Source organism: Ovis canadensis, chromosome 17, assembly GCF_042477335.2.
Source record: "Ovis canadensis isolate MfBH-ARS-UI-01 breed Bighorn chromosome 17, ARS-UI_OviCan_v2, whole genome shotgun sequence".
Lineage (NCBI taxonomy): Eukaryota > Metazoa > Chordata > Mammalia > Artiodactyla > Bovidae > Ovis > Ovis canadensis.
This window is the reverse complement of record NC_091261.1, coordinates 6509424-6580296: the sequence shown is the minus strand read 5'-3', so window position 1 is coordinate 6580296 and position 70873 is coordinate 6509424.

Below are 70873 nucleotides of genomic sequence, written 5' to 3'. Positions count from 1 at the left end.
CAGGGTAATGCCACCATTCCAAGAATCCCCCAGATGTGTCAGTCCATTCCAGAGGAACCTGTTTTCCCTGCACTGCCTTGACGTTCAAGCCGAGGATCGACTCCCACCACGTGTGCACATGGGACAGCCCTGTGGGAAAGCCTCGTGGGAAAGCCTCGTGGGAAAGACTCGAGGGAAAACCATAGATCCTTTGATCCACGCGGCGGCCTGCGTGACACTGCTGCTACCGCTCTGGAGGAAAGCGCAAGTGCATGCCCGCATTCGAGACGAGGACTGACTCCCCTGGGGAGACTCCAGAAGTACCCCAAGATCCATGTCAGCACTGGAGAGGAATCCTCAGGTTCCGGCCCCGACTCCACACAAGGTCTTAGGCCCCGGCATCGACGGGAGAGGAATCCCGAGAGGCACCCGAGGAACTCGCATGGGGACTGGCCTTTCCTGAGGCCACCAGAGCGGGTCCCTGAGGTCCCCGTCGTAAGTCGAGAGCACCTGCCGCAACTCGAGAAAATCCAGGAGGTTTTGCCCTCCAGGCGAGATGAGGCCCATTTCCGCTGAGGCTTCTCGAGGCCAATCACATCTAACCACTGGAACTTCCAAAGGGTCCTTCACACCATTGCTGCAACTCAAGAAGTTCCCCGACATACCCGTCTCCACTCGAGAGGAAGCACGTGGGGTCCCGCACACATCCAGGGGAGCCCCGTTTCCGCCTCCTAGCTCGAGATGAGGGATCCTTTCCCTGTTTCGTAGGGAAAGAATTCCCGGCGTTCCCGTCGCATCTCAAGAGGAGGCGCTCTCCACAGGAAAGGCGAGAGGAACTCCAGGGTCGTGGCACCATTCCAAGAGTCCCCCAGATGTGTCAGTCCATTCCAGAGGAAGCTGTTTTCCCTGCACTGCCTTGACGTTCAAGCCGAGGATCGACTCCCACCACATGTGCACGTGGGACAGCCCTGTGGGAAAGCCTCGTGGGAAAGCCTCGTGGGAAAGACTCGAGGGAAAACCATAGATCCTTTGATCCACGCGGCGGACTGCGTGACACTGCTGCTACCGCTCTGGAGGAAAGCGCAAGTGCATGCCCGCATTCGAGACGAGTACTGACGCCCCTGGGGAGACTCCAGAAGTACCCCAAGATCCATGTCAGCACTGGAGAGGAATCCTCAGGTTCCGGCCCCGACTGCACACAAGGTCTTAGGCCCCGGCATCGACGGGAGAGGAATCCCGAGAGGCCCCCGAGGAACTCGCATGGGGACTGGCCTTTCCTGAGGCCACCAGAGCGGGTCCCTGAGGTCCCCGTCGTAAGTCGAGAGCACCTGCCGCAACTCGAGAAAATCCAGGAGGTTTTGCCCTCCAGGCGAGATGAGGTCCATTTCCGCTGAGGCTTCTCGAGGCCAATCACATCTAACCACTGGAACTTCCAAAGGGTCCTTCACACCCTTGCTGCAACTCAAGAAGTTCCCCGACATACCCGTCTCCACTCGAGAGGAAGCACGTGGTGTCCCGCACACATCCAGGGGAGCCCCGTTTCCACCTCCTAGGTCGAGATGAGGGATCCTTTCCCTGTTTCGTAGGGAAAGAATTCCCGGCGTTCCCGTCGCATCTCAAGAGGAGGCGCTCTCCACAGGAAAGGCGAGAGGAACTCCAGGGTAATGCCACCATTCCAAGAATCCCCCAGATGTGTCAGTCCATTCCAGAGGAACCTGTTTTCCCTGCACTGCCTTGACGTTCAAGCCGAGGATCGACTCCCACCACGTGTGCACATGGGACAGCCCTGTGGGAAAGCCTCGTGGGAAAGCCTCGTGGGAAAGACTCGAGGGAAAACCATAGATCCTTTGATCCACGCGGCGGCCTGCGTGACACTGCTGCTACCGCTCTGGAGGAAAGCGCAAGTGCATGCCCGCATTCGAGACGAGGACTGACTCCCCTGGGGAGACTCCAGAAATACCCCAAGATCCATGTCAGCACTGGAGAGGAATCCTCAGGTTCCGGCCCCGACTCCACACAAGGTCTTAGGCCCCGGCATCGACGGGAGAGGAATCCCGAGACGCCCCCGAGGAACTCGCATGGGGACTGGCCTTTCCTGAGGCCACCAGAGCGGGTCCCTGAGGTCCCCGTTGTAAGTCGAGAGCACCTGCCGCAACTCGAGAAAATCCAGGAGGTTTTGCCCTCCAGGCGAGATGAGGCCCATTTCCGCTGAGGCTTCTCGAGGCCAATCACATCTAACCACTGGAACTTCCAAAGGGTCCTTCACACCATTGCTGCAACTCAAGAAGTTCCCCGACATACCCGTCTCCACTCGAGAGGAAGCACGTGGGGTCCCGCACACATCCAGGGGAGCCCCGTTTCCGCCTCCTAGCTCGAGATGAGGGATCCTTTCCCTGTTTCGTAGGGAAAGAATTCCCGGCGTTCCCGTCGCATCTCAAGAGGAGGCGCTCTCCACAGGAAAGGCGAGAGGAACTCCAGGGTCGTGGCACCATTCCAAGAGTCCCCCAGATGTGTCAGTCCATTCCAGAGGAACCTGTTTTCCCTGCACTGCCTTGACGTTCAAGCCGAGGATCGACTCCCACCACGTGTGCACGTGGGACAGCCCTGTGGGAAAGCCTCGTGGGAAAGCCTCGTGGGAAAGACTCGAGGGAAAACCATAGATCCTTTGATCCGCGCGGCGGACTGCGTGACACTGCTGCTACCGCTCTGGAGGAAAGCGCAAGTGCATGCCCGCATTTGAGACGAGGACTGACTCCCCTGGGGAGACTCCAGAAGTACCCCAAGATCCATGTCAGCACTGGAGAGGAATCCTCAGGTTCTGGCCCCGACTCCACACAAGGTCTTAGGCCCCGGCATCGACGGGAGAGGAATCCCGAGAGGCCCCCGAGGAACTCGCATGGGGACTGGCCTTTCCTGAGGCCACCAGAGCGGGTCCCTGAGGTCCCCGTCGTAAGTCGAGAGCACCTGCCGCAACTCGAGAAAATCCAGGAGGTTTTGCCCTCCAGGCGAGATGAGGCACATTTCCGCTGAGGCTTCTCGAGGCCAATCACATCTAACCACTGGAACTTCCAAAGGGTCCTTCACACCCTTGCTGCAACTCAAGAAGTTCCCCGACATACCCGTCTCCACACGAGAGGAAGCACGTGTGGTCCCGCACAAATCCAGGGGAGCCCCGTTTCCGCCTGCTAGCTCGAGATGAGGGATCCTTTCCCTGTTTCGTAGGGAAAGAATTCCCGGTGTTCCCTTCGCATCTCAAGAGGAGGCGCTCTCCACAGGAAAGGCGAGAGGAACTCCAGGGTCGAGACACCATTCCAAGAGTCCCCCAGATGTGTCAGTCCATTCCAGAGGAACCTGTTTTCCCTGCACTGCCTTGACGTTCAAGCTGAGGATCGACTCCCACCACGTGTGCACGTGGGACAGCCCTGTGGGAAAGCCTCGTGGGAAAGCCTCGTGGGAAAGACTCGAGGGAAAACCATAGATCCTTTGATCCACGCGGCGGACTGCGTGACACTGCTGCTACCGCTCTGGAGGAAAGCGCAAGTGCATGCCCACATTCGATACGAGGACTGACTCCCCTGGGGAGACTCCAGAAGTACCCCAAGATCCATGTCAGCACTGGAGAGGAATCCTCAGGTTCCGGCCCCGACTCCACACAAGGTCTTAGGCCCCGGCATCGACGGGAGAGGAATCCCGAGAGGCCCCCGAGGAACTCGCATGGGGACTGGCCTTTCCTGAGGCCACCAGAGCGGGTCCCTGAGGTCCCCGTCGTAAGTCTAGAGCACCTGCCGCAACTCGTGAAAATCCAGGAGGTTTTGCACTCCAGGCGAGATGAGGCCCATTTCCACTGAGGCTTCTCGAGGCTAATCACGTCTAACCACTGGATCTTCCAAAGGGTCCTTCACACCCTTGCTGCAACTCAAGAAGTTCCCCGACATACCCGTCTCCACTCGAGAGGAAGCACATGGGTCCCGCACACATCCAGGGGAGCCCCGTTTCCGCCTCCTAGCTCGAGATGAGGGATCCTTTCCCTGTTTCGTAGGGAAAGAATTCCCGGCGTTCTCGTCTCATCTCAAGAGGAGGCGCTCTCCACAGGAAAGGCGAGAGGAACTCCAGGGTCGTGCCACCATTCCAAGAGTCCCCCAGATTTGTCAGTCCATTCCAGAGGAACCTGTTTTCCCTGCACTGCCTTGACGTTCAAGCCGAGGATCGACTCCCACCACGTGTGCACGTGGGACAGCCCTGTGGGAAAGCCTCGTGGGAAAGCCTCGTGGGAAAGACTCGAGGGAAAACCATAGATCCTTTGATCCACGCGGCGGACTGCGTGACACTGCTGCTACCGCTCTGGAGGAAAGCGCAAGTGCATGCCCGCATTCGAGACGAGGACTGACTCCCCTGGGGAGACTCCAGAAGTACCCCAAGATCCATGTCAGCACTGGAGAGGAATCCTCAGGTTCCGGCCCCGACTCCACACAAGGTCTTAGGCCCCGGCATCGACGGGAGAGAAATCCCGAGAGGTCCCCGAGGAACTCGCATGGGGACTGGCCTTTCCTGAGGCCACCAGAGCGGGTCCCTGAGGTCCCCGTCGTAAGTCTAGAGCACCTGCCGCAACTCGTGAAAATCCAGGAGGTTTTGCACTCCAGGCGAGATGAGGCCCATTTCCACTGAGGCTTCTCGAGGCTAATCACGTCTAACCACTGGATCTTCCAAAGGGTCCTTCACACCCTTGCTGCAACTCAAGAAGTTCCCCGACATACCCGTCTCCACTCGAGAGGAAGCACATGGGTCCCGCACACATCCAGGGGAGCCCCGTTTCCGCCTCCTAGCTCGAGATGAGGGATCCTTTCCCTGTTTCGTAGGGAAAGAATTCCCGGCGTTCCCGTCGCATCTCAAGAGGAGGCGCTCTCCACAGGAAAGGCGAGAGGAACTCCAGGGTAATGCCACCATTCCAAGAATCCCCCAGATGTGTCAGTCCATTCCAGAGGAACCTGTTTTCCCTGCACTGCCTTGACGTTCAAGCCGAGGATCGACTCCCACCACGTGTGCACATGGGACAGCCCTGTGGGAAAGCCTCGTGGGAAAGCCTCGTGGGAAAGACTCGAGGGAAAACCATAGATCCTTTGATCCACGCGGCGGCCTGCGTGACACTGCTGCTACCGCTCTGGAGGAAAGCGCAAGTGCATGCCCGCATTCGAGACGAGGACTGACTCCCCTGGGGAGACTCCAGAAGTACCCCAAGATCCATGTCAGCACTGGAGAGGAATCCTCAGGTTCCGGCCCCGACTCCACACAAGGTCTTAGGCCCCGGCATCGACGGGAGAGGAATCCCGAGAGGCCCCCGAGGAACTCGCATGGGGACTGGCCTTTCCTGAGGCCACCAGAGCGGGTCCCTGAGGTCCCCGTCGTAAGTCGAGAGCACCTGCCGCAACTCGAGAAAATCCAGGAGGTTTTGCCCTCCAGGCGAGATGAGGCCCATTTCCGCTGAGGCTTCTCGAGGCCAATCACATCTAACCACTGGAACTTCCAAAGGGTCCTTCACACCATTGCTGCAACTCAAGAAGTTCCCCGACATACCCGTCTCCACTCGAGAGGAAGCACGTGGGGTCCCGCACACATCCAGGGGAGCCCCGTTTCCGCCTCCTAGCTCGAGATGAGGGATCCTTTCCCTGTTTCGTAGGGAAAGAATTCCCGGCGTTCCCGTCGCATCTCAAGAGGAGGCGCTCTCCACAGGAAAGGCGAGAGGAACTCCAGGGTCGTGGCACCATTCCAAGAGTCCCCCAGATGTGTCAGTCCATTCCAGAGGAACCTGTTTTCCCTGCACTGCCTTGACGTTCAAGCCGAGGATCGACTCCCACCACGTGTGCACGTGGGACAGCCCTGTGGGAAAGCCTCGTGGGAAAGCCTCGTGGGAAAGACTCGAGGGAAAACTATAGATCCTTTGATCCGCGCGGCGGACTGCGTGACACTGCTGCTACCGCTCTGGAGGAAAGCGCAAGTGCATGCCCGCATTTGAGACGAGGACTGACTCCCCTGGGGAGACTCCAGAAGTACCCCAAGATCCATGTCAGCACTGGAGAGGAATCCTCAGGTTCCGGCCCCGACTCCACACAAGGTCTTAGGCCCCGGCATCGACGGGAGAGGAATCCCGAGAGGCCCCCGAGGAACTCGCATGGGGACTGGCCTTTCCTGAGGCCACCAGAGCGGTTCCCTGAGGTCCCCGTCGTAAGTCGAGAGCACCTGCCGCAACTCGAGAAAATCCAGGAGGTTTTGCCCTCCAGGCGAGATGAGGCACATTTCCGCTGAGGCTTCTCGAGGCCAATCACATCTAACCACTGGAACTTCCAAAGGGTCCTTCACACCCTTGCTGCAACTCAAGAAGTTCCCCGACATACCCGTCTCCACACGAGAGGAAGCACGTGTGGTCCCGCACAAATCCAGGGGAGCCCCGTTTCCGCCTGCTAGCTCGAGATGAGGGATCCTTTCCCTGTTTCGTAGGGAAAGAATTCCCGGTGTTCCCTTCGCATCTCAAGAGGAGGCGCTCTCCACAGGAAAGGCGAGAGGAACTCCAGGGTCGAGACACCATTCCAAGAGTCCCCCAGATGTGTCAGTCCATTCCAGAGGAACCTGTTTTCCCTGCACTGCCTTGACGTTCAAGCCGAGGATCGACTCCCACCACGTGTGCACGTGGGACAGCCCTGTGGGAAAGCCTCGTGGGAAAGCCTCGTGGGAAAGACTCGAGGGAAAACCATAGATCCTTTGATCCACGCGGCGGACTGCGTGACACTGCTGCTACCGCTCTGGAGGAAAGCGCAAGTGCATGCCCGCATTCGAGACGAGGACTGACTCCCCTGGGGAGACTCCAGAAGTACCCCAAGATCCATGTCAGCACTGGAGCGGAATCCTCAGGTTCCGGCCCCGACTCCACACAAGGTCTTAGGCCCCGGCATCGACGGGAGAGGAATCCCGAGAGGCCCCCGAGGAACTCGCATGGGGACTGGCCTTTCCTGAGGCCACCAGAGCGGGTCCCTGAGGTCCCCGTCGTAAGTCTAGAGCACCTGCCGCAACTCGTGAAAATCCAGGAGGTTTTGCACTCCAGGCGAGATGAGGCCCATTTCCACTGAGGCTTCTCGAGGCTAATCACGTCTAACCACTGGATCTTCCAAAGGGTCCTTCACACCCTTGCTGCAACTCAAGAAGTTCCCCGACATACCCGTCTCCACTCGAGAGGAAGCACATGGGTCCCGCACACATCCAGGGGAGCCCCGTTTCCGCCTCCTAGCTCGAGATGAGGGATCCTTTCCCTGTTTCGTAGGGAAAGAATTCCCGGCATTCTCGTCTCATCTCAAGAGGAGGCGCTCTCCACAGGAAAGGCGAGAGGAACTCCAGGGTCGTGCCACCATTCCAAGAGTCCCCCAGATGTGTCAGTCCATTCCAGAGGAACCTGTTTTCCCTGCACTGCCTTGACGTTCAAGCCGAGGATCGACTCCCACCACGTGTGCACGTGGGACAGCCCTGTGGGAAAGCCTCGTGGGAAAGCCTCGTGGGAAAGACTCGAGGGAAAAACATAGATCCTTTGATCCACGCGGCGGACTGCGTGACACTGCTGCTACCGCTCTGGAGGAAAGCGAAAGTGCATGCCCGCATTCGAGACGAGGACTGACTTCCTTGTGGAGACTCCAGAAGTACCCCAAGATCCATGTCAGCACTGGAGAGGAATCCTCAGGTTACGGCCCCGACTCCAAACAAGGTCTTAGGCCCCGGCATCGACGGGAGAGGAATCCCGAGAGGCCCCCGAGGAACTCGCTTGGGGACTGGCCTTTCCTGAGGCCACCAGAGCGGGTCCCTGAGGTCCCCGTCGAAAGTCGAGAGCACCTGCCGCAACTCGAGAAACTCCAGGAGGTTTTGCCCTCCAGGCGAGATGAGGCCCATTTCCGCTGAGGCTTCTCGAGGCTAATCACGTCTAACCACTGGAACTTTCAAAGGGTCCTTCACACCCTTGCTGCAACTCAAGAAGTTCCCCGACTTACCCGTCTCCACTCGAGAGGAAGCACGTGGTGTCCCGCACACATCCAGGGGAGGCCCGTTTCCGCCTCCTAGCTCGAGATGAGGGATCCTTTCCCTGTTTCGTAGGGAAAGAATTCCCGGCGTTCCCGTCGCATCTCAAGAGGAGGCGCTCTCCACAGGAAAGTCGAGAGGAACTCCAGGGTAGAGACACCATTCCAAGAGTCCCCCAGATGTGTCAGTCCATTCCAGAGGAACCTGTTTTCCCTGCACTGCCTTGACGTTCAAGCCGAGGATCGACTCCCACCACGTGTGCACGTGGGACAGCCCTGTGGGAAAGCCTCGTGGAAAAGCCCCGTGGGAAAGACTCGAGGGAAAACCATAGATCCTTTGATCCACGCGGCGGACTGCGTGACACTGCTGCTACCGCTCTGGAGGAAAGCGCAAGTGCATGCCCGCATTCGAGACGAGGACTGACTCCCCTGGGGAGACTCCAGAAGTACCCCAAGATCCATGTCAGCACTGGAGAGGAATCCTCAGGTTCCGGCCCCGACTCCACACAAGGTCTTAGGCCCTAGCATCGACGGGAGATGAATCCCGAGAGGCCCCCGAGGAACTCGCATGGGGACTGGCCTTTCCTGAGGCCACCAGAGCGGTTCCCTGAGGTCCCCGTCGTAAGTCGAGAGCACCTGCCGCAACTCGAGAAAATCCAGGAGGTTTTTCCCTCCAGGCGAGATGAGGCCCATTTCCGCTGAGGCTTCTCGAGGCCAATCACATCTAACCACTGGAACTTCCAAAGGGTCCTTCACACCATTGCTGCAACTCAAGAAGTTCCCCGACATACCCGTCTAAACTCGAGAGGAAGCACGTGGGGTCCCTCACACATCCAGTGGAGCCCCGTTTCCGCCTCCTAGCTCGAGATGAGGGATCCTTCCCTGTTTCGTAGGGAAAGAATTCCCGGCGTTCCCGTCGCATCTCAAGAGGAGGCGCTCTCCACAGGATAGGCGAGAGGAACTCCAGGGTCGTGACACCATTCCAAGAGTCCCCCAGATGTGTCAGTCCATTCCAGAGGAACCTGTTTTCCCTGCACTGCCTTGACGTTCAAGACGAGGATCGACTCCCACCACGTGTGCACGTGGGACAGCCCTGTGGGAAAGCCTCGTGGGAAAGCCTCGTGGGAAAGACTCGAGGGAAAACCATAGATCCTTTGATCCACGCGGCGGACTGCGTGACACTGCTGCTACCGCTCTGGAGGAAAGCGCAAGTGCATGCCCGCATTCGAGACGAGGACTGACTCCCCTGGGGAGACTCCAGAAGTACCCCAAGATCCATGTCAGCACTGGAGAGGAATCCTCAGGTTCCGGCCCCGACTCCACACAAGGTCTTAGGCCCCGGCATCGACGGGAGAGGAATCCCGAGAGGCCCCCGAGGAACTCGCATGGGGACTGGCCTTTCCTGAGGCCACCAGAGCGGGTCCCTGAGGTCCCCGTCGTAAGTCGAGAGCACCTGCCGCAACTCGAGAAAATCCAGGAGGTTTTGCCCTCCAGGCGAGATGAGGCCCATTTCCGCTGAGGCTTCTCGAGGCCAATCACATCTAACCACTGGAACTTCCAAAGGGTCCTTCACACCCTTGCTGCAACTCAAGAAGTTCCCGGACATACCCGTCTCCACTCGAGAGGAAGCACGTGGTGTCCCGCACACATCCAGGGGAGCCCCGTTTCGCCTCCTAGCTCGAGATGAGGGATCCTTTCCCTGTTTCGTAGGGAAAGAATTCCCGGCGTTCCCGTCGCATCTCAAGAGGAGGCGCTCTCCACAGGAAAGGCGAGAGGAACTCCAGGGTCGTGCCACAATTCCAAGAGTCCCCCAGATGTGTCAGTCCATTCCAGAGGAACCTGTTTTCCCTGCACTGCCTTGACGTTCAAGCCGAGGATCGACTCCCACCACGTGTGCACGTGGGACAGCCCTGTGGGAAAGCCTCGTGGGAAAGCCTCGTGGGAAAGACTCGAGGGAAAACCATAGATCCTTTGATCCACGCGGAGGACTGCGTGACACTGCTGCTACCGCTCTGGAGGAAAGCACAAGTGCATGCCCGCATTCGAGACGAGGACTGACTCCCCTGGGGAGACTCCAGAAGTACCCCAAGATCCATGTCAGCACTGGAGAGGAATCCTCAGGTTCCGGCCCCGACTCCACACAAGGTCTTAGGCCCTAGCATCGACGGGAGAGGAATCCCGAGACGCCCCCGAGGAACTCGCATGGGGACTGGCCTTTCCTGAGGCCACCAGAGCGGTTCCCTGAGGTCCCCGTCGTAAGTCGAGAGCACCTGCCGCAACTCGAGAAAATCCAGGCGGTTTTGCCCTCCAGGCGAGATGAGGCCCATTTCCGCTGAGGCTTCTCGAGGCCAATCACATCTAACCACTGGAACTTCCAAAGGGTCCTTCACACCATTGCTGCAACTCAAGAAGTTCCCCGACATACCGGTCTCCACTCGAGAGGAAGCACGTGGGGTCCCGCACACATCCAGGGGAGCCCCGTTTCCGCCTCCTAGCTCGAGATGAGGGATCCTTTCCCTGTTTCGTAGGGAAAGAATTCCCGGCGTTCCCGTCGCATCTCAAGAGGAGGCGCTCTCCACAGGAAAGGCGAGAGGAACTCCAGGGTCGTGCCACCATTCCAAGAGTCCCCCAGATGTGTCAGTCCATTCCAGAGGAACCTGTTTTCCCTGCACTGCCTTGACGTTCAAGCCGAGGATCGACTCCCACCACTTGTGCACGTGGGACAGCCCTGTGGGAAAGCCTCGTGGGAAAGCCTCGTGGGAAAGACTCGAGGGAAAACCATAGATCCTTTGATCCACGCGGCAGACTGCGTGACACTGCTGCTACCGCTCTGGAGGAAAGCACAAGTGCATGTCCGCATTCGAGACGAGGACTGACTCCCCTGGGGAGACTCCAGAAGTACCCCAAGATCCATGTCAGCACTGGAGAGGAATCCTCAGGTTCCGGCCCCGACTCCACACAAAGTCTTAGGCCCTAGCATCGACGGGAGAGGAATCCCGAGAGGCCCCCGAGGAACTCGCATGGGGACTGGCCTTTCCTGAGGCCACCAGAGCGGGTCCCTGAGGTCCCCGTCGTAAGTCGAGAGCACCTGCCGCAACTCGAGAAAATCCAGGAGGTTTTGCCCTCCAGGCGAGATGAGGCCCATTTCCGCTGAGGCTTCTCGAGGCCAATCACATCTAACCACTGGAACTTCCAAAGGGTCCTTCACACCATTGCTGCAACTCAAGAAGTTCCCCGACATACCCGTCTCCACTCGATAGGAAGCACGTGGGGTCCCGCACACATCCAGTGGAGCCCCGTTTCCACCTACTAGCTCGAGATGAGGGATCCTTTCCCTGTTTCGTAGGGAAAGAATTCACGGCGTTCCCGTCGCATCTCAAGAGGAGGCGCTCTCCACAGCAAAGGCGAGAGGAACTCCAGGGTCGAGAAACCATTCCAAGAGTCCCCCAGATGTGTCAGTCCATTCCAGAGGAACCTGTTTTCCCTGCACTGCCTTGACGTTCAAGCCGAGGATCGACTCCCACCAGGTGTGCACTTGGGACAGCCCTGTGGGAAAGCCCCGTGGGAAAGCCTCGTGGGAAAGACTCGAGGGAAAACCATATATCCTTTGATCCACGCGGCGGACTGCGTGACACTGCTGCTACCGCTCTGGAGGAAAGCTCAAGTGCATGCCCGCATTCGAGACGAGGACTGACTCCCCTGGGGAGACTCCAGAAGTACCCCAAGATCCATGTCAGCACTGGAGAGGAATCCTCAGGTTCCGGCCCCGACTCCACACAAGGTCTTAGGCCCCGGCATCGACGGGAGAGGAATCCCGAGAGGCCCCCGAGGAACTCGCATGGGGACTGGCCTTTCCTGAGGCCACCAGAGCGGGTCCCTGAGGTCCCCGTCGTAAGTCGAGAGCACCTGCCGCAACTCGAGAAAATCCAGGAGGTTTTGCCCTCCAGGCGAGATGAGGCCCATTTCCGCTGAGGCTTCTCGAGGCCAATCACATCTAACCACTGGAACTTCCAAAGGGTCCTTCACACCCTTGCTGCAACTCAAGAAGTTCCCCGACATACCCGTCTCCACTCGAGAGGAAGCACGTGGTGTCCCGCACACATCCAGGGGAGCCCCGTTTCCGCCTCCTAGCTCGAGATGAGGGATCCTTTCCCTGTTTCGTAGGGAAAGAATTCCCGGCGTTCCCGTCGCATCTCAAGAGGAGGCGCTCTCCACAGGAAAGGCGAGAGGAACTCCAGGGTCGTGGCACCATTCCAAGAGTCCCCCAGATGTGTCAGTCCATTCCAGAGGAACCTGTTTTCCCTGCACTGCCTTGACGTTCAAGCCGAGGATCGACTCCCACCACGTGTGCACGTGGGACAGCCCTGTGGGAAAGCCTCGTGGGAAAGCCTCGTGGGAAAGACTCGAGGGAAAACCATAGATCCTTTGATCCGCGCGGCGGACTGCGTGACACTGCTGCTACCGCTCTGGAGGAAAGCGCAAGTGCATGCCCGCATTTGAGACGAGGACTGACTCCCCTGGGGAGACTCCAGAAGTACCCCAAGATCCATGTCAGCACTGGAGAGGAATCCTCAGGTTCTGGCCCCGACTCCACACAAGGTCTTAGGCCCCGGCATCGACGGGAGAGGAATCCCGAGAGGCCCCCGAGGAACTCGCATGGGGACTGGCCTTTCCTGAGGCCACCAGAGCGGGTCCCTGAGGTCCCCGTCGTAAGTGGAGAGCACCTGCCGCAACTCGAGAAAATCCAGGAGGTTTTGCCCTCCAGGCGAGATGAGGCACATTTCCGCTGAGGCTTCTCGAGGCCAATCACATCTAACCACTGGAACTTCCAAAGGGTCCTTCACACCCTTGCTGCAACTCAAGAAGTTCCCCGACATACCCGTCTCCACACGAGAGGAAGCACGTGTGGTCCCGCACAAATCCAGGGGAGCCCCGTTTCCGCCTGCTAGCTCGAGATGAGGGATCCTTTCCCTGTTTCGTAGGGAAAGAATTCCCGGTGTTCCCTTCGCATCTCAAGAGGAGGCGCTCTCCACAGGAAAGGCGAGAGGAACTCCAGGGTCGAGACACCATTCCAAGAGTCCCCCAGATGTGTCAGTCCATTCCAGAGGAACCTGTTTTCCCTGCACTGCCTTGACGTTCAAGCTGAGGATCGACTCCCACCACGTGTGCACGTGGGACAGCCCTGTGGGAAAGCCTCGTGGGAAAGCCTCGTGGGAAAGACTCGAGGGAAAACCATAGATCCTTTGATCCACGCGGCGGACTGCGTGACACTGCTGCTACCGCTCTGGAGGAAAGCGCAAGTGCATGCCCACATTCGATACGAGGACTGACTCCCCTGGGGAGACTCCAGAAGTACCCCAAGATCCATGTCAGCACTGGAGAGGAATCCTCAGGTTCCGGCCCCGACTCCACACAAGGTCTTAGGCCCCGGCATCGACGGGAGAGGAATCCCGAGAGGCCCCCGAGGAACTCGCATGGGGACTGGCCTTTCCTGAGGCCACCAGAGCGGGTCCCTGAGGTCCCCGTCGTAAGTCTAGAGCACCTGCCGCAACTCGTGAAAATCCAGGAGGTTTTGCACTCCAGGCGAGATGAGGCCCATTTCCACTGAGGCTTCTCGAGGCTAATCACGTCTAACCACTGGATCTTCCAAAGGGTCCTTCACACCCTTGCTGCAACTCAAGAAGTTCCCCGACATACCCGTCTCCACTCGAGAGGAAGCACATGGGTCCCGCACACATCCAGGGGAGCCCCGTTTCCGCCTCCTAGCTCGAGATGAGGGATCCTTTCCCTGTTTCGTAGGGAAAGAATTCCCGGCGTTCTCGTCTCATCTCAAGAGGAGGCGCTCTCCACAGGAAAGGCGAGAGGAACTCCAGGGTCGTGCCACCATTCCAAGAGTCCCCCAGATTTGTCAGTCCATTCCAGAGGAACCTGTTTTCCCTGCACTGCCTTGACGTTCAAGCCGAGGATCGACTCCCACCACGTGTGCACGTGGGACAGCCCTGTGGGAAAGCCTCGTGGGAAAGCCTCGTGGGAAAGACTCGAGGGAAAACCATAGATCCTTTGATCCACGCGGCGGACTGCGTGACACTGCTGCTACCGCTCTGGAGGAAAGCGCAAGTGCATGCCCGCATTCGAGACGAGGACTGACTCCCCTGGGGAGACTCCAGAAGTACCCCAAGATCCATGTCAGCACTGGAGAGGAATCCTCAGGTTCCGGCCCCGACTCCACACAAGGTCTTAGGCCCCGGCATCGACGGGAGAGAAATCCCGAGAGGTCCCCGAGGAACTCGCATGGGGACTGGCCTTTCCTGAGGCCACCAGAGCGGGTCCCTGAGGTCCCCGTCGTAAGTCTAGAGCACCTGCCGCAACTCGTGAAAATCCAGGAGGTTTTGCACTCCAGGCGAGATGAGGCCCATTTCCACTGAGGCTTCTCGAGGCTAATCACGTCTAACCACTGGATCTTCCAAAGGGTCCTTCACACCCTTGCTGCAACTCAAGAAGTTCCCCGACATACCCGTCTCCACTCGAGAGGAAGCACATGGGTCCCGCACACATCCAGGGGAGCCCCGTTTCCGCCTCCTAGCTCGAGATGAGGGATCCTTTCCCTGTTTCGTAGGGAAAGAATTCCCGGCGTTCCCGTCGCATCTCAAGAGGAGGCGCTCTCCACAGGAAAGGCGAGAGGAACTCCAGGGTAATGCCACCATTCCAAGAATCCCCCAGATGTGTCAGTCCATTCCAGAGGAACCTGTTTTCCCTGCACTGCCTTGACGTTCAAGCCGAGGATCGACTCCCACCACGTGTGCACATGGGACAGCCCTGTGGGAAAGCCTCGTGGGAAAGCCTCGTGGGAAAGACTCGAGGGAAAACCATAGATCCTTTGATCCACGCGGCGGCCTGCGTGACACTGCTGCTACCGCTCTGGAGGAAAGCGCAAGTGCATGCCCGCATTCGAGACGAGGACTGACTCCCCTGGGGAGACTCCAGAAGTACCCCAAGATCCATGTCAGCACTGGAGAGGAATCCTCAGGTTCCGGCCCCGACTCCACACAAGGTCTTAGGCCCCGGCATCGACGGGAGAGGAATCCCGAGACGCCCCCGAGGAACTCGCATGGGGACTGGCCTTTCCTGAGGCCACCAGAGCGGGTCCCTGAGGTCCCCGTCGTAAGTCGAGAGCACCTGCCGCAACTCGAGAAAATCCAGGAGGTTTTGCCCTCCAGGCGAGATGAGGCCCATTTCCGCTGAGGCTTCTCGAGGCCAATCACATCTAACCACTGGAACTTCCAAAGGGTCCTTCACACCATTGCTGCAACTCAAGAAGTTCCCCGACATACCCGTCTCCACTCGAGAGGAAGCACGTGGGGTCCCGCACACATCCAGGGGAGCCCCGTTTCCGCCTCCTAGCTCGAGATGAGGGATCCTTTCCCTGTTTCGTAGGGAAAGAATTCCCGGTGTTCCCTTCGCATCTCAAGAGGAGGCGCTCTCCACAGGAAAGGCGAGAGGAACTCCAGGGTCGAGACACCATTCCAAGAGTCCCCCAGATGTGTCAGTCCATTCCAGAGGAACCTGTTTTCCCTGCACTGCCTTGACGTTCAAGCCGAGGATCGACTCCCACCACGTGTGCACGTGGGACAGCCCTGTGGGAAAGCCTCGTGGGAAAGCCTCGTGGGAAAGACTCGAGGGAAAACCATAGATCCTTTGATCCACGCGGCGGACTGCGTGACACTGCTGCTACCGCTCTGGAGGAAAGCGCAAGTGCATGCCCGCATTCGAGACGAGGACTGACTCCCCTGGGGAGACTCCAGAAGTACCCCAAGATCCATGTCAGCACTGGAGAGGAATCCTCAGGTTCCGGCCCCGACTCCACACAAGGTCTTAGGCCCCGGCATCGACGGGAGAGGAATCCCGAGAGGCCCCCGAGTAACTCGCATGGGGACTGGCCTTTCCTGAGGCCACCAGAGCGGGTCCCTGAGGTCCCCGTCGTAAGTCTAGAGCACCTGCCGCAACTCGTGAAAATCCAGGAGGTTTTGCACTCCAGGCGAGATGAGGCCCATTTCCACTGAGGCTTCTCGAGGCTAATCACGTCTAACCACTGGATCTTCCAAAGGGTCCTTCACACCCTTGCTGCAACTCAAGAAGTTCCCCGACATACACGTCTCCACTCGAGAGGAAGCACATGGGTCCCGCACACATCCAGGGGAGCCACGTTTCCGCCTCCTAGCTCGAGATGAGGGATCCTTTCCCTGTTTCGTAGGGAAAGAATTCCCTGCGTTCCCGTCGCATCTCAAGAGGAGGCGCTCTCCACAGCAAAGGCGAGAGGAACTCCAGGGTCGAGAAACCATTCCAAGAGTCCCCCAGATGTGTCAGTCCATTCCAGAGGAACCTGTTTTCCCTGCACTGCCTTGACGTTCAAGCCGAGGATCGACTCCCACCAGGTGTGCACGTGGGACAGCCCTGTGGGAAAGCCCCGTGGGAAAGCCTCGTGGGAAAGACTCGAGGGAAAACCATAGATCCTTTGATCCACGCGGCGGACTGCGTGACACTGCTGCTACCGCTCTGGAGGAAAGCTCAAGTGCATGCCCGCATTCGAGACGAGGACTGACTCCCCTGGGGAGACTCCAGAAGTACCCCAAGATCCATGTCAGCACTGGAGAGGAATCCTCAGGTTCCGGCCCCGACTCCACACAAGGTCTTAGGCCCCGGCATCGACGGGAGAGGAATCCCGAGAGGCCCCCGAGGAACTCGCATGGGGACTGGCCTTTCCTGAGGCCACCAGAGCGGGTCCCTGAGGTCCCCGTCGTAAGTCGAGAGCACCTGCCGCAACTCGAGAAAATCCAGGAGGTTTTGCCCTCCAGGCGAGATGAGGCCCATTTCCGCTGAGGCTTCTCGAGGCCAATCACATCTAACCACTGGAACTTCCAAAGGGTCCTTCACACCCTTGCTGCAACTCAAGAAGTTCCCCGACATACCCGTCTCCACTCGAGAGGAAGCACGTGGGGTCCCGCACACATCCAGGGGAGCCCCGTTTCGCCTCCTAGCTCGAGATGAGGGATCCTTTCCCTGTTTCGTAGGGAAAGAATTCCCGGCGTTCCCGTCGCATCTCAAGAGGAGGCGCTCTCCACAGGAAAGGCGAGAGGAACTCCAGGGTCGTGCCACCATTCCAAGATTCCCCAGATGTGTCAGTCCATTCCAGAGGAACCTGTTTTCCCTGCACTGCCTTGACGTTCAAGCCGAGGATCGACTCCCACCACGTGTGCACGTGGGACAGCCCTGTGGGAAAGCCTCGTGGGAAAGCCTCGTGGGAAAGACTCGAGGGAAAACCATAGATCCTTTGATCCACGCGGCGGACTGCGTGACACTGCTGCTACCGCTCTGGAGGAAAGCGCAAGTGCATGCCCACATTCGAGACGAGGACTGACTCCCCTGGGGAGACTCCAGAAATACCCCAAGATCCATGTCAGCACTGGAGAGGAATCCTCAGGTTCCGGCCCCGACTACACACAAGGTCTTAGGCCCTGGCATCTACGGGAGAGGAATCCCGAGAGGCCCCCGAGGAATTCGCATGGGGACTGGCCTTTCCTGAGGCCACCAGAGCAGTTCCCTGAGGTCCCCGTCGTAAGTCGAGAGCACCTGCCGCAACTCGAGAAAATCCAGGAGGTTTTGCCCTCCAGGCGAGATGAGGCCCATTTCCGCTGAGGCTTCTCGAGGCCAATCACATCTAACCACTGGAACTTCCAAAGGGTCCTTCACACCCTTGCTGCAACTCAAGAAGTTCCCGGACATACCCGTCTCCACTCGAGAGGAAGCACGTGGTGTCCCGCACACATCCAGGGGAGCCCCGTTTCGCCTCCTAGCTCGAGATGAGGGATCCTTTCCCTGTTTCGTAGGGAAAGAATTCCCGGCGTTCCCGTCGCATCTCAAGAGGAGGCGCTCTCCACAGGAAAGGCGAGAGGAACTCCAGGGTCGTGCCACCATTCCAAGAGTCCCCCAGATGTGTCAGTCCATTCCAGAGGAACCTGTTTTCCCTGCACTGCCTTGACGTTCAAGCCGAGGATCGACTCCCACCACGTGTGCACGTGGGACAGCCCTGTGGGAAAGCCTCGTGGGAAAGCCTCGTGGGAAAGACTCGAGGGAAAACCATAGATCCTTTGATCCACGCGGAGGACTGCGTGACACTGCTGCTACCGCTCTGGAGGAAAGCACAAGTGCATGCCCGCATTCGAGACGAGGACTGACTCCCCTGGGGAGACCCCAGAAGAACCCCAAGATCCATGTCAGCACTGGAGAGGAATCCTCAGGTTCCGGCCCCGACTCCACACAAGGTCTTAGGCCCTAGCATCGACGGGAGAGGAATCCCGAGACGCCCCCGAGGAACTCGCATGGGGACTGGCCTTTCCTGAGGCCACCAGAGCGGTTCCCTGAGGTCCCCGTCGTAAGTCGAGAGCACCTGCCGCAACTCGAGAAAATCCAGGCGGTTTTGCCCTCCAGGCGAGATGAGGCCCATTTCCGCTGAGGCTTCTCGAGGCCAATCACATCTAACCACTGGAACTTCCAAAGGGTCCTTCACACCATTGCTGCAACTCAAGAAGTTCCCCGACATACCCGTCTCCACTCGAGAGGAAGCACGTGGGGTCCCGCACACATCCAGGGGAGCCCCGTTTCCGCCTCCTAGCTCGAGATGAGGGATCCTTTCCCTGTTTCGTAGGGAAAGAATTCCCGGCGTTCCCGTCGCATCTCAAGAGGAGGCGCTCTCCACAGGAAAGGCGAGAGGAACTCCAGGGTCGTGCCACCATTCCAAGAGTCCCCCAGATGTGTCAGTCCATTCCAGAGGAACCTGTTTTCCCTGCACTGCCTTGACGTTCAAGCCGAGGATCGACTCCCACCACTTGTGCACGTGGGACAGCCCTGTGGGAAAGCCTCGTGGGAAAGCCTCGTGGGAAAGACTCGAGGGAAAACCATAGATCCTTTGATCCACGCGGCAGACTGCGTGACACTGCTGCTACCGCTCTGGAGGAAAGCACAAGTGCATGTCCGCATTCGAGACGAGGACTGACTCCCCTGGGGAGACTCCAGAAGTACCCCAAGATCCATGTCAGCACTGGAGAGGAATCCTCAGGTTCCGGCCCCGACTCCACACAAAGTCTTAGGCCCTAGCATCGACGGGAGAGGAATCCCGAGAGGCCCCCGAGGAACTCGCATGGGGACTGGCCTTTCCTGAGCCCACCAGAGCGGGTCCCTGAGGTCCCCGTCGTAAGTCGAGAGCACCTGCCGCAACTCGAGAAAATCCAGGAGGTTTTGCCCTCCAGGCGAGATGAGGCCCATTTCCGCTGAGGCTTCTCGAGGCCAATCACATCTAACCACTGGAACTTCCAAAGGGTCCTTCACACCATTGCTGCAACTCAAGAAGTTCCCCGACATACCCGTCTCCACTCGATAGGAAGCACGTGGGGTCCCGCACACATCCAGTGGAGCCCCGTTTCCACCTACTAGCTCGAGATGAGGGATCCTTTCCCTGTTTCGTAGGGAAAGAATTCACGGCGTTCCCGTCGCATCTCAAGAGGAGGCGCTCTCCACAGCAAAGGCGAGAGGAACTCCAGGGTCGAGTAACCATTCCAAGAGTCCCCCAGATGTGTCAGTCCATTCCAGAGGAACCTGTTTTCCCTGCACTGCCTTGACGTTCAAGCCGAGGATCGACTCCCACCAGGTGTGCACTTGGGACAGCCCTGTGGGAAAGCCCCGTGGGAAAGCCTCGTGGGAAAGACTCGAGGGAAAACCATATATCCTTTGATCCACGCGGCGGACTGCGTGACACTGCTGCTACCGCTCTGGAGGAAAGCTCAAGTGCATGCCCGCATTCGAGACGAGGACTGACTCCCCTGGGGAGACTCCAGAAGTACCCCAAGATCCATGTCAGCACTGGAGAGGAATCCTCAGGTTCCGGCCCCGACTCCACACAAGGTCTTAGGCCCCGGCATCGACGGGAGAGGAATCCCGAGAGGCCCCCGAGGAACTCGCATGGGGACTGGCCTTTCCTGAGGCCACCAGAGCGGGTCCCTGAGGTCCCCGTCGTAAGTCGAGAGCACCTGCCGCAACTCGAGAAAATCCAGGAGGTTTTGCCCTCCAGGCGAGATGAGGCCCATTTCCGCTGAGGCTTCTCGAGGCCAATCACATCTAACCACTGGAACTTCCAAAGGGTCCTTCACACCCTTGCTGCAACTCAAGAAGTTCCCCGACATACCCGTCTCCACTCGAGAGGAAGCACGTGGTGTCCCGCACACATCCAGGGGAGCCCCGTTTCGCCTCCTAGCTCGAGATGAGGGATCCTTTCCCTGTTTCGTAGGGAAAGAATTCCCGGCGTTCCCGTCGCATCTCAAGAGGAGGCGCTCTCCACAGGAAAGGCGAGAGGAACTCCAGGGTCGTGCCACCATTCCAAGATTCCCCAGATGTGTCAGTCCATTCCAGAGGAACCTGTTTTCCCTGCACTGCCTTGACGTTCAAGCCGAGGATCGACTCCCACCACGTGTGCACGTGGGACAGCCCTGTGGGAAAGCCTCGTGGGAAAGCCTCGTGGGAAAGACTCGAGGGAAAACCATAGATCCTTTGATCCACGCGGCGGACTGCGTGACACTGCTGCTACCGCTCTGGAGGAAAGCGCAAGTGCATGCCCACATTCGAGACGAGGACTGACTCCCCTGGGGAGACTCCAGAAATACCCCAAGATCCATGTCAGCACTGGAGAGGAATCCTCAGGTTCCGGCCCCGACTACACACAAGGTCTTAGGCCCTGGCATCTACGGGAGAGGAATCCCGAGAGGCCCCCGAGGAACTCGCATGGGGACTGGCCATTCCTGAGGCCACCAGAGCTGTTCCCTGAGGTCCCCGTCGTAAGTCGAGAGCACCTGCCGCAACTCGAGAAAATCCAGGAGGTTTTGCCCTCCAGGCGAGATGAGGCACATTTCCGCTGAGGCTTCTCGAGGCCAATCACATCTAACCACTGGAACTTCCAAAGGGTCCTTCACACCCTTGCTGCAACTCAAGAAGTTCCCCGACATACCCGTCTCCACTCGAGAGGAAGCACGTGGTGTCCCGCACACATCCAGGGGAGCCCCGGTTCCACCTCCTAGCTCGAGATGAGGGATCCTTTCCCTGTTTCGTAGGGAAAGAATTCACGGCGTTCCCGTCGCATCTCAAGAGGAGGCGCTCTCCACAGGAAAGGCGAGAGGAACTCCAGGGTCGAGAAACCATTCCAAGAGTCCCCCAGATGTGTCAGTCCATTCCAGAGGAACCTGTTTTCCCTGCACTGCCTTGACGTTCAAGCCGAGGATCGACTCCCACCAGGTGTGCACGTGGGACAGCCCTGTGGGAAAGCCCCGTGGGAAAGCCTCGTGGGAAAGACTCGAGGGAAAACCATAGATCCTTTGATACACGCGGCGGACTGCGTGACACTGCTGCTACCGCTCTGGAGGAAAGCGCAAGTGCATGCCCGCATTCGAGACGAGGACTGACTCCCCTGGGGAGACTCCAGAAGTACCCCAAGATCCATGTCAGCACTGGAGAGGAATCCTCAGGTTCCGGCCCCGACTCCACACAAGGTCTTAGGCCCCGGCATCGACGGGAGAGGAATCCCGAGAGGCCCCCGAGGAGCTCGCATGGGGACTGGCCTTTCCTGAGGCCACCAGAGCGGGTCCCTGAGGTCCCCGTCGTAAGTCGAGAGCACCTGCCGCAACTCGAGAAAATCCAGGAGGTTTTGCCCTCCAGGCGAGATGAGGCCCATGTCCGCTGAGGCTTCTCGAGGCCAATCACATCTAACCACTGGAACTTCCAAAGGGTCCTTCACACCCTTGCTGCAACTCAAGAAGTTCCCCGACATACCCGTCTCCACTCGAGAGGAAGCACGTGGTGTCCCGCACACATCCAGGGGAGCCCCGTTTCGCCTCCTAGCTCGAGATGAGGGATCCTTTCCCTGTTTCGTAGGGAAAGAATTCCCGGCGTTCCCGTCGCATCTCAAGAGGAGGCGCTCTCCACAGGAAAGGCGAGAGGAACTCCAGGGTCGTGCCACCATTCCAAGATTCCCCAGATGTGTCAGTCCATTCCAGAGGAACCTGTTTTCCCTGCACTGCCTTGACGTTCAAGCCGAGGATCGACTCCCACCACGTGTGCACGTGGGACAGCCCTGTGGGAAAGCCTCGTGGGAAAGCCTCGTGGGAAAGACTCGAGGGAAAACCATAGATCCTTTGATCCACGCGGCGGACTGCGTGACACTGCTGCTACCGCTCTGGAGGAAAGCGCAAGTGCATGCCCACATTCGAGACGAGGACTGACTCCCCTGGGGAGACTCCAGAAATACCCCAAGATCCATGTCAGCACTGGAGAGGAATCCTCAGGTTCCGGCCCCGACTACACACAAGGTCTTAGGCCCTGGCATCTACGGGAGAGGAATCCCGAGAGGCCCCCGAGGAACTCGCATGGGGACTGGCCATTCCTGAGGCCACCAGAGCGGTTCCCTGAGGTCCCCGTGGTAAGTCGAGAGCACCTGCCGCAACTCGAGAAAATCCAGGAGGTTTTGCCCTCCAGGCGAGATGAGGCACATTTCCGCTGAGGCTTCTCGAGGCCAATCACATCTAACCACTGGAACTTCCAAAGGGTCCTTCACACCCTTGCTGCAACTCAAGAAGTTCCCCGACATACCCGTCTCCACTCGAGAGGAAGCACGTGGTGTCCCGCACACATCCAGGGGAGCCCCGGTTCCACCTCCTAGCTCGAGATGAGGGATCCTTTCCCTGTTTCGTAGGGAAAGAATTCACGGCGTTCCCGTCGCATCTCAAGAGGAGGCGCTCTCCACAGGAAAGGCGAGAGGAACTCCAGGGTCGAGAAACCATTCCAAGAGTCCCCCAGATGTGTCAGTCCATTCCAGAGGAACCTGTTTTCCCTGCACTGCCTTGACGTTCAAGCCGAGGATCGACTCCCACCAGGTGTGCACGTGGGACAGCCCTGTGGGAAAGCCCCGTGGGAAAGCCTCGTGGGAAAGACTCGAGGGAAAACCATAGATCCTTTGATACACGCGGCGGACTGCGTGACACTGCTGCTACCGCTCTGGAGGAAAGCGCAAGTGCATGCCCGCATTCGAGACGAGGACTGACTCCCCTGGGGAGACTCCAGAAGTACCCCAAGATCCATGTCAGCACTGGAGAGGAATCCTCAGGTTCCGGCCCCGACTCCACACAAGGTCTTAGGCCCCGGCATCGACGGGAGAGGAATCCCGAGAGGCCCCCGAGGAGCTCGCATGGGTACTGGCCTTTCCTGAGGCCACCAGAGCGGGTCCCTGAGGTCCCCGTCGTAAGTCGAGAGCACCTGCCGCAACTCGAGAAAATCCAGGAGGTTTTGCCCTCCAGGCGAGATGAGGCCCATTTCCGCTGAGGCTTCTCGAGGCCAATCACATCTAACCACTGGAACTTCCAAAGGGTCCTTCACACCATTGCTGCAACTCAAGAAGTTCCCCGACATACCCGTCTCCACTCGAGAGGAAGCACGTGGGGTCCCGCACACATCCAGGGGAGCCCCGTTTCCGCCTCCTAGCTCGAGATGAGGGATCCTTTCCCTGTTTCGTAGGGAAAGAATTCCCGGCGTTCCCGTCGCATCTCAAGAGGAGGCGCTCTCCACAGGAAAGGCGAGAGGAACTCCAGGGTCGTGCCACCATTCCAAGAGTCCCCCAGATGTGTCAGTCCATTCCAGAGGAACCTGTTTTCCCTGCACTGCCTTGACGTTCAAGCCGAGGATCGACTCCCACCAGGTGTGCACTTGGGACAGCCCTGTGGGAAAGCCCCGTGGGAAAGCCTCGTGGGAAAGACTCGAGGGAAAACCATAGATCCTTTGATCCACGTGGCGGACTGCGTGACACTGCTGCTACCGCTCTGGAGGAAAGCGCAAGTGCATGCCCGCATTCGAGACGAGGACTGACTCCCCTGGGGAGACTCCAGAAGTACCCCAAGATCCATGTCAGCACTGGAGAGGAATCCTCAGGTTCCGGCCCCGACTCCACACAAGGTCTTAGGCCCCGGCATCGACGGGAGAGGAATCCCGAGAGGCCCCCGAGGAACTCGCATGGGGACTGGCCTTTCCTGAGGCCACCAGAGCGGTTCCCTGAGGTCCCCGTCGTAAGTCGAGAGCACCTGCCGCAACTCGAGAAAATCCAGGAGGTTTTGCCCTCCAGGCGAGATGAGGCCCATTTCCGCTGAGGCTTCTCGAGGCCAATCACATCTAACCACTGGAACTTCCAAAGGGTCCTTCACACCCTTGCTGCAACTCAAGAAGTTCCCCGACATACCCGTCTCCACTCGAGAGGAAGCACGTGGTGTCCCGCACACATCCAGGGGAGCCCCGTTTCGCCACCTAGCTCGAGATGAGGGATCCTTTCCCTGTTTCGTAGGGAAAGAATTCCCGGCGTTCCCGTCGCATCTCAAGAGGAGGCGCTCTCCACAGGAAAGGCGAGAGGAACTCCAGGGTCGTGCCACCATTCCAACATTCCCCAGATGTGTCAGTCCATTCCAGAGGAACCTGTTTTCCCTGCACTGCCTTGACGTTCAAGCCGAGGATCGACTCCCACCACGTGTGCACGTGGGACAGCCCTGTGGGAAAGCCTCGTGGGAAAGCCTCGTGGGAAAGACTCGAGGGAAAACCATAGATCCTTTGATCCACGCGGCGGACTGCGTGACACTGCTGCTACCGCTCTGGAGGAAAGCGCAAGTGCATGCCCACATTCGAGACGAGGACTGACTCCCCTGGGGAGACTCCAGAAATACCCCAAGATCCATGTCAGCACTGGAGAGGAATCCTCAGGTTCCGGCCCCGACTACACACAAGGTCTTAGGCCCTGGCATCTACGGGAGAGGAATCCCGAGAGGCCCCCGAGGAATTCGCATGGGGACTGGCCTTTCCTGAGGCCACCAGAGCAGTTCCCTGAGGTCCCCGTCGTAAGTCGAGAGCACCTGCCGCAACTCGAGAAAATCCAGGAGGTTTTGCCCTCCAGGAGAGATGATGCCCATTTCCGCTGAGGCTTCTCGAGGCCAATCACATCTAACCACTGGAAATTCCAAAGGGTCCTTCACACCCTTGCTGCAACTCAAGAAGTTCCCGGACATACCCGTCTCCACTCGAGAGGAAGCACGTGGTGTCCCGCACACATCCAGGGGAGGCCCGTTTCCGCCTCCTAGCTCGAGAGGAGGGATCCTTTCCCTGTTTCGTTGGGAAAGAATTCCCGGCGTTCCCGTCGCATCTCAAGAGGAGGCGCTCTCCACAGGAAAGTCGAGAGGAACTCCAGGGTAGAGACACCATTCCAAGAGTCCCCCAGATGTGTCAGTCCATTCCAGAGGAACCTGTTTTCCCTGCACTGCCTTGACGTTCAAGCCGAGGATCGACTCCCACCACGTGTGCACGTGGGACAGCCCTGTGGGAAAGCCTCGTGGAAAAGCCCCGTGGGAAAGACTCGAGGGAAAACCATAGATCCTTTGATCCACGCGGCGGACTGCGTGACACTGCTGCTACCGCTCTGGAGGAAAGCGCAAGTGCATGCCCGCATTCGAGACGAGGACTGACTCCCCTGGGGAGACTCCAGAAGTACCCCAAGATCCATGTCAGCACTGGAGAGGAATCCTCAGGTTCCGGCCCCGACTCCACACAAGGTCTTAGGCCATAGCATCGACGGGAGATGAATCCCGAGAGGCCCCCGAGGAACTCGCATGGGGACTGGCCTTTCCTGAGGCCACCAGAGCGGTTCCCTGAGGTCCCCGTCGTAAGTCGAGAGCACCTGCCGCAACTCGAGAAAATCCAGGAGGTTTTTCCCTCCAGGCGAGATGAGGCCCATTTCCGCTGAGGCTTCTCGAGTCCAATCACATCTAACCACTGGAACTTCCAAAGGGTCCTTCACACCATTGCTGCAACTCAAGAAGTTCCCCGACATACCCGTCTAAACTCGAGAGGAAGCACGTGGGGTCCCTCACACATCCAGTGGAGCCCCGTTTCCGCCTCCTAGCTCGAGATGAGGGATCCTTCCCTGTTTCGTAGGGAAAGAATTCCCGGCGTTCCCGTCGCATCTCAAGAGGTGGCGCTCTCCACAGGAAAGGCGAGAGGAACTCCAGGGTCGTGACACCATTCCAAGAGTCCCCCAGATGTGTCAGTCCATTCCAGAGGAACCTGTTTTCCCTGCACTGCCTTGACGTTCAAGACGAGGATCGACTCCCAACACGTGTGCACGTGGGACAGCCCTGTGGGAAAGCCTCGTGGAAAAGCCCCGTGGGAAAGACTCGAGGGAAAACCATAGATCCTTTGATCCACGCGGCGGACTGCGTGACACTGCGGCTACCGCTCTGGAGGAAAGCGCAAGTGCATGCCCGCATTCGAGACGAGGACTGACTCCCCTGGGGAGACTCCAGAAGTACCCCAAGATCCATGTCAGCACTGGAGAGGAATCCTCAGGTTCCGGCCCCGACTCCACACAAGGTCTTAGGCCCCGGCATCGACGGGAGAGGAATCCCGAGAGGCCCCCGAGGAACTCGCATGGGGACTGGCCTTTCCGGAGGGCACCAGAGCGGGTCCCTGAGGTCCCCGTCGTAAGTCGAGAGCACCTGCCGCAACTCGAGAAAATCCAGGAGGTTTTGCCCTCCAGGCGAGATGAGGCCCATTTCCGCTGAGGCTTCTCGAGGCCAATCACATCTAACCACTGGAACATCCAAAGGGTCCTTCACACCCTTGCTGCAACTCAAGAAATTCCCGGACATACCCGTCTCCACTCGAGAGGAAGCACGTGGTGTCCCGCACACATCCAGGGGAGCCCCGTTTCGCCTCCTAGCTCGAGATGAGGGATCCATTCCCTGTTTCGTAGGGAAAGAATTCCCGACGTTCCCGTCGCATCTCAAGAGGATGCGCTCTCCACAGGAAAGGCGAGAGGAACTCCAGGGTCGTGCCACCATTCCAAGAGTCCCCCAGATGTGTCAGTCCATTCCAGAGGAACCTGTTTTCCCTGCACTGCCTTGACGTTCAAGCCGAGGATCGACTCCCACCACTTGTGCACGTGGGACAGCCCTGTGGGAAAGCCTCGTGGGAAAGCCTCGTGGGAAAGACTCGAGGGAAAACCATAGATCCTTTGATCCACGCGGCAGACTGCGTGACACTGCTGCTACCGCTCTGGAGGAAAGCACAAGTGCATGCCCGCATTCGAGACGAGGACTGACTCCCCTGGGGAGACTCCAGAAGTACCCCAAGATCCATGTCAGCACTGGAGAGGAATCCTCAGGTTCCGGCCCCGACTCCACACAAGGTCTTAGGCCCTAGCATCGACGGGAGAGGAATCCCGAGAGGCCCCCGAGGAACTCGCATGGGGACTGGCCTTTCCTGAGGCCACCAGAGCGGGTCCCTGAGGTCCCCGTCGTAAGTCGAGAGCACCTGCCGCAACTCGAGAAAATCCAGGAGGTTTTGCCCTCCAGGCGAGATGAGGCCCATTTCCGCTGAGGCTTCTCGAGGCCAATCACATCTAACCACTGGAACTTCCAAAGGGTCCTTCACACCATTGCTGCAACTCAAGAAGTTCCCCGACATACCCGTCTCCACTCGATAGGAAGCACGTGGGGTCCCGCACACATCCAGTGGAGCCCCGTTTCCACCTACTAGCTCGAGATGAGGGATCCTTTCCCTGTTTCGTAGGGAAAGAATTCACGGCGTTCCCGTCGCATCTCAAGAGGAGGCGCTCTCCACAGGAAAGGCGAGAGGAACTCCAGGGTCGAGAAACCATTCCAAGAGTCCCCCAGATGTGTCAGTCCATTCCAGAGGAACCTGTTTTCCCTGCACTGCCTTGACGTTCAAGCCGAGGATCGACTCCCACCAGGTGTGCACGTGGGACAGCCCTGTGGGAAAGCCCAGTGGGAAAGCCTCGTGGGAAAGACTCGAGGGAAAACCATAGATCCTTTGATCCACGCGGCGGACTGCGTGACACTGCTGCTACCGCTCTGGAGGAAAGCGCAAGTGCATGCCCGCATTCGAGACGAGGACTGACTCCCCTGGGGAGACTCCAGAAGTACCCCAAGATCCATGTCAGCACTGGAGAGGAATCCTCAGGTTCCGGCCCCGACTCCACACAAGGTCTTAGGCCCCGGCATCGACGGGAGAGGAATCCCGAGAGGCCCCCGAGGAGCTCGCATGGGGACTGGCCTTTCCTGAGGCCACCAGAGCTGGTCCCTGAGGTCCCTGTCGTAAGTCGAGAGCACCTGCCGCAACTCGAGAAAATCCAGGAGGTTTTGCCCTCAGGGCGAGATGAGGCCCATTTCCGCTGAGGCTTCTCGAGGCCAATCACATCTAACCACTGGAACTTCCAAAGGGTCCTTCACACCATTGCTGCAACTCAAGAAGTTCCCCGACACACCCGTCTCCACTCGAGAGGAAGCACGTGGGTTCCCGCACACATCCAGGGGAGCCCCGTTTCCGCCTCCTAGCTCGAGATGAGGGATCCTTTCCCTGTTTCGTAGGGAAAGAATTCCCGGCGTTCCCGTCGCATCTCAAGAGGAGGCGCTCTCCACAGGAAAGGCGAGAGGAACTCCAGGGTCGTGACACCATTCCAAGAGTCCCCCAGATGTGTCAGTCCATTCCAGAGGAAACTGTTTTCCCTGCACTGCCTTGACGTTCAAGCCGAGGATCGACTCCCACCACTTGTGCACGTGGGACAGCCCTGTGGGAAAGCCTCGTGGGAAAGCCTCGTGGGAAAGACTCGAGGGAAAACCATAGATCCTTTGATCCACGTGGCGGACTGCGTGACACTGCTGCTACCGCTCTGGAGGAAAGCTCAAGTGCATGCCCGCATTCGAGACGAGGACTGACTCCCCTGGGGAGACTCCAGAAGTACCCCAAGATCCATGTCAGCACTGGAGAGGAATCCTCAGGTTCCGGCCCCGACTCCACACAAGGTCTTAGGCCCCGGCATCGACGGGAGAGGAATCCCGAGAGGCCCCCGAGGAACTCGCATGGGGACTGGCCTTTCCTGAGGCCACCAGAGCGGGTCCCTGAGGTCCCCGTCGTAAGTCGAGAGCACCTGCCGCAACTCGAGAAAATCCAGGAGGTTTTGCCCTCCAGGCGAGATGAGGCCCATTTCCGCTGAGGCTTCTCGAGGCCAATCACATCTAACCACTGGAACTTCCAAAGGGTCCTTCACACCCTTGCTGCAACTCAAGAAGTTCCCCGACATACCCGTCTCCACTCGAGAGGAAGCACGTGGTGTCCCGCACACATCCAGGGGAGCCCCGTTTCGCCTCCTAGCTCGAGATGAGGGATCCTTTCCCTGTTTCGTAGGGAAAGAATTCCCGGCGTTCCCGTCGCATCTCAAGAGGAGGCGCTCTCCACAGGAAAGGCGAGAGGAACTCCAGGGTCGTGCCACCATTCCAAGATTCCCCAGATGTGTCAGTCCATTCCAGAGGAACCTGTTTTCCCTGCACTGCCTTGACGTTCAAGCCGAGGATCGACTCCCACCACGTGTTCACGTGGGACAGCCCTGTGGGAAAGCCTCGTGGAAAAGCCCCGTGGGAAAGACTCGAGGGAAAACCATAGATCCTTTGATCCACGCGGCGGACTGCGTGACACTGCTGCTACCGCTCTGGAGGAAAGCGCAAGTGCATGCCCGCATTCGAGACGAGGACTGACTCCCCTGGGGAGACTCCAGAAGTACCCCAAGATCCATGTCAGCACTGGAGAGGAATCCTCAGGTTCCGGCCCCGACTCCACACAAGGTCTTAGGCCCTAGCATCGACGGGAGATGAATCCCGAGAGGCCCCCGAGGAACTCGCATGGGGACTGGCCTTTCCTGAGGCCACCAGAGCGGTTCCCTGAGGTCCCCGTCGTAAGTCGAGAGCACCTGCCGCAACTCGAGAAAATCCAGGAGGTTTTGCCCTCCAGGCGAGATGAGGCCCATTTCCGCTGAGGCTTCTCGAGGCCAATCACATCTAACCACTGGAACTTCCAAAGGGTCCTTCACACCATTGCTGCAACTCAAGAAGTTCCCCGACATACCCGTCTCCACTCGATAGGAAGCACGTGGGGTCCCGCACACATCCAGTGGAGCCCCGTTTCCACCTACTAGCTCGAGATGAGGGATCCTTTCCCTGTTTCGTAGGGAAAGAATTCACGGCGTTCCCGTCGCATCTCAAGAGGAGGCGCTCTCCACAGCAAAGGCGAGAGGAACTCCAGGGTCGAGAAACCATTCCAAGAGTCCCCCAGATGTGTCAGTCCATTCCAGAGGAACCTGTTTTCCCTGCACTGCCTTGACGTTCAAGCCGAGGATCGACTCCCACCAGGTGTGCACGTGGACAGCCCTGTGGGAAAGCCCCGTGGGAAAGCCTCGTGGGAAAGACTCGAGGGAAAACCATAGATCCTTTGATCCACGCGGCGGACTGCGTGACACTGCTGCTACCGCTCTGGAGGAAAGCTCAAGTGCATGCCCGCATTCGAGACGAGGACTGACTCCCCTGGGGAGACTCCAGAAGTACCCCATGATCCATGTCAGCACTGGAGAGGAATCCTCAGGTTCCGGCCCCAACTCCACACAAGGTCTTAGGCCCCGGCATCGACGGGAGAGGAATCCCGAGAGGCCCCCGAGGAACTCGCATGGGGACTGGCCTTTCCTGAGGCCACCAGAGCGGGTCCCTGAGGTCCCCGTCAAAATTCGAGAGCACCTGCCGCAACTCGAGAAAATCCAGGAGGTTTTGCCCTCCAGGCGAGATGAGGCCCATTTCCGCTGAGGCTTCTCGAGGCCAATCACATCTAACCACTGGAACTTCCAAAGGGTCCTTCACACCATTGCTGCCACTCAAGTAGTTCCCTGACATACCCGTCTCCACTCGAGTGGAAGCTCGTGGGGTCCCTCACACATCCAGGGGAGCCCCGTTTCCGCCTCCTAGCTCGAGATGAGGGATCCTTCCCTGTTTCGTAGGGAAAGAATTCCCGGCGTTCCCGTCGCATCTCAAGAGGAGGCGCTCTCCACAGGAAAGGCGAGAGGAACTCCAGGGTCGTGACACCATTCCAAGAGTCCCCCAGATGTGTCAGTCCATTCCAGAGGAACCTGTTTTCCCTGCACTGCCTTGACGTTCAAGCCGAGGATCGACTCCCACCACGTGTGCACGTGGGACAGCCCTGTGGGAAAGCCTCGTGGGAAAGCCTCGTGGGAAAGACTCGAGGGAAAACCATAGATCCTTTGATCCACGCGGCGGCCTGCGTGACACTGCTGCTACCGCTCTGGAGGAAATCGCAAGTGCATGCCCGCATTCGAGACGAGGACTGACTCCCCTGGGGAGACTCCAGAAGTACCCCAAGATCCATGTCAGCACTGGAGAGGAATCCTCAGGTTCCGGCCCCGACTCCACACAAGGTCTTAGGCCCTGGCATCGACGGGAGAGGAATCCCGAGAGGCCCCCGAGGAACTCGCATGGGGACTGGCCTTTCCTGAGGCCACCAGAGCGGGTCCCTGAGGTCCCCGTCGTAAGTCGAGAGCACCTGCCGCAACTCGAGCAAATCCAGGAGGTTTTGCCCTCCAGGCGAGATGAGGCCCATTTCCGCTGAGGCTTCTCGAGGCCAATCACATCTAACCACTGGAACTTCCAAAGGGTCCTTCACACCATTGCTGCAACTCAAGAAGTTCCCCGACATACCCGTCTCCACTCGAGAGGAAGCACGTGGGGTCCCTCACACATCCAGGGGAGCCCCGTTTCCGCCTCCTAGCTCGAGATGAGGGATCCTTCCCTGTTTCTTAGGGAAAGAATTCCCGGCGTTCCCGTCGCATCTCAAGAGGAGGCGCTCTCCACAGGAAAGGCGAGAGGAACTCCAGGGTCATGACACAACTCCAAGAGTCCCCCAGATGTGTCAGTCCATTACAGAGGAACCTGTTTTCCCTGCACTGCCTTGACGTTCAAGCCGAGGATCGACTTCCACCACGTGTGCACGTGGGACAGCCCTGTGGGAAAGCCTCGTGGGAAAGCCTAGTGGGAAAGACTCGAGGGAAAACCATAGATCCTTTGATCCACGCGGCGGACTGCGTGACACTGCTGCTACCGCTCTGGAGGAAATCGCAAGTGCATGCCCGCATTCGAGACGAGGACTGACTCCTCTGGGGAGACTCCAGAAGTACCCCAAGATCCATGTCAGCACTGGAGAGGAATCCTCAGGTTCCGGCCCCGACTCCACACAAGGTCTTAGGCCCTGGCATCGACGGGAGAGGAATCCCGAGAGGCCCCCGAGGAACTCGCATGGGGACTGGCCTTTCCTGAGGCCACCAGAGCGGGTCCCTGAGGTCCCCGTCGTAAGTCGAGAGCACCTGCCGCAACTCGAGAAAATCCAGGAGGTTTTGCACTCCAGGCGAGATGAGGCCCATGTCCGCTGAGGCTTCTCGAGGCCAATCACATCTAACCACTGGAACTTCCAAAGGGTCCTTCACACCCTTGCTGCAACTCAAGAAGTTCCCCGACATACCCGTCTCCACTGGAGAGGAAGCACGTGGTGTCTCGCACACATCCAGGGGAGCCCCGTTTCGCCTCCTAGCTCAAGATGAGGGATCCTTTCCCTGTTTCGTAGGGAAAGAATTCCCGGCGTTCCCGTCGCATCTCAGGAGGAGGCGCTCTCCACAGGAAAGGCGAGAAGAACTCCAGGGTCGTGCCACCATTCCAAGAGCCCCCCAGATGTGTCAGTCCATTCCCGAGGAACCTGTTTTCCCTGCACTGCCTTGACGTTCAAGCCGAGGATCGACTCCCACCACGTGTGCACGTGGGACAGCCCTGTGGGAAAGCCTCGTGGGAAAGCCTCGTGGGAAAGACTCGAGGGAAAACCATAGATCCTTTGATCCACGCGGCGGCCTGCATGACACTGCTGCTACCGCTCTGGAGGAAAGCGCAAGTGCATGCCCGCATTCGAGACGAGGACTGACTCCCCTGGGGAGACTCCAGAAGTACCCCAAGATCCATGTCAGCACTGGAGAGGAATCCTCAGGTTCCGGCCCCGACTCCACACAAGGTCTTAGGCCCTGGCATCGACGGGAGAGGAAACCCGAGAGGCCCCCGAGGAACTCGCATGGGGACTGGCCTTTCCTGAGGCCACCAGAGCGGGTCCCTGAGGTCCCCGTCGTAAGTCGAGAGCACCTGCCGCAACTCGAGAAAATCCAGGAGGTTTTGCCCTCCAGGCGAGATGAGGCCCATTTCCGCTGAGGCTTCTCGAGGCCAATCACATCTAACCACTGGAACTTCCAAAGGGTCCTTCACACCCTTGCTGCAACTCAAGAAGTTCCCCGACATACCCGTCTCCACTCGAGAGGAAGCACGTGGGGTCCCGCACACATCCAGGGGAGCCCCGTTTCTGCCTCCTAGCTCGAGATGAGGGATCCTTTCCCTGTTTCGTAGAGAAAGAATTCCCGGCGTTCCCGTCGCATCTCAAGAGGAGGCGCTCTCCACAGGAAAGGCGAGAGGAACTCCAGGGTCGTGCCACCATTCCAAGAGTCCCCCAGATGTGTCAGTCCATTCCAGAGGAACTTGTTTTCCCTGCACTGCCTTGACGTTCAAGCCGAGGATCGACTCCCACCACGTGTGCACGTGGGACAGCCCTGTGGGAAAGCCTCGTGGGAAAGCCTCGTGGGAAAGACTCGAGGGAAACCCATAGATCCTTTAATCTACGCGGCGGACTGCGTGACACTGCTGCTACCGCTCTGGAGGAAAGCGCAAGTGCATGCCCGCATTCGAGACGAGGACTGACTCCCCTGGGGAGACTCCAGAAGTACCCCAAGATCCATGTCAGCACTGGAGAGGAATCCTCAGGTTCCGGCCCCGACTCCACACAAGGTCTTAGGCCCCGGCATCGACGGGAGAGGAATCCCGAGACGCCCCCGAGGAACTCGCATGGGGCTGGCCTTTCCTGAGGCCACCAGAGCGGGTCCCTGAGGTCCCTGTCGTAAGTCGAGAGCACCTGCCGCAACTCGAGAAAATCCAGGAGGTTTTGCCCTCCAGGCGAGATGAGGCCCATTTCCGCTGAGGCTTCTCGAGGCCAATCACATCTAACCACTGGAACTTCCAAAGGGTCCTTCACACCCTTGCTGCAACTCAAGTAGTTCCCCGACATACCCGTCTCCACTCGAGAGGAAGCACGTGGTGTCCCGCACACATCCAGGGGAGCACCGTTTCGCCTCCTAGCTCGAGATGAGGGATCCATTCCCTGTTTCGTAGGGAAAGAATTCCCGGCGTTCCCGTCGCATCTCAGGAGGAGGCGCTCTCCACAGGAAAGGCGAGAAGAACTCCAGGGTCGTGCCACCATTCCAAGAGGCCCCCAGATGTGTCAGTCCATTCCCGAGGAACCTGTTTTCCCTGCACTGCCTTGACGTTCAAGCCGAGGATCGACTCCCACCACGTGTGCACGTGGGACAGCCCTGTGGTAAAGCCTCGTGGGAAAGCCTCGTGGGAAAGACTCGAAGGAAAACCATAGATCCTTTGATCCACGCGGCGGCCTGCGTGACACTGCTGCTGCCGCTCTGGAGGAAAGCGCAAGTGCATGCCCGCATTCGAGACGAGGACTGACTCCCCTGGGGAGACTCCAGAAGTACCCCAAGATCCATGTCAGCACTGGAGAGGAATCCTCAGGTTCCGGCCCCGACTCCACACAAGGTCTTAGGCCCTGGCATCGACGGGAGAGGAATCCCGAGAGGCCCCCGAGGAACTCGCATGGGGACTGGCCTTTCCTGAGGCCACCAGAGCGGGTCCCTGAGGTCCCCGTCGTAAGTCGAGAGTACCTGCCGCAACTCGAGAAAATCCAGGAGGTTTTGCCCTCCAGGCGAGATGAGGCCCATTTCCGCTGAGGCTTCTCGAGGCCAATCACATCTAACCACTGGAACTTCCAAAGGGTCCTTCACACCCTTGCTGCAACTCAAGAAGTTCCCCGACATACCCGTCTCCACTCGAGAGGAAGCACGTGGGGTCCCTCACACATCCAGGGGAGCCCCGTTTCCGCCTCCTAGCTCGAGATGAGGGATCCTTCCCTGTTTCGTAGGGAAAGAATTCCCGGCGTTCCCGTCGCATCTCAAGAGGAGGCGCTCTCCACAGGAAAGGCGAGAGGAACTCCAGGGTCGTGACACCATTCCAAGAGTCCCCCAGATGTGTCAGTCCATTCCAGAGGAACCTGTTTTCCCTGCACTGCCTTGACGTTCAAGCCGAGGATCGACTCCCACCACGTGTGCACGTGGGACAGCCCTGTGGGAAAGCCTCGTGGGAAAGCCTCGTGGGAAAGACTCGAGGGAAAACCATAGATCCTTTGATCCACGCGGCGGACTGCGTGACACTGCTGCTACCGCTCTGGAGGAAAGCGCAAGTGCATGCCTGCATTCGAGACGAGGACTGACTCCCCTGGGGAGACTCCAGAATTACCCCAAGATCCATGTCAGCACTGGAGAGGAATCCTCAGGTTCCAGCCCCGACTCCACACAAGGTCTTAGGCCCCAGCATCGACGGGAGAGGAATCCCGAGAGGCCCCCGAGGAACTCGCATGGGGACTGGCCTTTCCTGAGGCCACCAGAGCGGGTCCCTGAGGTCCCCGTCGTAAGTCGAGAGCACCTGCCGCAACTCGAGAAAATCCAGGAGGTTTTGCCCTCCAGGCGAGATGAGGCCCATTTCCGCTGAGGGTTCTCGAGGCTAATCACGTCTAACCACTGGAACTTCCAAAGGGTCCTTCACACCCTTGCTGCAACTCAAGAAGATCCCCGACATACCCGTCTCCACTCGAGAGGAAGCACGTGGGGTCCCGCACACATCCAGGGGAGCCCCGTTTCTGCCTCCTAGCTCGAGATGAGGGATCCTTTCCCTGTTTCGTAGAGAAAGAATTCCCGGCGTTCCCGTCGCATCTCAAGAGGAGGCGCTCTCCACAGGAAAGGCGAGAGGAACTCCAGGGTCGTGCCACCATTCCAAGAGTCCCCCAGATGTGTCAGTCCATTCCAGAGGAACCTGTTTTCCCTGCACTGCCTTGACGTTCAAGCCGAGGATCGACTCCCACCACGTGTGCACGTGGGACAGCCCTGTGGGAAAGCCTCGTGGGAAAGCCTCGTGGGAAAGACTCGAGGGAAACCCATAGATCCTTTAATCCACGCGGCGGACTGCGTGACACTGCTGCTACCGCTCTGGAGGAAAGCGCAAGTGCATGCCCGCATTCGAGACGAGGACTGACTCCCCTGGGGAGACTCCAGAAGTACCCCAAGATCCATGTCAGCACTGGAGAGGAATCCTCAGGTTCCGGCCCCGACTCCACACAAGGTCTTAGGCCCCGGCATCGACGGGAGAGGAATCCCGAGACGCCCCCGAGGAACTCGCATGGGGCTGGCCTTTCCTGAGGCCACCAGAGCGGGTCCCTGAGGTCCCTGTCGTAAGTCGAGAGCACCTGCCGCAACTCGAGAAAATCCAGGAGGTTTTGCCCTCCAGGCGAGATGAGGCCCATTTCCGCTGAGGCTTCTCGAGGTCAATCACATCTAACCACTGGAACTTCCAAAGGGTCCTTCACACCCTTGCTGCAACTCAAGAAGTTCCCCGACATACCCGTCTCCACTCGAGAGGAAGCACGTGGTGTCCCGCACACATCCAGGGGAGCACCGTTTCGCCTCCTAGCTCGAGATGAGGGATCCATTCCCTGTTTCGTAGGGAAAGAATTCCCGGCGTTCCCGTCGCATCTCAGGAGGAGGCGCTCTCCACAGGAAAGGCGAGAAGAACTCCAGGGTCGTGCCACCATTCCAAGAGGCCCCCAGATGTGTCAGTCCATTCCCGAGGAACCTGTTTTCCCTGCACTGCCTTGAAGTTCAAGCCGAGGATCGACTCCCACCACGTGTGCACGTGGGACAGCCCTGTGGTAAAGCCTCGTGGGAAAGCCTCGTGGGAAAGACTCGAAGGAAAACCATAGATCCTTTGATCCACGCGGCGGCCTGCGTGACACTGCTGCTGCCGCTCTGGAGGAAAGCGCAAGTGCATGCCCGCATTCGAGACGAGGACTGACTCCCCTGGGGAGACTCCAGAAGTACCCCAAGATCCATGTCAGCACTGGAGAGGAATCCTCAGGTTCCGGCCCCGACTCCACACAAGGTCTTAGGCCCTGGCATCGACGGGAGAGGAATCCCGAGAGGCCCCCGAGGAACTCGCATGGGGACTGGCCTTTCCTGAGGCCACCAGAGCGGGTCCCTGAGGTCCCCGTCGTAAGTCGAGAGCACCTGCCGCAACTCGAGAAAATCCAGGAGGTTTTGCCCTCCAGGCGAGATGAGGCCCATTTCCGCTGAGGCTTCTCGAGGCCAATCACATCTAACCACTGGAACTTCCAAAGGGTCCTTCACACCATTGCTGCAACTCAAGAAGTTCCCCGACATACCCGTCTCCACTCGAGAGGAAGCACGTGGGGTCCCGCACACATCCAGGGGAGCCCCGTTTCCGCCTCCTAGCTCGAGATGAGGGATCCTTCCCTGTTTCGTAGGGAAAGAATTCCCGGCGTTCCCGTCGCATCTCAAGAGGAGGCGCTCTCCACAGGAAAGGCGAGAGGAACTCCAGGGTCGTGACACCATTCCAAGAGTCCCCCAGATGTGTCAGTCCATTCCAGAGGAACCTGTTTTCCCTGCACTGCCTTGACGTTCAAGCCGAGGATCGACTCCCACCACGTGTGCACGTGGGACAGCCCTGTGGGAAAGCCTCGTGGGAAAGCCTCGTGGGAAAGACTCGAGGGAAAACCATAGATCCTTTGATCCACGCGGCGGACTGCGTGACACTGCTGCTACCGCTCTGGAGGAAAGCGCAAGTGCATGCCTGCATTCGAGACGAGGACTGACTCCCCTGGGGAGACTCCAGAATTACCCCAAGATCCATGTCAGCACTGGAGAGGAATCCTCAGGTTCCAGCCCCGACTCCACACAAGGTCTTAGGCCCCAGCATCGACGGGAGAGGAATCCCGAGAGGCCCCCGAGGAACTCGCATGGGGACTGGCCTTTCCTGAGGCCACCAGAGCGGGTCCCTGAGGTCCCCGTCGTAAGTCGAGAGCACCTGCCGCAACTCGAGAAAATCCAGGAGGTTTTGCCCTCCAGGCGAGATGAGGCCCATTTCCGCTGAGGGTTCTCGAGGCTAATCACGTCTAACCACTGGAACTTCCAAAGGGTCCTTCACACCCTTGCTGCAACTCAAGAAGATCCCCGACATACCCGTCTCCACTCGAGAGGAAGCACGTGGGGTCCCGCACACATCCAGGGGAGCCCCGTTTCTGCCTCCTAGCTCGAGATGAGGGATCCTTTCCCTGTTTCGTAGAGAAAGAATTCCCGGCGTTCCCGTCGCATCTCAAGAGGAGGCGCTCTCCACAGGAAAGGCGAGAGGAACTCCAGGGTCGTGCCACCATTCCAAGAGTCCCCCAGATGTGTCAGTCCATTCCAGAGGAACCTGTTTTCCCTGCACTGCCTTGACGTTCAAGCCGAGGATCGACTCCCACCACGTGTGCACGTGGGACAGCCCTGTGGGAAAGCCTCGTGGGAAAGCCTCGTGGGAAAGACTCGAGGGAAACCCATAGATCCTTTAATCCACGCGGCGGACTGCGTGACACTGCTGCTACCGCTCTGGAGGAAAGCGCAAGTGCATGCCCGCATTCGAGACGAGGACTGACTCCCCTGGGGAGACTCCAGAAGTACCCCAAGATCCATGTCAGCACTGGAGAGGAATCCTCAGGTTCCGGCCCCGACTCCACACAAGGTCTTAGGCCCCGGCATCGACGGGAGAGGAATCCCGAGACGCCCCAGAGGAACTCGCATGGGGCTGGCCTTTCCTGAGGCCACCAGAGCGGGTCCCTGAGGTCCCTGTCGTAAGTCGAGAGCACCTGCCGCAACTCGAGAAAATCCAGGAGGTTTTGCCCTCCAGGCGAGATGAGGCCCATTTCGGCTGAGGCTTCTCGAGGTCAATCACATCTAACCACTGGAACTTCCAAAGGGTCCTTCACACCCTTGCTGCAACTCAAGAAGTTCCCCGACATACCCGTCTCCACTCGAGAGGAAGCACGTGGTGTCCCGCACACATCCAGGGGAGCACCGTTTCGCCTCCTAGCTCGAGATGAGGGATCCATTCCCTGTTTCGTAGGGAAAGAATTCCCGGCGTTCCCGTCGCATCTCAGGAGGAGGCGCTCTCCACAGGAAAGGCGAGAAGAACTCCAGGGTCGTGCCACCATTCCAAGAGGCCCCCAGATGTGTCAGTCCATTCCCGAGAACCTGTTTTCCCTGCACTGCCTTGACGTTCAAGCCGAGGATCGACTCCCACCACGTGTGCACGTGGGACAGCCCTGTGGGAAAGCCTCGTGGGAAAGCCTCGTGGGAAAGACTCGAGGGAAAACCATAGATCCTTTGATCCACGCGGCGGACTGCGTGACACTGCTGCTACCGCTCTGGAGGAAAGCGCAAGTGCATGCCTGCATTCGAGACGAGGACTGACTCCCCTGGGGAGACTCCAGAATTACCCCAAGATCCATGTCAGCACTGGAGAGGAATCCTCAGGTTCCAGCCCCGACTCCACACAAGGTCTTAGGCCCCAGCATCGACGGGAGAGGAATCCCGAGAGGCCCCCGAGGAACTCGCATGGGGACTGGCCTTTCCTGAGGCCACCAGAGCGGGTCCCTGAGGTCCCCGTCGTAAGTCGAGAGCACCTGCCGCAACTCGAGAAAATCCAGGAGGTTTTGCCCTCCAGGCGAGATGAGGCCCATTTCCGCTGAGGGTTCTCGAGGCTAATCACGTCTAACCACTGGAACTTCCAAAGGGTCCTTCACACCCTTGCTGCAACTCAAGAAGATCCCCGACATACCCGTCTCCACTCGAGAGGAAGCACGTGGGGTCCCGCACACATCCAGGGGAGCCCCGTTTCTGCCTCCTAGCTCGAGATGAGGGATCCTTTCCCTGTTTCGTAGAGAAAGAATTCCCGGCGTTCCCGTCGCATCTCAAGAGGAGGCGCTCTCCACAGGAAAGGCGAGAGGAACTCCAGGGTCGTGCCACCATTCCAAGAGTCCCCCAGATGTGTCAGTCCATTCCAGAGGAACCTGTTTTCCCTGCACTGCCTTGACGTTCAAGCCGAGGATCGAATCCCACCACGTGTGCACGTGGGACAGCCCTGTGGGAAAGCCTCGTGGGAAAGCCTCGTGGGAAAGACTCGAGGGAAACCCATAGATCCTTTAATCCACGCGGCGGACTGCGTGACACTGCTGCTACCGCTCTGGAGGAAAGCGCAAGTGCATGCCCGCATTCGAGACGAGGACTGACTCCCCTGGGGAGACTCCAGAAGTACCCCAAGATCCATGTCAGCACTGGAGAGGAATCCTCAGGTTCCGGCCCCGACTCCACACAAGGTCTTAGGCCCCGGCATCGACGGGAGAGGAATCCCGAGACGCCCCCGAGGAACTCGCATGGGGACTGGCCTTTCCTGAGGCCACCAGAGCGGGTCCCTGAGGTCCCTGTCGTAAGTCGAGAGCACCTGCCGCAACTCGAGAAAATCCAGGAGGTTTTGCCCTCCAGGCGAGATGAGGCCCATTTCCGCTGAGGCTTCTCGAGGCCAATCACATCTAACCACTGGAACTTCCAAAGGGTCCTTCACACCCTTGCTGCAACTCAAGAAGTTCCCCGACATACCCGTCTCCACTCGAGAGGAAGCACGTGGTGTCCCGCACACATCCAGGGGAGCACCGTTTCGCCTCCTAGCTCGAGATGAGGGATCCATAACCTGTTTCGTAGGGAAAGAATTCCCGGCGTTCCCGTCGCATCTCAGGAGGAGGCGCTCTCCACAGGAAAGGCGAGAAGAACTCCAGGGTCGTGCCACCATTCCAAGAGGCCCCCAGATGTGTCAGTCCATTCCCGAGAACCTGTTTTCCCTGCACTGCCTTGACGTTCAAGCCGAGGATCGACTCCCACCACGTGTGCACGTGGGACAGCCCTGTGGGAAAGCCTCGTGGGAAAGCCTCGTGGGAAAGACTCGAAGGAAAACCATAGATCCTTTGATCCACGCGGCGGCCTGCGTGACACTGCTGCTGCCGCTCTGGAGGAAAGCGCAAGTGCATGCCCGCATTCGAGACGAGGACTGACTCCCCTGGGGAGACTCCAGAAGTACCCCAAGATCCATGTCAGCACTGGAGAGGAATCCTCAGGTTCCGGCCCCAACTCCACACAAGGTCTTAGGCCCTGGCATCGACGGGAGAGGAATCCCGAGAGGCCCCCGAGGAACTCGCATGGGGACTGGCCTTTCCTGAGGCCACCAGAGCGGGTCCCTGAGGTCCCCGTCGTAAGTCGAGAGCACCTGCCGCAACTCGAGAAAATCCAGGAGGTTTTGCCCTCCAGGCGAGATGAGGCCCATTTCCGCTGAGGCTTCTCGAGGCCAATCACATCTAACCACTGGAACTTCCAAAGGGTCCTTCACACCATTGCTGCAACTCAAGAAGTTCCCCGACATACCCGTCTCCACTCGAGAGGAAGCACGTGGGGTCCCTCACACATCCAGGGGAGCCCCGTTTCCGCCTCCTAGCTCGAGATGAGGGATCCTTCCCTGTTTCGTAGGGAAAGAATTCCCGGCGTTCCCGTCGCATCTCAAGAGGAGGCGCTCTCCACAGGAAAGGCGAGAGGAACTCCAGGGTCGTGACACCATTCCAAGAGTCCCCCAGATGTGTCAGTCCATTCCAGAGGAACCTGTTTTCCCTGCACTGCCTTGACGTTCAAGCCGAGGATCGACTCCCACCACGTGTGCACGTGGGACAGCCCTGTGGGAAAGCCTCGTGGGAAAGCCTCGTGGGAAAGACTCGAGGGAAAACCATAGATCCTTTGATCCACGCGGCGGACTGCGTGACACTGCTGCTACCGCTCTGGAGGAAAGCGCAAGTGCATGCCTGCATTCGAGACGAGGACTGACTCCCCTGGGGAGACTCCAGAATTACCCCAAGATCCATGTCAGCACTGGAGAGGAATCCTCAGGTTCCAGCCCCGACTCCACACAAGGTCTTAGGCCCCAGCATCGACGGGAGAGGAATCCCGAGAGGCCCCCGAGGAACTCGCATGGGGACTGGCCTTTCCTGAGGCCACCAGAGCGGGTCCCTGAGGTCCCCGTCGTAAGTCGAGAGCACCTGCCGCAACTCGAGAAAATCCAGGAGGTTTTGCCCTCCAGGCGAGATGAGGCCCATTTCCGCTGAGGGTTCTCGAGGCTAATCACGTCTAACCACTGGAACTTCCAAAGGGTCCTTCACACCCTTGCTGCAACTCAAGAAGATCCCCGACATACCCGTCTCCACTCGAGAGGAAGCACGTGGGGTCCCGCACACATCCAGGGGAGCCCCGTTTCTGCCTCCTAGCTCGAGATGAGGGATCCTTTCCCTGTTTCGTAGAGAAAGAATTCCCGGCGTTCCCGTCGCATCTCAAGAGGAGGCGCTCTCCACAGGAAAGGCGAGAGGAACTCCAGGGTCGTGCCACCATTCCAAGAGTCCCCCAGATGTGTCAGTCCATTCCAGAGGAACCTGTTTTCCCTGCACTGCCTTGACGTTCAAGCCGAGGATCGAATCCCACCACGTGTGCACGTGGGACAGCCCTGTGGGAAAGCCTCGTGGGAAAGCCTCGTGGGAAAGACTCGAGGGAAACCCATAGATCCTTTAATCCACGCGGCGGACTGCGTGACACTGCTGCTACCGCTCTGGAGGAAAGCGCAAGTGCATGCCCGCATTCGAGACGAGGACTGACTCCCCTGGGGAGACTCCAGAAGTACCCCAAGATCCATGTCAGCACTGGAGAGGAATCCTCAGGTTCCGGCCCCGACTCCACACAAGGTCTTAGGCCCCGGCATCGACGGGAGAGGAATCCCGAGACGCCCCCGAGGAACTCGCATGGGGACTGGCCTTTCCTGAGGCCACCAGAGCGGGTCCCTGAGGTCCCTGTCGTAAGTCGAGAGCACCTGCCGCAACTCGAGAAAATCCAGGAGGTTTTGCCCTCCAGGCGAGATGAGGCCCATTTCCGCTGAGGCTTCTCGAGGCCAATCACATCTAACCACTGGAACTTCCAAAGGGTCCTTCACACCCTTGCTGCAACTCAAGAAGTTCCCCGACATACCCGTCTCCACTCGAGAGGAAGCACGTGGTGTCCCGCACACATCCAGGGGAGCACCGTTTCGCCTCCTAGCTCGAGATGAGGGATCCATAACCTGTTTCGTAGGGAAAGAATTCCCGGCGTTCCCGTCGCATCTCAGGAGGAGGCGCTCTCCACAGGAAAGGCGAGAAGAACTCCAGGGTCGTGCCACCATTCCAAGAGGCCCCCAGATGTGTCAGTCCATTCCCGAGAACCTGTTTTCCCTGCACTGCCTTGACGTTCAAGCCGAGGATCGACTCCCACCACGTGTGCACGTGGGACAGCCCTGTGGGAAAGCCTCGTGGGAAAGCCTCGTGGGAAAGACTCGAAGGAAAACCATAGATCCTTTGATCCACGCGGCGGCCTGCGTGACACTGCTGCTGCCGCTCTGGAGGAAAGCGCAAGTGCATGCCCGCATTCGAGACGAGGACTGACTCCCCTGGGGAGACTCCAGAAGTACCCCAAGATCCATGTCAGCACTGGAGAGGAATCCTCAGGTTCCGGCCCCAACTCCACACAAGGTCTTAGGCCCTGGCATCGACGGGAGAGGAATCCCGAGAGGCCCCCGAGGAACTCGCATGGGGACTGGCCTTTCCTGAGGCCACCAGAGCGGGTCCCTGAGGTCCCCGTCGTAAGTCGAGAGCACCTGCCGCAACTCGAGAAAATCCAGGAGGTTTTGCCCTCCAGGCGAGATGAGGCCCATTTCCGCTGAGGCTTCTCGAGGCCAATCACATCTAACCACTGGAACTTCCAAAGGGTCCTTCACACCATTGCTGCAACTCAAGAAGTTCCCCGACATACCCGTCTCCACTCGAGAGGAAGCACGTGGGGTCCCTCACACATCCAGGGGAGCCCCGTTTCCGCCTCCTAGCTCGAGATGAGGGATCCTTCCCTGTTTCGTAGGGAAAGAATTCCCGGCGTTCCCGTCGCATCTCAAGAGGAGGCGCTCTCCACAGGAAAGGCGAGAGGAACTCCAGGGTCGTGACACCATTCCAAGAGTCCCCCAGATGTGTCAGTCCATTCCAGAGGAACCTGTTTTCCCTGCACTGCCTTGACGTTCAAGCCGAGGATCGACTCCCATCACGTGTGCACGTGGGACAGCCCTGTGGGAAAGCCTCGTGGGAAAGCCTCGTGGGAAAGACTCGAGGGAAAACCATAGATCCTTTGATCCACGCGGCGGACTGCGTGACACTGCTGCTACCGCTCTGGAGGAAAGCGCAAGTGCATGCCTGCATTCGAGACGAGGACTGACTCCCCTGGGGAGACTCCAGAATTACCCCAAGATCCATGTCAGCACTGGAGAGGAATCCTCAGGTTCCAGCCCCGACTCCACACAAGGTCTTAGGCCCCAGCATCGACGGGAGAGGAATCCCGAGAGGCCCCCGAGGAACTCGCATGGGGACTGGCCTTTCCTGAGGCCACCAGAGCGGGTCCCTGAGGTCCCCGTTGTAAGTCGAGAGCACCTGCCGCAACTCGAGAAAATCCAGGAGGTTTTGCCCTCCAGGCGAGATGAGGCCCATTTCCGCTGAGGGTTCTCGAGGCTAATCACGTCTAACCACTGGAACTTCCAAAGGGTCCTTCACACCCTTGCTGCAACTCAAGAAGATCCCCGACATACCCGTCTCCACTCGAGAGGAAGCACGTGGGGTCCCGCACACATCCAGGGGAGCCCCGTTTCTGCCTCCTAGCTCGAGATGAGGGATCCTTTCCCTGTTTCGTAGAGAAAGAATTCCCGGCGTTCCCGTCGCATCTCAAGAGGAGGCGCTCTCCACAGGAAAGGCGAGAGGAACTCCAGGGTCGTGCCACCATTCCAAGAGTCCCCCAGATGTGTCAGTCCATTCCAGAGGAACCTGTTTTCCCTGCACTGCCTTGACGTTCAAGCCGAGGATCGACTCCCACCACGTGTGCACGTGGGACAGCCCTGTGGGAAAGCCTCGTGGGAAAGCCTCGTGGGAAAGACTCGAGGGAAAACCATAGATCCTTTGATCCACGCGGCGGCCTGCGTGACACTGCTGCTACCGCTCTGGAGGAAAGCGCAAGTGCATGCCCGCATTCGAGACGAGGACTGACTCCCCTGGGGAGACTCCAGAAGTACCCCAAGATCCATGTCAGCACTGGAGAGGAATCCTCAGGTTCCGGCCCAGACTCCACACAAGGTCTTAGGCCCTGGCATCGACGGGAGTGGAATCCCGAGAGGCCCCCGAGGAACTCGCATGGGGACTGGCCTTTCCTGAGGCCACCAGAGCGGGTCCCTGAGGTCCCCGTCGTAAGTCGAGAGCACCTGCCGCAACTCGAGAAAATCCAGGAGGTTTTGCCCTCCAGGCGAGATGAGGCCCATTTCCGCTGAGGCTTCTCGAGGCCAATCACATCTAACCACTGGAACTTCCAAAGGGTCCTTCACACCCTTGCTGCAACTCAAGAAGTTCCCCGACATACCCGTCTCCACTCGAGATGAAGCACGTGGTGTCCCGCACACATCCAGGGGAGCACCGTTTCGCCTCCTAGCTCGAGATGAGGGATCCATTCCCTGTTTCGTAGGGAAAGAATTCCCGGCGTTCCCGTCGCATCTCAGGAGGAGGCGCTCTCCACAGGAAAGGCGAGAAGAACTCCAGGGTCGTGCCACCATTCCAAGAGGCCCCCAGATGTGTCAGTCCATTCCAGAGGAACCTGTTTTCCCTGCACTGCCTTGACGTTCAAGCCGAGGATCGACTCCCACCACGTGTGCACGTGGGACAGCCCTGTGGGAAAGCCTCGTGGGAAAGCCTCGTGGGAAAGACTCGAGGGAAAACCATAGATCCTTTGATCCACGCGGCGGACTGCGTGACACTGCTGCTACCGCTCTGGAGGAAAGCGCAAGTGCATGCCTGCATTCGAGACGAGGACTGACTCCCCTGGGGAGACTCCAGAATTACCCCAAGATCCATGTCAGCACTGGAGAGGAATCCTCAGGTTCCAGCCCCGACTCCACACAAGGTCTTAGGCCCCAGCATCGACGGGAGAGGAATCCCGAGAGGCCCCCGAGGAACTCGCATGGGGACTGGCCTTTCCTGAGGCCACCAGAGCGGGTCCCTGAGGTCCCCGTCGTAAGTCGAGAGCACCTGCCGCAACTCGAGAAAATCCAGGAGGTTTTGCCCTCCAGGCGAGATGAGGCCCGTTTCCGCTGAGGGTTCTCGAGGCTAATCACGTCTAACCACTGGAACTTCCAAAGGGTCCTTCACACCCTTGCTGCAACTCAAGAAGATCCCCGACATACCCGTCTCCACTCGAGAGGAAGCACGTGGGGTCCCGCACACATCCAGGGGAGCCCCGTTTCTGCCTCCTAGCTCGAGATGAGGGATCCTTTCCCTGTTTCGCAGAGAAAGAATTCCCGGCGTTCCCGTCGCATCTCAAGAGGAGGCGCTCTCCACAGGAAAGGCGAGAGGAACTCCAGGGTCGTGCCACCATTCCAAGAGTCCCCCAGATGTGTCAGTCCATTCCAGAGGAACTTGTTTTCCCTGCACTGCCTTGACGTTCAAGCCGAGGATCGACTCCCACCACGTGTGCACGTGGGACAGCCCTGTGGGAAAGCCTCGTGGGAAAGCCTCGTGGGAAAGACTCGAGGGAAACCCATAGATCCTTTAATCCACGCGGCGGACTGCGTGACACTGCTGCTACCGCTCTGGAGGAAAGCGCAAGTGCATGCCCGCATTCGAGACGAGGACTGACTCCCCTGGGGAGACTCCAGAAGTACCCCAAGATCCATGTCAGCACTGGAGAGGAATCCTCAGGTTCCGGCCCCGACTCCACACAAGGTCTTAGGCCCCGGCATCGACGGGAGAGGAATCCCGAGACGCCCCCGAGGAACTCGCATGGGGCTGGCCTTTCCTGAGGCCACCAGAGCGGGTCCCTGAGGTCCCTGTCGTAAGTCGAGAGCACCTGCCGCAACTCGAGAAAATCCAGGAGGTTTTGCCCTCCAGGCGAGATGAGGCCCATTTCCGCTGAGGCTTCTCGAGGCCAATCACATCTAACCACTGGAACTTCCAAAGGGTCCTTCACACCCTTGCTGCAACTCAAGTAGTTCCCCGACATACCCGTCTCCACTCGAGAGGAAGCACGTGGTGTCCCGCACACATCCAGGGGAGCACCGTTTCGCCTCCTAGCTCGAGATGAGGGATCCATTCCCTGTTTCGTAGGGAAAGAATTCCCGGCGTTCCCGTCGCATCTCAGGAGGAGGCGCTCTCCACAGGAAAGGCGAGAAGAACTCCAGGGTCGTGCCACCATTCCAAGAGGCCCCCAGATGTGTCAGTCCATTCCCGAGGAACCTGTTTTCCCTGCACTGCCTTGAAGTTCAAGCCGAGGATCGACTCCCACCACGTGTGCACGTGGGACAGCCCTGTGGTAAAGCCTCGTGGGAAAGCCTCGTGGGAAAGACTCGAAGGAAAACCATAGATCCTTTGATCCACGCGGCGGCCTGCGTGACACTGCTGCTGCCGCTCTGGAGGAAAGCGCAAGTGCATGCCCGCATTCGAGACGAGGACTGACTCCCCTGGGGAGACTCCAGAAGTACCCCAAGATCCATGTCAGCACTGGAGAGGAATCCTCAGGTTCCGGCCCCGACTCCACACAAGGTCTTAGGCCCTGGCATCGACGGGAGAGGAATCCCGAGAGGCCCCCGAGGAACTCGCATGGGGACTGGCCTTTCCTGAGGCCACCAGAGCGGGTCCCTGAGGTCCCCGTCGTAAGTCGAGAGCACCTGCCGCAACTCGAGAAAATCCAGGAGGTTTTGCCCTCCAGGCGAGATGAGGCCCATTTCCGCTGAGGCTTCTCGAGGCCAATCACATCTAACCACTGGAACTTCCAAAGGGTCCTTCACACCATTGCTGCAACTCAAGAAGTTCCCCGACATACCCGTCTCCACTCGAGAGGAAGCACGTGGGGTCCCTCACACATCCAGGGGAGCCCCGTTTCCGCCTCCTAGCTCGAGATGAGGGATCCTTCCCTGTTTCGTAGGGAAAGAATTCCCGGCGTTCCCGTCGCATCTCAAGAGGAGGCGCTCTCCACAGGAAAGGCGAGAGGAACTCCAGGGTCGTGACACCATTCCAAGAGTCCCCCAGATGTGTCAGTCCATTCCAGAGGAACCTGTTTTCCCTGCACTGCCTTGACGTTCAAGCCGAGGATCGACTCCCACCACGTGTGCACGTGGGACAGCCCTGTGGGAAAGCCTCGTGGGAAAGCCTCGTGGGAAAGACTCGAGGGAAAACCATAGATCCTTTGATCCACGCGGCGGACTGCGTGACACTGCTGCTACCGCTCTGGAGGAAAGCGCAAGTGCATGCCTGCATTCGAGACGAGGACTGACTCCCCTGGGGAGACTCCAGAATTACCCCAAGATCCATGTCAGCACTGGAGAGGAATCCTCAGGTTCCAGCCCCGACTCCACACAAGGTCTTAGGCCCCAGCATCGACGGGAGAGGAATCCCGAGAGGCCCCCGAGGAACTCGCATGGGGACTGGCCTTTCCTGAGGCCACCAGAGCGGGTCCCTGAGGTCCCCGTCGTAAGTCGAGAGCACCTGCCGCAACTCGAGAAAATCCAGGAGGTTTTGCCCTCCAGGCGAGATGAGGCCCATTTCCGCTGAGGGTTCTCGAGGCTAATCACGTCTAACCACTGGAACTTCCAAAGGGTCCTTCACACCCTTGCTGCAACTCAAGAAGATCCCCGACATACCCGTCTCCACTCGAGAGGAAGCACGTGGGGTCCCGCACACATCCAGGGGAGCCCCGTTTCTGCCTCCTAGCTCGAGATGAGGGATCCTTTCCCTGTTTCGTAGAGAAAGAATTCCCGGCGTTCCCGTCGCATCTCAAGAGGAGGCGCTCTCCACAGGAAAGGCGAGAGGAACTCCAGGGTCGTGCCACCATTCCAAGAGTCCCCCAGATGTGTCAGTCCATTCCAGAGGAACCTGTTTTCCCTGCACTGCCTTGACGTTCAAGCCGAGGATCGACTCCCACCACGTGTGCACGTGGGACAGCCCTGTGGGAAAGCCTCGTGGGAAAGCCTCGTGGGAAAGACTCGAGGGAAACCCATAGATCCTTTAATCCACGCGGCGGACTGCGTGACACTGCTGCTACCGCTCTGGAGGAAAGCGCAAGTGCATGCCCGCATTCGAGACGAGGACTGACTCCCCTGGGGAGACTCCAGAAGTACCCCAAGATCCATGTCAGCACTGGAGAGGAATCCTCAGGTTCCGGCCCCGACTCCACACAAGGTCTTAGGCCCCGGCATCGACGGGAGAGGAATCCCGAGACGCCCCCGAGGAACTCGCATGGGGCTGGCCTTTCCTGAGGCCACCAGAGCGGGTCCCTGAGGTCCCTGTCGTAAGTCGAGAGCACCTGCCGCAACTCGAGAAAATCCAGGAGGTTTTGCCCTCCAGGCGAGATGAGGCCCATTTCCGCTGAGGCTTCTCGAGGTCAATCACATCTAACCACTGGAACTTCCAAAGGGTCCTTCACACCCTTGCTGCAACTCAAGAAGTTCCCCGACATACCCGTCTCCACTCGAGAGGAAGCACGTGGTGTCCCGCACACATCCAGGGGAGCACCGTTTCGCCTCCTAGCTCGAGATGAGGGATCCATTCCCTGTTTCGTAGGGAAAGAATTCCCGGCGTTCCCGTCGCATCTCAGGAGGAGGCGCTCTCCACAGGAAAGGCGAGAAGAACTCCAGGGTCGTGCCACCATTCCAAGAGGCCCCCAGATGTGTCAGTCCATACCCGAGAACCTGTTTTCCCTGCACTGCCTTGACGTTCAAGCCGAGGATCGACTCCCACCACGTGTGCACGTGGGACAGCCCTGTGGGAAAGCCTCGTGGGAAAGCCTCGTGGGAAAGACTCGAGGGAAAACCATAGATCCTTTGATCCACGCGGCGGACTGCGTGACACTGCTGCTACCGCTCTGGAGGAAAGCGCAAGTGCATGCCTGCATTCGAGACGAGGACTGACTCCCCTGGGGAGACTCCAGAATTACCCCAAGATCCATGTCAGCACTGGAGAGGAATCCTCAGGTTCCGGCCCCGACTCCACACAAGGTCTTAGGCCCCAGCATCGACGGGAGAGGAATCCCGAGAGGCCCCCGAGGAACTCGCATGGGGACTGGCCTTTCCTGAGGCCACCAGAGCGGGTCCCTGAGGTCCCCGTCGTAAGTCGAGAGCACCTGCCGCAACTCGAGAAAATCCAGGAGGTTTTGCCCTCCAGGCGAGATGAGGCCCATTTCCGCTGAGGGTTCTCGAGGCTAATCACGTCTAACCACTGGAACTTCCAAAGGGTCCTTCACACCCTTGCTGCAACTCAAGAAGATCCCCGACATACCCGTCTCCACTCGAGAGGAAGCACGTGGGGTCCCGCACACATCCAGGGGAGCCCCGTTTCTGCCTCCTAGCTCGAGATGAGGGATCCTTTCCCTGTTTCGTAGAGAAAGAATTCCCGGCGTTCCCGTCGCATCTCAAGAGGAGGCGCTCTCCACAGGAAAGGCGAGAGGAACTCCAGGGTCGTGCCACCATTCCAAGAGTCCCCCAGATGTGTCAGTCCATTCCAGAGGAACCTGTTTTCCCTGCACTGCCTTGACGTTCAAGCCGAGGATCGAATCCCACCACGTGTGCACGTGGGACAGCCCTGTGGGAAAGCCTCGTGGGAAAGCCTCGTGGGAAAGACTCGAGGGAAACCCATAGATCCTTTAATCCACGCGGCGGACTGCGTGACACTGCTGCTACCGCTCTGGAGGAAAGCGCAAGTGCATGCCCGCATTCGAGACGAGGACTGACTCCCCTGGGGAGACTCCAGAAGTACCCCAAGATCCATGTCAGCACTGGAGAGGAATCCTCAGGTTCCGGCCCCGACTCCACACAAGGTCTTAGGCCCCGGCATCGACGGGAGAGGAATCCCGAGACGCCCCCGAGGAACTCGCATGGGGACTGGCCTTTCCTGAGGCCACCAGAGCGGGTCCCTGAGGTCCCTGTCGTAAGTCGAGAGCACCTGCCGCAACTCGAGAAAATCCAGGAGGTTTTGCCCTCCAGGCGAGATGAGGCCCATTTCCGCTGAGGCTTCTCGAGGCCAATCACATCTAACCACTGGAACTTCCAAAGGGTCCTTCACACCCTTGCTGCAACTCAAGAAGTTCCCCGACATACCCGTCTCCACTCGAGAGGAAGCACGTGGTGTCCCGCACACATCCAGGGGAGCACCGTTTCGCCTCCTAGCTCGAGATGAGGGATCCATAACCTGTTTCGTAGGGAAAGAATTCCCGGCGTTCCCGTCGCATCTCAGGAGGAGGCGCTCTCCACAGGAAAGGCGAGAAGAACTCCAGGGTCGTGCCACCATTCCAAGAGGCCCCCAGATGTGTCAGTCCATTCCCGAGAACCTGTTTTCCCTGCACTGCCTTGACGTTCAAGCCGAGGATCGACTCCCACCACGTGTGCACGTGGGACAGCCCTGTGGGAAAGCCTCGTGGGAAAGCCTCGTGGGAAAGACTCGAAGGAAAACCATAGATCCTTTGATCCACGCGGCGGCCTGCGTGACACTGCTGCTGCCGCTCTGGAGGAAAGCGCAAGTGCATGCCCGCATTCGAGACGAGGACTGACTCCCCTGGGGAGACTCCAGAAGTACCCCAAGATCCATGTCAGCACTGGAGAGGAATCCTCAGGTTCCGGCCCCAACTCCACACAAGGTCTTAGGCCCTGGCATCGACGGGAGAGGAATCCCGAGAGGCCCCCGAGGAACTCGCATGGGGACTGGCCTTTCCTGAGGCCACCAGAGCGGGTCCCTGAGGTCCCCGTCGTAAGTCGAGAGCACCTGCCGCAACTCGAGAAAATCCAGGAGGTTTTGCCCTCCAGGCGAGATGAGGCCCATTTCCGCTGAGGCTTCTCGAGGCCAATCACATCTAACCACTGGAACTTCCAAAGGGTCCTTCACACCATTGCTGCAACTCAAGAAGTTCCCCGACATACCCGTCTCCACTCGAGAGGAAGCACGTGGGGTCCCTCACACATCCAGGGGAGCCCCGTTTCCGCCTCCTAGCTCGAGATGAGGGATCCTTCCCTGTTTCGTAGGGAAAGAATTCCCGGCGTTCCCGTCGCATCTCAAGAGGAGGCGCTCTCCACAGGAAAGGCGAGAGGAACTCCAGGGTCGTGACACCATTCCAAGAGTCCCCCAGATGTGTCAGTCCATTCCAGAGGAACCTGTTTTCCCTGCACTGCCTTGACGTTCAAGCCGAGGATCGACTCCCATCACGTGTGCACGTGGGACAGCCCTGTGGGAAAGCCTCGTGGGAAAGCCTCGTGGGAAAGACTCGAGGGAAAACCATAGATCCTTTGATCCACGCGGCGGACTGCGTGACACTGCTGCTACCGCTCTGGAGGAAAGCGCAAGTGCATGCCTGCATTCGAGACGAGGACTGACTCCCCTGGGGAGACTCCAGAATTACCCCAAGATCCATGTCAGCACTGGAGAGGAATCCTCAGGTTCCAGCCCCGACTCCACACAAGGTCTTAGGCCCCAGCATCGACGGGAGAGGAATCCCGAGAGGCCCCCGAGGAACTCGCATGGGGACTGGCCTTTCCTGAGGCCACCAGAGCGGGTCCCTGAGGTCCCCGTCGTAAGTCGAGAGCACCTGCCGCAACTCGAGAAAATCCAGGAGGTTTTGCCCTCCAGGCGAGATGAGGCCCATTTCCGCTGAGGGTTCTCGAGGCTAATCACGTCTAACCACTGGAACTTCCAAAGGGTCCTTCACACCCTTGCTGCAACTCAAGAAGATCCCCGACATACCCGTCTCCACTCGAGAGGAAGCACGTGGGGTCCCGCACACATCCAGGGGAGCCCCGTTTCTGCCTCCTAGCTCGAGATGAGGGATCCTTTCCCTGTTTCGTAGAGAAAGAATTCCCGGCGTTCCCGTCGCATCTCAAGAGGAGGCGCTCTCCACAGGAAAGGCGAGAGGAACTCCAGGGTCGTGCCACCATTCCAAGAGTCCCCCAGATGTGTCAGTCCATTCCAGAGGAACCTGTTTTCCCTGCACTGCCTTGACGTTCAAGCCGAGGATCGACTCCCACCACGTGTGCACGTGGGACAGCCCTGTGGGAAAGCCTCGTGGGAAAGCCTCGTGGGAAAGACTCGAGGGAAAACCATAGATCCTTTGATCCACGCGGCGGCCTGCGTGACACTGCTGCTACCGCTCTGGAGGAAAGCGCAAGTGCATGCCCGCATTCGAGAGTAGGACTGACTCCCCTGGGGAGACTCCAGAAGTACCCCAAGATCCATGTCAGCACTGGAGAGGAATCCTCAGGTTCCGGCCCAGACTCCACACAAGGTCTTAGGCCCTGGCATCGACGGGAGTGGAATCCCGAGAGGCCCCCGAGGAACTCGCATGGGGACTGGCCTTTCCTGAGGCCACCAGAGCGGGTCCCTGAGGTCCCCGTCGTAAGTCGAGAGCACCTGCCGCAACTCGAGAAAATCCAGGAGGTTTTGCCCTCCAGGCGAGATGAGGCCCATTTCCGCTGATGCTTCTCGAGGCCAATCACATCTAACCACTGGAACTTCCAAAGGGTCCTTCACACCCTTGCTGCAACTCAAGAAGTTCCCCGACATACCCGTCTCCACTCGAGAGGAAGCACGTGGTGTCCCGCACACATCCAGGGGAGCACCGTTTCGCCTCCTAGCTCGAGATGAGGGATCCATTCCCTGTTTCGTAGGGAAAGAATTCCCGGCGTTCCCGTCGCATCTCAGGAGGAGGCGCTCTCCACAGGAAAGGCGAGAAGAACTCCAGGGTCGTGCCACCATTCCAAGAGGCCCCCAGATGTGTCAGTCCATTCCCGAGGAACCTGTTTTCCCTGCACTGCCTTGACGTTCAAGCCGAGGATCGACTCCCACCACGTGTGCACGTGGGACAGCCCTGTGGGAAAGCCTCGTGGGAAAGCCTCGTGGGAAAGACTCGAAGGAAACCCATATATCCTTTAATCCACGCGGCGGACTGCGTGACACTGCTGCTGCCGCTCTGGAGGAAAGCGAAAGTGCATGCCCGCATTCGAGACGAGGACTGACTCCCCTGGGGAGACTCCAGAAGTACCCCAAGATCCATGTCAGCACTGGAGAGGAATCCTCAGGTTCCGGCCCCAACTCCACACAAGGTCTTAGGCCCCGGCATCGACGGGAGAGGAATCCCGAGAGGCCCCCGAGGAACTCGCATGGGGACTGGCCTTTCCTGAGGCCACCAGAGCGGGTCCCTGAGGTCCCCGTCGTAAGTCGAGAGCACCTGCCGCAACTCGAGAAAATCCAGGAGGTTTTGCCCTCCAGGCGAGATGAGGCCCATTTCCGCTGAGGGTTCTCGAGGCTAATCACGTCTAACCACTGGAACTTCCAAAGGGTCCTTCACACCCTTGCTGCAACTCAAGAAGATCCCCGACATACCCGTCTCCACTCGAGAGGAAGCACGTGGGGTCCCGCACACATCCAGGGGAGCCCCGTTTCTGCCTCCTAGCTCGAGATGAGGGATCCTTTCCCTGTTTCGTAGAGAAAGAATTCCCGGCGTTCCCGTCGCATCTCAAGAGGAGGCGCTCTCCACAGGAAAGGCGAGAGGAACTCCAGGGTCGTGCCACCATTCCAAGAGTCCCCCAGATGTGTCAGTCCATTCCAGAGGAACCTGTTTTGCCTGCACTGCCTTGACGTTCAAGCCGAGGATCGACTCCCACCACGTGTGCACGTGGGACAGCCCTGTGGGAAAGCCTCGTGGGAAAGCCTCGTGGGAAAGACTCGAGGGAAACCCATAGATCCTTTAATCCACGCGGCGGACTGCGTGACACTGCTGCTACCGCTCTGGAGGAAAGCGCAAGTGCATGCCCGCATTCGAGACGAGGACTGACTCCCCTGGGGAGACTCCAGAAGTACCCCAAGATCCATGTCAGCACTGGAGAGGAATCCTCAGGTTCCGGCTCCGACTCCACACAAAGTCTTAGGCCCCGGCATCGACGGGAGAGGAATCCCGAGACGCCCCCGAGGAACTCGCATGGGGACTGGCCTTTCCTGAGGCCACCAGAGCGGGTCCCTGAGGTCCCCGTCGTAAGTCGAGAGCACCTGCCGCAACTCGAGAAAATCCAGGAGGTTTTGCCCTCCAGGCGAGATGAGGCCCATTTCCGCTGAGGCTTCTCGAGGCCAATCACATCTAACCACTGGAACTTCCAAAGGGTCCTTAACACCATTGCTGCCACTCAAGAAGTTCCCCGACATACCCGTCTCCACTCGAGAGGAAGCACGTGGGGTCCCTCACACATCCAGGGGAGCCCCGTTTCCGCCTCCTAGCTCGAGATGAGGGATCCTTCCCTCTTTCGTAGGGAAAGAATTCCCGGCGTTCCCGTCGCATCTCAAGAGGAGCCGCTCTCCACAGGAAAGGCGAGAGGAACTCCAGGGTCGTGACACCATTCCAAGAGTCCCCCAGATGTGTCAGTCCATTCCAGAGGAACCTGTTTTCCCTGCACTGCCTTGACGTTCAAGCCGAGGATCGACTCCCACCACGTGTGCACGTGGGACAGCCCTGTGGGAAAGCCTCGTGGGAAAGCCCCGTGGGAAAGACTCGAGGGAAAACCATAGATCCTTTGATCCACGCGGCGGACTGCGTGACACTGCTGCTACCGCTCTGGAGGAAAGCGCAAGTGCATGCCTGCATTCGAGACGAGGACTGACTCCCCTGGGGAGACTCCAGAAGTACCCCAAGATCCATGTCAGCACTGGAGAGGAATCCTCAGGTTCCAGCCCCGACTCCACACAAGGTCTTAGGCCCTGGCATCGACGGGAGAGGAATCCCGAGAGGCCCCCGAGGAACTCGCATGGGGACTGGCCTTTCCTGAGGCCACAAGAGCGGGTCCCTGAGGTCCCCGTCGTAAGTCGAGAGCACCTGCCGCAACTCGAGAAAATCCAGGAGGTTTTGCCCTCCAGGCGAGATGAGGCCCATTTCCGCTGAGGGTTCTCGAGGCTAATCACGTCTAACCACTGGAACTTCCAAAGGGTCCTTCACACCCTTGCTGCAACTCAAGAAGATCCCCGACATACCCGTCGCCACTCGAGAGGAAGCACGTGGGTCCCGCACACATCCAGGGGAGCCCCGTTTCCGCCTCCTAGCTCGAGATGAGGGATCCTTTCCCTGTTTCGTAGGGAAAGAATTCCCGGCGTTCCCGTCGCATCTCAAGAGGAGGCGCTCTCCACAGGAAAGGCGAGAGGAACTCCAGGGTCGTGCCACCATTCCAAGAGTCCCCCAGATGTGTCAGTCCATTCCAGAGGAACCTGTTTTCCCTGCACTGCCTTGACGTTCAAGCCGAGGATCGACTCCCACCACGTGTGCACGTGGAACAGCCCTGTGGGAAAGCCTCGTGGGAAAGCCTCGTGGGAAAGACTCGAGGGAAAACCATAGATCCTTTGATCCACGAGGCGGACTGCGTGACACTGCTGCTACCGCTCTGGAGGAAAGCGCAAGTGCATGCCTGCATTCGAGACGAGGACTGACTCCCCTGGGGAGACTCCAGAAGTACCCCAAGATCCATGTCAGCACTGGAGAGGAATCCTCAGGTTCCGGCCCCGACGCCACACAAGGTCTTAGGCCCCGGCATCGACGGGAGCGGAATCCCGAGAGGCCCCCGAGGAACTCGCATGGGGACTGGCCTTTCCTGAGGCCACCAGAGCGGGTCCCTGAGGTCCCCGTCGTAAGTCGAGAGCACCTGCCGCAACTCGAGAAAATCCAGGAGGTTTTGCCCTCCAGGCGAGATGAGGCCCATTTCCGCTGAGGCTTCTCGAGGCCAATCACATCTAACCACTGGAACTTCCAAAGGGTTCTTCACACCATTGCTGCAACTCAAGAAGTTCCCCGACATACCCGTCTCCACTCGAGAGGAAGCACGTGGGGTCCCGCACACATCCTGGGGAGCCCCGTTTCTGCCTCCTAGCTCGAGATGAGGGATCCTTTCCCTGTTTCGTAGAGAAAGAATTCCCGGCGTTCCCGTCGCATCTCAAGAGGAGGCGCTCTCCACAGGAAAGGCGAGAGGAACTCCAGGGTCGTGCCACCATTCCAAGAGTCCCCCAGATGTGTCAGTCCATTCCAGAGGAACCTGTTTTCCCTGCACTGCCTTGACGTTCAAGACGAGGATCGACTCCCACCACGTGTGCACGTGGGACAGCCCTGTGGGAAAGCCTCGTGGGAAAGCCTCGTGGGAAAGACTCGAGGGAAAACCATAGATCCTTTGATCCACGCGGCGGACTGCGTGACAATGCTGCTACCGCTCTGGAGGAAAGCCGAAGTGCATGCCCGCATTGGAGACGAGGACTGAATCCCCTGGGGAGACTCCAGGGTACCCCAAGATCCATGTCAGCACTGGAGAGGAATCCTCAGGTTCCGGCCCCGACTCCACACAAGGTCTTAGGCCCTGGCATCGACGGGAGAGGAATCCCGAGAGGCCCCCGAGGAACTCGCATGGGGACTGGCCTTTCCTGAGGCCACCAGAGCGGGTCCCTGAGGTCCCCTTCGAAATTCGAGAGCACCTGCCGCAACTCGAGAAAATCCTGGAGGTTTTGCCCTCCAGGCAGGATGAGGCCCATTTCCGCTGAGGCTTCCCGAGGCCAATCACATCTAACCACTGGAACTTCCAAAGGGTCCTTCACACCATTGCTGCAACTCAAGAAGTTCCCCGACATACCCGTCTCCACACGAGAGGAAGCAAGTGGGGTCCCGCACACATCCAGGGGAGCCCCGTTTCCGCCTCCTAGCTCGAGATGAGGGATCATTTCCCTGTTTCGTAGGGAAAGAATTCCCGGCGTTCCCGTCGCATCTCAAGAGGAGGCGCTCTCCACAGGAAAGGCGAGAGGTACTCCAGGGTCATGACACAACTCCAAGAGTCCCCCAGATGTGTCAGTCCATTCCAGAGGAACCTGTTTTCCCTGCACTGCCTTGACGTTCAAGCCGAGGATCGACTTCCACCACGTGTGCACGTGGGACAGCCCTGTGGGAAAGCCTCGTGGGAAAGCCTATTGGGAAAGACTCGAGGGAAAACCATAGATCCTTTGATCCACGCGGCGGACTGCGTGACACTGCTGCTACCGCTCTGGAGGAAATCGCAAGTGCATGCCCGCATTCGAGACGAGGACTGACTCCCCTGGGGAGACTCCAGAAGTACCCCAAGATCCATGTCAGCACTGGAGAGGAATCCTCAGGTTCCGGCCTCGACTCCACACAAGGTCTTAGGCCCCGGCATCGACGGGAGAGGAATCCCGAGAGGCCCCCGAGGAACTCGCATGGGGACGGGCCTTTCCTGAGGCCACCAGAGCGGGTCCCTGAGGTCCACGTCGTAAGTCGAGAACACCTGCCGCAACTCGAGAAAATCCAGGAGGTTTTGCCCTCCAGGCGAGATGAGGCCCATTTCCGCTGAGGCTTCTCGAGGCCAATCACATCTAACCACTGGAACTTCCAAAGGGTCCTTCACACCACTGCTGCAACTCAAGAAGTTCCCCGACATACCCGTCTCCACTCGAGAGGAAGCACGTGGGGTCCCGCACACATCCAGGGGAGCCCCGTTTCTGCCTCCTAGCTCGAGATGAGGGATCCTTTCCCTGTTTCGTAGAGAAAGAATTCCCGGCGTTCCCGTCGCATCTCAAGAGGAGGCGCTCTCCACAGGAAAGGCGAGAGGAACTCCCGGGTCGTGCCACCATTCCAAGAGTCCCCCAGATGTGTCAGTCCATTCCAGAGGAACCTGTTTTCCCTGCACTGCCTTGACGTTCAAGCCGAGGATCGACTCCCACCACGTGTGCACGTGGGACAGCCCTGTGGGAAAGCCTCGTGGGAAAGCCTCGTGGGAAAGACTCGAGGGAAACCCATAGATCCTTTAATCCACGCGGCGGACTGCGTGACACTGCTGCTACCGCTCTGGAGGAAAGCGCAAGTGCATGCCCGCATTCGAGAGTAGGACTGACTCCCCTGGGGAGACTCCAGAAGTACCCCAAGATCCATGTCAGCACTGGAGAGGAATCCTCAGGTTCCGGCCCCGACTCCACACAAGGTCTTAGGCCCCGGCATCGACGGGAGAGGAATCCCGAGACGCCCCCGAGGAACTCGCATGGGGACTGGCCTTTCCTGAGGCCACCAGAGCGGGTCCCTGAGGTCCCTGTCGTAAGTTGAGAGCACCTGCCGCAACTCGAGAAAATCCAGGAGGTTTTGCCCTCCAGGCGAGATGAGGCCCATTTCCGCTGAGGGTTCTCGAGGCTAATCACGTCTAACCACTGGAACTTCCAAAGGGTCCTTCACACCCTTGCTGCAACTCAAGAAGATCACCGACATACCCGTCTCCACTCGAGAGGAAGCACGTGGGTCCCGCACACATCCAGGGGAGCCCCGTTTCCGCCTCCTAGCTCGAGATGAGGGATCCTTTCCCTGTTTCGTAGGGAAAGAATTCCCGGCGTTTCCGTCGCATCTCAAGAGGAGGCGCTCTCCACAGGAAAGGCGAGAGGAACTCCAGGGTCGTGCCACCATTCCAAGAGTCCCCCAGATGTGTCAGTCCATTCCAGAGGAACCTGTTTTCCCTGCACTGCCTTGACGTTCAAGCCGAGGATCGACTCCCACCACGTGTGCACGTGGGACAGCCCTGTGGGAAAGCCTCGTGGGAAAGCCTCGTGGGAAAGACTCGAGGGAAAACCATAGATCCTTTGATCCACGAGGCGGACTGCGTGACACTGCTGCTACCGCTCTGGAGGAAAGCGCAAGTGCATGCCCGCATTCGAGACGAGGACTCACTCCCCTGGGGAGACTCCAGAAGTACCCCAAGATCCATGTCAGCACTGGAGAGGAATCCTCAGGTTCCAGCCCCGACGCCACACAAGGTCTTAGGCCCCGGCATCGACGGGAGCGGAATCCCGATAGGCCCCCGAGGAACTCGCATGGGGACTGGCCTTTCCTGAGGCCACCAGAGCGGGTCCCTGAGGTCCCCGTCGTAAGTCGAGAGCACCTGCCGCAACTCGAGAAAATCCAGGAGGTTTTGCCCTCCAGGCGAGATGAGGCCCATTTCCGCTGAGGCTTCTCGAGGCCAATCACATCTAACCACTGGAACTTCCAAAGGGTCCTTCACACCCTTGCTGCAACTCAAGAAGTTCCCCGACATACCCGTCTCCACTCGAGAGGAAGCACGTGGGGTCCCGCACACATCCAGGGGAGCCCCGTTTCCGCCTCCTAGCTCGAGATGAGGGATCCTTTCCCTGTTTCGTAGGGAAAGAATTCCCGGCGTTCACGTCACATCTCAAGAGGAGGCGCTCTCCACAGGAAAGGCGAGAGGAACTCCAGGGTCATGACACCATTCCAAGAGTCCCCCAGATGTGTCAGTCCATTCCAGAGGAACCTGTTTTCCCTGCACTGCCTTGACGTTCAAGCCGAGGATCGACTCCCACCACGTGTGCACGTGGGACAGCCCTGTGGGAAAGCCTCGTGGGAAAGCCTCGTGGAAAAGACTCGAGGGAAAACCATATATCCTTTGATCCACGCGGCGGACTGCGTGACACTGCTGCTACCGCTCTGGAGGAAAGCGCAAGTGCATGCCCGCATTCGAGACGAGGACTGACTCCCCTGGGGAGACTCCAGAAGTACCCCAAGATCCATGTCAGCACTGGAGAGGAATCCTCAGGTTCCGGCACCGACTCCACACAAGGTCTTAGGCCCCGGCATCGACGGGAGAGGAATCCCGAGAGGCCCCCGAGGAACTCGCATGGGGACTGGCCTTTCCTGAGGCCAGCAGAGCGGGTCCCTGAGGTCCCCGTCGTAAGTCGAGAGCACCTGCCGCAACTCGAGAAAATCCAGGAGGTTTTGCCCTCCAGGCGAGATGAGGCCCATTTCCGCTGAGGCTTCTCGAGGCCAATCACATCTAACCACTGGAACATTCAAAGGGTTCTTCACACCATTGCTGCAACTCAAGAAGTTCCCCGACATACCCGTCTCCACTCGAGAGGAAGCACGTTGGGTCCCGCACACATCCAGGGGAGCCCCGTTTCTGCCTCCCAGCTCGAGATGAGGGATCCTTTCCCTGTTTCGTAGAGAAAGAACTCCCGGCGTTCCCGTCGCATCTCAAGAGGAGGCGCTCTCCACAGGAAAGGCGAGAGGAACTCCAGGGTCGTGACACCATTCCAAGTGTCCCCCAGATGTGTCAGTCTATTCCAGAGGAACCTGTTTTCCCTGCACTGCCTTGACGTTCAAGACGAGGATCGACTCCCACCACGTGTGCACGTGGGACAGCCCTGTGGGAAAGCCTCGTGGGAAAGCCTCGTGGGAAAGACTCGAGGGAAAACCATAGATCCTTTGATCCACGCGGCGGACTGCGTGACAATGCTGCTACCGCTCTGGAGGAAAGCGCAAGTGCATGCCCGCATTGGAGACGAGGACTGACTCCCCTGGGGAGACTCCAGAAGTACCCCAAGATCCATGTCAGCACTGGAGAGGAATCCTCAGGTTCCGGCCCCGACTCCACACAAGGTCTTAGGCCCTGGCATCGACGGGAGAGGAATCCCGAGAGGCCCCCGAGGAACTCGCATGGGGACTGGCCTTTCCTGAGGCCACCAGAGCGGGTCCCTGAGGTCCCCGTCGAAATTCGAGAGCACCTGCCGCAACTCGAGAAAATCCAGGAAGTTTTGCCCTCCAGGCGGGATGAGGCCCATTTCCGCTGAGGCTTCTCGAGGCCAATCACATCTAACCACTGGAACTTCCAAAGGGTCCTTCACACCATTGCTGCCACTCAAGAAGTTCCCCGACATACCCGTCTCCACTCGAGAGGAAGCACGTGGGGTCCCTCACACATCCAGGGGAGCCCCGTTTCCTCCTCCTAGCTCGAGATGAGGGATCCTTCCCTGTTTCGTAGGGAAAGAATTCCCGGCGTTCCCGTCGCATCTCAAGAGGAGGCGCTCTCCACAGGAAAGGCGAGAGGAACTCCAGGGTCGTGACACCATTCCAAGAGTCCCCCAGATGTGTCAGTCCATTCCAGAGGAACCTGTTTTCCCTGCACTGCCTTGACGTTCAAGCCGAGGATGGACTCCCACCACGTGTGCACGTGGGACAGCCCTGTGGGAAAGCCTCGTGGGAAAGCCTCGTGGGAAAGACTCGAGGGAAAACCATAGATTCTTTTTTTCCACGCGGCGGACTGCGTGACACTGCTGCTACCGCTCTGGAGGAAAGCGCAAGTGCATGCCCGCATTCGAGACGAGGACTGACTCCCCTGGGGAGACTCCAGAAGTACCCCAAGATCCATGTCAGCACTGGAGAGGAATCCTCAGGTTCCGGCCCCGACTCCACACAAGGTCTTAGGCCCTGTCATCGACGGGAGAGGAATCCCGAGAGGCCCCTCAGGAACTCGCATGGGGACTGGCCTTTCCTGAGGCCACCAGAGCGGTTCCCTGAGGTCCCCGTCGTAAGTCGAGAGCACCTGCCGCAACTCGAGAAAATCCAGGAGGTTTTGCCCTCCAGGCGAGATGAGGCCCATTTCCGCTGAGGCTTCTCGAGGCCAATCACATCTAACCACTGGAACTTCCAAAGGGTCCTTCACACCCTTGCTGCAACTCAAGAAGTTCCCCGACATACCCGTCTCCACACGAGAGGAAGCACGTGGGGTCCCGCACACATCCAGGGGAGCCCCGTTTCCGCCTCCTAGCTCGAGATGAGGGATCATTTCCCTGTTTCGTAGGGAAAGAATTCCCAGCGTTCCCCTCGCATCTCAAGAGGAGGCGCTCTCCACAGGAAAGGCGAGAGGAACTCCAGGGTCATGACACAACTTCAAGAGTCCCCCAGATGTGCCAGTCCATTCCAGAGGAACCTGTTTTCCCTGCACTGCCTTGACGTTCAAGCCGAGGATCGACTTCCAACACGTGTGCACGTGGGACAGCCCTGTGGGAAAGCCTCGTGGGAAAGCCTATTGGAAAAGACTCGAGGGAAAACCATAGATCCTTTGATCCACGCGGCGGACTGCGTGACACTGCTGCTACCGCTCTGGAGGAAATCGCAAGTGCATGCCCGCATTCGAGACGAGGACTGACTCCCCTGGGGAGACTCCAGAAGTACCCCAAGATCCATGTCAGCACTGGAGAGGAATCCTCAGGTTCCGGCCTCGACTCCACACAAGGTCTTAGGCCCCGGCATCGACGGGAGAGGAATCCCGAGAGGCCCCCGAGGAGCTCGCATGGGGACTGGCCTTTCCTGAGGCCACCAGAGCGGGTCCCTGAGGTCCCCGTCGTAAGTCGAGAGCACCTGCCGCAACTCGAGATCATCCAGGAGGTTTTGGCCTCCAGGCGAGATGAGGCCCATTTCTGCTGAGGCTTCTCGAGGCCAATCACATCTAACCACTGGAACTTCCAAAGGGTCCTTCACACCATTGCTGCAACTCAAGAAGTTCCCCGACATACCCGTCTCCACTCGAGAGGAAGCACGTGGGGTCCCGCACACATCCAGGGGAGCCCCGTTTCTGCCTCCTAGCTCGAGATGAGGGATCCTTTCCCTGTTTCGTAGAGAAAGAATTCCCGGCGTTCCCGTCGCATCTCAAGAGGAGGCGCTCTCCACAGGAAAGGAGAGAAGAACTCCAGGGTCGTGCCACCATTCCAAGAGTCCCCCAGATATGTCAGTCCATTCCAGAGGAACCTGTTTTCCCTGCACTGCCTTGACGTTCCAGCCGAGGATCGACTCCCACCACGTGTGCACGTGGGACAGCCCTGTGGGAAAGCCTCGTGGGAAAGCCTCGTGGGAAAGACTCGAGGGAAACCCATAGATCCTTTAATCCACGCGGCGGACTGCGTGACACTGCTGCTACCGCTCTGGAGGAAAGCGCAAGTGCATGCCCGCATTCGAGACGAGGACTGACTCCCCTGGGGAGACTCCAGAAGTACCCCAAGATCCATGTCAGCACTGGAGAGGAATCCTCAGGTTCCGGCCCCGACTCCACACAAGGTCTTAGGCCCCGGCATTGACGGGAGAGGAATCCCGAGATGCCCCCGATGAACTCGCATGGGGACTGGCCTTTCCTGAGGCCACCAGAGCGGGTCCCTGAGGTCCCTGTCGTAAGTCGAGAGCACCTGCCGCAACTCGAGAAAATCCAGGAGGTTTTGCCCTCCAGGCGAGATGAGGCCCATTTCCGCTGAGGGTTCTCGAGGCTAATCACGTCTAACCACTGGAACTTCCAAAGGGTCCTTCACACCCTTGCTGCAACTCAAGAAGATCCCCGACATACCCGTCTCCACTCGAGAGGAAGCACGTGGGTCCCGCACACATCCAGGGGAGCCCCGTTTCCGCCTCCTAGCTCGAGATGAGGGATCCTTTCCCTGTTTCGTAGGGAAAGAATTCCCGGCGTTCCCGTCGCATCTCAAGAGGAGGCGCTCTCCACAGGAAAGGCGAGAGGAACTCCAGGGTCGTGCCACCATTCCAAGAGTCCCCCAGATGTGTCAGTCCATTCCAGAGGAACCTGTTTTCCCTGCACTGCCTTGACGTTCAAGCCGAGGATCGACTCCCACCACGTGTGCTCGTGGGACAGCCCTGTGGGAAAGCCTCGTGGGAAAGCCTCGTTGGAAAGACTCGAGGGAAAACCATAGATCCTTTGATCCACGAGGCGGACTGCGTGACACTGCTGCTACCGCTCTGGAGGAAAGCGCAAGTGCATGCCCGCATTCGAGACGAGGACTCACTCCCCTGGGGAGACTCCAGAAGTACCCCAAGATCCATGTCAGCACTGGAGAGGAATCCTCAGGTTCCAGCCCCGACGCCACACAAGGTCTTAGGCCCCGGCATCGACGGGAGCGGAATCCCGATAGGCCCCCGAGGAACTCGCATGGGGACTGGCCTTTCCTGAGGCCACCAGAGCGGGTCCCTGAGGTCCCCGTCGTAAGTCGAGAGCACCTGCCGCAACTCGAGAAAATCCAGGAGGTTTTGCCTTCCAGGCGAGATGAGGCCCATTTCCGCTGAGGCTTCTCGAGGCCAATCACATCTAACCACTGGAACTTCCAAAGGGTCCTTCACACCCTTGCTGCAACTCAAGAAGTTCACCGACATACCCGTCTCCACTCGAGAGGAAGCACGTGGGGTCCCGCACACATCCAGGGGAGCCCCGTTTCCGCCTCCTAGCTCGAGATGAGGGATCCTTTCCCTGTTTCGTAGGGAAAGAATTCCCGGCGTTCACGTCGCATCTCAAGAGGAGGCGCTCTCCACAGGAAAGGCGAGAGGAACTCCAGGGTCATGACACCATTCCAAGAGTCCCCCAGATGTGTCAGTCCATTCCAGAGGAACCTGTTTTCCCTGCACTGCCTTGACGTTCAAGCCGAGGATCGACTCCCACCACGTGTGCACGTGGGACAGCCCTGTGGGAAAGCCTCGTGGGAAAGCCTAGTGGAAAACACTCGAGGGAAAACCATATATCCTTTGATCCACGCGGCGGACTGCGTGACACTGCTGCTACCGCTCTGGAGGAAAGCGCAAGTGCATGCCCGCATTCGAGACGAGGACTGACTCCCCTGGGGAGACTCCAGAAGTACCCCAAGATCCATGTCAGCACTGGAGAGGAATCCTCAGGTTCCGGCACCGACTCCACACAAGGTCTTAGGCCCCGGCATCGACGGGAGAGGAATCCCGAGAGGCCCCCGAGGAACTCGCATGGGGACTGGCCTTTCCTGAGGCCACCAGAGCGGGTCCCTGAGGTCCCCGTCGTAAGTCGAGAGCACCTGCCGCAACTCGAGAAAATCCAGGAGGTTTTGCCCTCCAGGCGAGATGAGGCCCATTTCCGCTGAGGCTTCTCGAGGCCAATCACATCTAACCACTGGAACTTCCAAAGGGTTCTTCACACCATTGCTGCAACTCAAGAAGTTCCCCGACATACCCGTCTCCACTCGAGAGGAAGCACGTGGGGTCCCGCACACATCCAGGGGAGCCCCGTTTCCGCCTCCTAGCTCGAGATGAGGGATCCTTCCCTGTTTCGTAGGGAAAGAATTCCCGGCGTTCCCGTCGCATCTCAAGAGGAGGCGCTCTCCACAGGAAAGGCGAGAGGAACTCCAGGGTCGTGACACCATTCCAAGAGTCCCCCAGATGTGTCAGTCCATTCCAGCGGAACCTGTTTTCCCTGCACGGCCTTGACGTTCAAGCCGAGGATCGACTCCCACCACGTGGGCACGTGGGACAGCCCTGTGGGAAAGCCTCGTGGGAAAGCCTCGTGGGAAAGACTCGAGGGGAAACCATAGATCCTTTGATCCACGTGGCGGACTGCGTGACACTGCTGCTACCGCCCTAGAGGAAAGCGCAAGTGCATGCCCGCATTCGAGACGAGGACTGACTCCCCTCGGAGACTCCAGAAGTACCCCAAGATCCATGTCAGCACTGGAGAGGAATCCTCAGGTTCCGGCACCGACTCCACACAAGGTCTTAGGCCCCGGCATCGACGGGAGAGGAATCCCGAGAGGCCCCCGAGGAACTCGCATGGGGACTGGCCTTTCCTGAGGCCACCAGAGCGGGTCCCTGAGGTCCCCGTCGTAAGTCGAGAGCACCTGCCGCAACTCGAGAAAATCCAGGAGGTTTTGCCCTACAGGCAAGATGAGGCCCATTTCCGCTGAGGCTTCTCGAGGCCAATCACATCTAACCACTGGAACTTCCAAAGGGTTCTTCACACCATTGCTGCAACTCAAGAAGTTCCCCGACATACCCGTCTCCACTCGAGAGGAAGCACGTGGGGTCCCACACACATCCAGGGGAGCCCCGTTTCTGCCTCCTAGCTCGAGATGAGGGATCCTTTCCCTGTTTCGTAGAGAAAGAATTCCCGGCGTTCCCGTCGCATCTCAAGAGGAGGCGCTCTCCACAGGAAAGGCGAGAGGAACTCCAGGGTCGTGACACCATTCCAAGTGTCCCCCAGATGTGTCAGTCCATTCCAGAGGAACCTGTTTTCCCTGCACTGCCTTGACGTTTAAGACGAGGATCGACTCCCACCACGTGTGCACGTGGGACAGCCCTGTGGGAAAGCCTCGTGGGAAAGCCTCGTGGGAAAGACTCGAGGGAAAACCATAGATCCTTTGATCCACGCGGCGGACTGCGTGACAATGCTGCTACCGCTCTGGAGGAAAGCGCAAGTGCATGCCCGCATTAGAGACGAGGACTGACTCCCCTGGGGAGACTCCAGAAGTACCCCAAGATCCATGTCAGCACTGGAGAGGAATCCTCAGGTTCTTGCCCCGACTCCACACAAGGTCTTAGGCCCTGGCATCGACGGGAGAGGAATCCCGAGAGGCCCCCGAGGAACTCGCATGGGGACTGGCCTTTCCTGAGGCCACCAGAGCGGGTCCCTGAGGTCCCCGTCGAAATTCGAGAGCACCTGCCGCAACTCGAGAAAATCCAGGAGGTTTTGCCCTCCAGGCGAGATGAGGCCCATTTCCGCTGAGGCTTCTCGAGGCCAATCACATCTAACCACTGGAACTTCCAAAGGGTCCTTCACACCATTGCTGCCACTCAAGAAGTTCCCCGACATACCCGTCTCCACTCGAGAGGAAGCACGTGGGGTCCCTCACACATCCAGGGGAGCCCCGTTTCCGCCTCCTAGCTCGAGATGAGGGATCCTTCCCTGTTTCGTAGGGAAAGAATTCCCGGCGTTCCCGTCGCATCTCAAGAGGAGGCGCTCTCCACAGGAAAGGCGAGAGGAACTCCAGGGTCGTGACACAATTCCAAGAGTCCCCCAGATGTGTCAGTCCATTTCAGAGGAACCTGTTTTCCCTGCACTGCCTTGACGTTCAAGCCGAGGATCGACTCCCGCCACGTGTGCACGTGGGACAGCCCTGTGGGAAAGCCTCGTGGGAAAGCCTCGTGGGAAAGACTCGAGGGAAAACCATAGATCCTTTGATCCACGCGGCGGACTGCGTGACACTGCTGCTACCGCTCTGGAGGAAAGCGCAAGTGCATGCCCGCATTCGAGACGAGGACTGACTCCCCTGGGGAGACTCCAGAAGTACCCCAAGATCCATGTCAGCACTGGAGAGGAATCCTCAGGTTCCGGCCCCGACTCCACACAAGGTCTTAGGCCCTGGCATCGACGGGAGAGGAATCCCGAGAGGCCCCTCAGGAACTCGCATGGGGACTGGCCTTTCCTGAGGCCACCAGAGCGGTTCCCTGAGGTCCCCGTCGTAAGTCGAGAGCACCTGCCGCAACTCGAGAAAATCAAGGAGGTTTTGCCCTCCAGGCGAGATGAGGCCCATTTCTGCTGAGGCTTCTCGAGGCCAATCACATCTAACCACTGGAACTTCCAAAGGGTCCTTCACACCCTTGCTGCAACTCAAGAAGTTCCCCGACATACCCGTCTCCACTCGAGAGGAAGCACGTGGGGTCCCGCACACATCCGGGGAGCCCCGTTTCCGCCTCCTAGCTCGAGATGAGGGATCATTTCCCTGTTTCGTAGGGAAAGAATTCCCGGCGTTCCCGTCGCATCTCAAGAGGAGGCGCTCTCCACAGGAAAGGCGAGAGGAACTCCAGGGTCATGACACAACTCCAAGAGTCCCCCAGATGTGTCAGTCCATTCCAGAGGAACCTGTTTTCCCTGCACTGCCTTGACGTTCAAGCCGAGGTTCGACTCCCACCACGTGTGCACGTGGGACAGCCCTGTGGGTAAGCCTCGTGGGAAAGCCTCGTGGGAAAGACTCGAGGGAAACCCATAGATCCTTTAATCCACGCGGCGGACTGCGTGACACTGCTGCTACCGCTCTGGAGGAAAGCGCAAGTGCATGCCCGCATTCGAGACGAGGACTGACTCCCCTGGGGAGACTCCAGAAGTACCCCAAGATCCATGTCAGCACTGGAGAGGAATCCTCAGGTTCCGGCCCCGACTCCACACAAGGTCTTAGGCCCCGGCATCGACGGGAGAGGAATCCCGAGACGCCCCCGAGGAACTCGCATGGGGACTGGCCTTTCCTGAGGCCACCAGAGCGGGTCCCTGAGGTCCCTGTCGTAAGTCGAGAGCACCTGCCGCAACTCGAGAAAATCCAGGAGGTTTTGCCCTCCAGGCGAGATGAGGCCCATTTCCGCTGAGGCTTCTCGAGGCCAATCACATCTAACCACTGGAACTTCCAAAGGGTCCTTCACACCCTTGCTGCAACTCAAGAAGTTCCCCGACATACCCGTCTCCACTCGAGAGGAAGCACGTGGTGTCCCGCACACATCCAGGGGAGCCCCGTTTCGCCTCCTAGCTCGAGATGAGGGATCCTTTCCCTGTTTCGAAGGGAAAGAATTCCCGGAGTTCCCGTCGCACCTCAGGAGGAGGCGCTCTCCACAGGAAAGGCGAGAAGAACTCCAGGGTCGTGCCACCATTCCAAGAGTCCCCCAGATGTGTCAGTCCATTCCAGCGGAACCTGTTTTCCCTGCACTGCCTTGACGTTCAAGCCGAGGATCGACTCCCACCACGTGGGCACGTGGGACAGCCCTGTGGGAAAGCCTCGTGGGAAAGCCTCGTGGGAAAGACTCGAGGGAAAACCATAGATCCTTTGATCCTCGTGGCGGACTGCGTGACACTGCTGCTACCGCCCTAGAGGAAAGCGCAAGTGCATGCCCGCATTCGAGAGTAGGACTGACTCCCCTGGGGAGACTCCAGAAGTACCCCAAGATCCATGTCAGCACTGGAGAGGAATCCTCAGGTTCCGGCCCCGACTCCACACAAGGTCTTAGGCACCGGCATCGACGGGAGAGGAATCCCCAGAGGAACTCGCATGGGGACTGGCCTTTCCTGAGGCCACCAGAGCGGGTCCCTGAGGTCCTCGTCGAAGTCGGGAGCACCTGCCGCAACTCGAGAAAATCCAGGCGGTTTTGCCCTCCAGGCGAGATGAGGCCCATTTCCGCTGAGGCTTCTCGAGGCCAATCACATCAAACCACTGGAACTTCCAAAGGGTCCTTCACACCATTGCTGCAACTCAAGAAGTTCCCCGACATACCCGTCTCCACTCGAGAGGAAGCACGTGGGGTCCCGCACACATCCAGGGGAGCCCCGTTTCCGCCTCCTAGCTCGAGATGAGGGATCCTTCCCTGTTTCGTAGGGAAAGAATTCCCGGCGTTCCCGTCGCATCTCAAGAGGAGGCGCTCTCCACAGGAAAGGCGAGAGGAACTCCAGGGTCGTGACACCATTCCAAGAGTCCCCCAGATGTGTCAGTCCATTCCAGTGGAACCTGTTTTCCCTGCACGGCCTTGACGTTCAAGCCGAGGATCGACTCCCACCACGTGGGCACGTGGGACAGCCCTGTGGGAAAGCCTCGTGGGAAAGCCTCGTGGGAAAGACTCGAGGGAAAACCATAGATCCTTTGATCCACGTGGCGGACTGCGTGACACTGCTGCTACCGCCCTAGAGGAAAGCGCAAGTGCATGCCCGCATTCGAGACGAGGACTGACTCCCCTGGGGAGACTCCAGATGTACCCCAAGATCCATGTCAGCACTGGAGAGGAATCCTCAGGTTCCGGCACCGACTCCACACAAGGTCTTAGGCCCCGGCATCGACGGGAGAGGAATCCCGAGAGGCCCCCGAGGAACTCGCATGGGGACTGGCCTTTCCTGAGGCCACCAGAGCGGGTCCCTGAGGTCCCCGTCGTAAGTCGAGAGCACCTGCCGCAACTCGAGAAAATCCAGGAGGTTTTGCCCTCCAGGCGAGATGAGGCCCATTTCCGCTGAGGCTTCTCGAGGCCAATCACATCTAACCACTGGAACTTCCAA